The 63429-nt window shown below is 48.8% G+C and overlaps 2 protein-coding genes across 3 annotated transcripts; one reads left to right on the top strand and one right to left on the bottom strand.

Moving 5' to 3' along the window:
* Window positions 1-7091: 7091 nt before the first annotated feature.
* STOML1 (stomatin like 1) lies at window positions 7092-17965 on the bottom strand. The gene is made up of 8 exons (XM_074964702.1): window positions 17533-17965; window positions 16719-16825; window positions 15134-15283; window positions 11644-11847; window positions 10825-11047; window positions 9758-9976; window positions 9508-9511; window positions 7092-7994 (listed from the first exon to the last, which is right to left on the bottom strand). Exons 1-8 carry the CDS (start codon window positions 17678-17680, stop codon window positions 7796-7798), a joined length of 1254 nt encoding a protein of 417 aa, XP_074820803.1. The 5' UTR covers window positions 17681-17965; the 3' UTR covers window positions 7092-7795.
* Window positions 17966-21446: 3481 nt separating this feature from the next.
* LOC141994462 (protein PML-like) lies at window positions 21447-59279 on the top strand. Of its 2 annotated transcripts, XM_074964700.1 has the most exons (9): window positions 21447-21567; window positions 22512-22622; window positions 24461-24945; window positions 32288-32868; window positions 34044-34105; window positions 37047-37302; window positions 41587-41639; window positions 57691-57838; window positions 58705-59279. In XM_074964700.1, the coding sequence occupies exons 2-9, from the start codon at window positions 22617-22619 to the stop codon at window positions 59277-59279; spliced, it is 2166 nt and encodes a 721-aa protein (XP_074820801.1). In that variant the 5' UTR covers window positions 21447-21567; window positions 22512-22616. The 2 variants fall into 2 exon arrangements, with proteins under 2 accessions (XP_074820801.1, XP_074820802.1); XM_074964701.1 differs by lacking the exons at window positions 21447-21567; window positions 57691-57838; window positions 58705-59279 and adding an exon at window positions 44340-45107 and having other exon boundaries at window positions 22470-22622.
* The last annotated feature ends 4150 nt before the right edge of the window (window positions 59280-63429 follow it).

The raw sequence follows: 63429 nt of genomic DNA, 5'->3' as shown, positions 1-63429 counted from the left end.
TGGCTTTATTTCAAGGAATCCCTGTTGAGGTTACAGGGACAAACCATCCCGATGAGTCGAAAGAATAGTAAACATGGCAGGCGACCAGCTTGGCTTAATGGTGAAATCCTAGCGGATCTTAAACATAAAAAAGAAGCTTACAAGAAGTGGAAGGTTGGACATATGACCAGGGAAGAGTATAAAAATATTGCTCGGGCATGTAGGAAAGATATCAGGAGGGCCAAATCGCACCTGGAGCTGCAGCTAGCAAGAGATGTCAAGAGTAACAAGAAGGGTTTCTTCAGGTATGTTGGCAACAAGAAGAAAGCCAAGGAAAGTGTGGGCCCCTTACTGAATGAGGGAGGCAACCTAGTGACAGAGGATGTGGAAAAAGCTAATGTACTCAATGCTTTTTTTGCCTCTGTTTTCACTAACAAGGTCAGCTCCCAGACTGCTGCGCTGGGCATCACAAAATGGGGAAGAGATGGCCAGCCCTCTGTGGAGATAGAGGTGGTTAGGGACTATTTAGAAAAGCTGGACGTGCACAAGTCCATGGGGCCGGATGAGTTGCATCCGAGAGTGCTGAAGGAATTGGTGGCTGTGATTGCAGAGCCCTTGGCCATTATCTTTGAAAACTCGTAGCGAACGGGGGAAGTCCCGGATGACTGGAAAAAGGCTAATGTAGTGCCAATCTTTAAAAAAGGGAAGAAGGAGGATCCTGGGAACTACAGGCCAGTCAGCCTCACCTCAGTCCCTGGAAAAATCATGGAGCAGGTCCTCAAAGAATCAATCCTGAAGCACTTACATGAGAGGAAAGTGATCAGGAACAGTCAGCATGGATTCACCAAGGGAAGGTCATGCCTGACTAATCTAATCGCCTTCTATGATGAGATTACTGATTCTGTGGATGAAGGGAAAGCAGTGGATGTATTGTTTCTTGACTTTAGCAAAGCTTTTGACACGGTCTCCCACAGTATTCTTGTCAGCAAGTTAAGGAAATATGGGCTGGATGAATGCACTATAAGGTGGGTAGAAAGCTGGCTAGATTGTCGGGCTCAACGGGTAGTGATCAATGGCTCCATGTCTAGTTGGCAGCCGGTGTCAAGTGGAGTGCCCCAGGGGTCGGTCCTGGGGCCGGTTTTGTTCAATATCTTCATAAATGATCTGGAGGATGGTGTGGATTGCACTCTCAGCAAATTTGCGGATGATACTAAACTGGGAGGAGTGGTAGATACGCTGGAGGGGAGGGATAGGATACAGAAGGACCTAGACAAATTGGAGGATTGGGCCAAAAGAAATCTGATGAGGTTCAATAAGGATAAGTGCAGGGTCCTGCACTTAGGATGGAAGAATCCAATGCACCGCTACAGACTAGGGACCGAATGGCTAGGCAGCAGTTCTGCGGAAAAGGACCTAGGGGTGACAGTGGACGAGAAGCTGGATATGAGTCAGCAGTGTGCCCTTGTTGCCAAGAAGGCCAATGGCATTTTGGGATGTATAAGTAGGGGCATAGCGAGCAGATCGAGGGACGTGATCATTCCCCTCTATTCGACACTGGTGAGGCCTCATCTGGAGTACTGTGTCCAGTTTTGGGCCCCACACTACAAGAAGGATGTGGATAAATTGGAGAGAGTCCAGCGAAGGGCAACAAAAATGATTAGGGGTCTAGAGCACATGACTTATGAGGAGAGGCTGAGGGAGCTGGGATTGTTTAGTCTGCAGAAGAGAAGAATGAGGGGGGATTTGATAGCTGCTTTCAACTACCTGAAAGGGGGTTCCAAAGAGGATGGCTCTAGACTGTTCTCAATGGTAGCAGATGACAGAACGAGGAGTAATGGTCTCAAGTTGCAATGGGGGAGGTTTAGATTGGATATTAGGAAAAACTTTTTCACTAAGAGGGTGGTGAAACACTGGAATGCGTTACTTAGGGAGGTGGTAGAATCTCCTTCCTTAGAGGTTTTTAAGGTCAGGCTTGACAAAGCCCTGGCTGGGATGATTTAACTGGGAATTGGTCCTGCTTAGAGCAGGGGGTTGGACTAGATGACCTTCTGGGGTCCCTTCCAACCCTGATATTCTATGATTCTATGATAAGGCCTGAGCTTCCCAAAGCTCTAGGGTGCATAGATCAGCATTTGCGGTTGAGTCTCTCAGAAAAGACTGTAACTTACAGTTAAGGGGCCTAATTCACTGCCCCACTTCTGCTCCAGGCCCCCATTGGCAGACAGGGGAGGTGCCGCTGGGCAAGCTGCCTGCAGCCCTCACTCCTTGCATGGCTGTGAGTGGGCAGGGACAGCTGCTAATGCGGACTGATTCCACTACACCTGATTGCAGCACCCCCCTGCAGCAGCCCCCAAAGGGCCACTGCACCAGATGATCAGACAGTAGCAGTGTTCCAGTCACACCCCAACATGTCTTCTCTGCAGGTGGGGCGGGGTGGGAGGGGCTTGAAGGAGGTGGGATAGAACAAGCTAAGCCCCTGTGTGCAGTTGGAATGATACAAAGGGGCTGATGTGTTTTCCATGACACTGTTTATTTCTGTGGCATCTTTGGACCCCTTCTGTTTCTGCTTCATCTCCTGTGACTCATAAGCACCATACAAGAGATCACCTAAGATGCAAACATCCATCATCATTTCATGGCTGCTAGCAGGGACACTGAAGATGTGTGACAAGGGGCAGGCGCTGAGGCCCACCCACTGATGGGTTCAATCACAGTGTAACATGCATGGGATTCACCACACAATAACAGCTGTGCTGGGTGCCTAATGCTGCCATGGGTGCCAATGAAATCCTCACCTCCCCTTAGCACATGGCTCAGGAGCAAAGCTAGGTCTTTTGTCTCACTGGGCCAGATTCCTGATCTGTTACACCAATGTTATCACACCAGCTCTGTCGACATTTGTGGGTTACTCCTGATTAACACTGGCATATCTTGGCCCAAGGGTCGGGCGGGGAATAAATCCCTTACTCTATTGCAGTTTTGCTTTCAGCCACAGTGGGGGACCAGCCTGTTATTTAAAAGAAATCTAAAGCTTGTTTCAGGACAGGATGGTTATTTACAGAGAACGGGACCAGCAGAAGGGATTATAGGAGATCAGGCCCGAAAGCACCAGTAAACAGCTCCTTGTTTATTGCAGCTGTGTAATTAATTGTTGTGGGCCAAAGTGCACCTTCCTTATATAGCAAAACTCCTAATCAAGGCACTGGGCACTTTGCTTGACTAAGGATTATAGAGTTTGCCCCTGATGGTTTTGTGCTGCTCAAAGATTGGTGCTTAAGGCAACAATCAGGTTCCTGGCTAGGGAGCCTGCCAGCCCTGCCCAGGATATACTCACACCATAGACTAGAGCAAGACATGCTCTATAGGAGTGGTGAGTGTGTTTCCTTTGTCGCTTTTGCTTCATCCCTGGCTGTGACACTGGTATGGAACCAGGGGGCTTATACCTGTGTCAGCTGCCAGCTGAGTGTTCTGCTGCAGGCCTAGCTTGCTCTTGAGGATGTCTCAGAGTTGCATGGTAGGACAAGTCCTCATCTTCCTGTATCTTTTAAAAGGATTTGGTGCCAGGAAAATGGACTCATCTATCCTTGGTGTACAGCACATTAATTATTAATAAACATTTCTACTGTATAAGTGCCCAGAGGTCAACCACGCTGGGCCCCATCATCCTAGACCCTACAATCTCAAAGCACATGGAGAGACAGGGATCAGCACCTCACAAGATGTACCTGGCAGATCCCCTCTGTTGACTTCCCTGAAGTTATGCTGATTCACAGCAGCTGATGAGCTGGCCCCTGGCCTCCAGAACTCTTTGTAGTCTCCATATTTTCAAGCTGAACATTTATTTTAGATCACAGGAAACAACAAAAAACAAATGATTGTTCCCCTGAGAAAGTGTGCAGAGAGAGAGTGGGGATCCCCCCCTTCCAGCATGCTGCATGAGCTCTGCAACGCATCCTGGCAGACAGCAGAGCTAGAGAAATTTAAAGCTGCAGTACACCAAAGTTACGTAGCTACAGATACCACAAAAAGTGTTCATTAGCAATCCCTAGCGCTCATGTAGTGCATTTCACCCATAGATCTCAAAGCACTTCACAAAGGAGGGCAGTATCACTATCCCTATTTTACAGATGGGAAAACTGGGGCAGAGAGGCAAAGTGATTTGCCCAAGGACACCTGCAAGTCAGTGGCAGAGCCAGAAGTAAAACCCAGATCTCCTGAGTCCCAGCCCAGTGCTTTATCCTCTTAATGTATACAAATGATCAGACCACTACAGTCAGATAGCTAGTTACATGTAACATGTTTATTGTAGATCAAGAATTAATACAGAGGAACTTACAAAATAAAGATATGTACATATACACACCCACATATATAGCTAATCAAAAGTATGCAAATCACTTTGAAGCACAAATTAGACCAACCACTGAATTCTAACCACTTGTGCATGGAAGTTCAAGAACTTCTAGGGATCCTTAGTCTAGGACATTCCCGAAAACTCCTTCTCTCATCCCTCCTCTATAAATTCTGTGGCCCAAAGTTTGAGAAATGCCTTTGTTTTCACAGGCACAATTTTTCACTTGCAAATCGTGGGTGCAAAAATCAGCACAGAACAGGGCTTGTCTATGTGGAAGTTACTACATGGCAAGCCAGGGTGTGAATCTACGCACATTCTGGGACTTTTAATGTGCTGTAGCAGTGTCCACACAGGGATGCTGCACTGTGGCAAGCTAATGTGCTGTAGAGTCACACCTTGCCATGCCTTGCAGTAATGTTCCATGTGGACAAGACCTAAACATCCCTTTGCACCAACAAATCAAGTCATTAGATGACTAGCTGCAGTGCTGGAGCACTGCAATTCCACCTCTCCTGCTGGAAGGGAGTGGTTTATTTTTTGTTGACAAGAACCCAATGCCACTCAATGAGATTCACCCGACAGGGCAAGATGCCCAGCAAGATGGATGGGATTTTAAGGGTTTAGTTGCCCAAATGTCCCCATTCAGGGGAAATGTGTCAGGATTCCCTCCCCACTCTGAACTCTAGGGTACAGATGTAGGGACACGCATGAAAGACCCCCCTAAGCTTATTTCTACCAGCTTAGGTTAAAACTTCCCCAAGGCACAAATTCTTTGCCCTTGGAGGGTACGCTGCTACCACCAAGTGATTTAACAAAGAATCAGGGAAAGGACCACTTGGAGTTCCTATTCTCCCAAAATATCCCCCTGAGCCCTTACACCCCCTTTCCTAGGGAGGCTTGAGAATAATATCCTAACCAATTAGTTACAAAGTGATCATAGACCCAAACCCCTGGGTCTTAGGACAATAGAGAAACCAGTCAGGTTCTTAAAAGAAGGATTTTATTTTAAAAAAAGGTAAAAATCACCTCTGTAAAATCAGGATGGAAAATAACTTTACAGGGTAACAAAAGATTCAAAAACACAGCAGAACTTCCTCTAGGCTTAGTTTCAAAGTTACAAAAAACAGGAAAAAACTTCCCTCCAGCAAAGGAAAAATTCACAAGCAAAACAAAAGATAATCGAACACGCCTTGCCTGGCTTTTACTTACAATTTTTATGGCTTTTACTTACAATTTTTGTAACATGAGAGACATTTAGGATGGTTTATAGGAGAAGGAGTTTTCTGACCTCATGCTTCTCTGCTGCCCAAGAAAACACACAAAACAAAGCCTTCCCCCGGCCCAAGATTTGAAAGTATCGTCTTTCCCCATTGGTCCTTTTGGTCAGGTGCCAACAAGGTTATTTGAGCTTCTTAACCCCTTACAGGTAAGGAGGAATTCTAAGTTACCCTTAGCTGTATGGTTATGACAACATGAAACTCTTGTAGACTTCAATTAGGGAGTAACACAAATTCCAATTGGCAGGGTGGGAGCGGGAGGTTCTGTACTAACATGTGCACCCACAAAAACAAAAGCGTGGGTTGAAACCCAGCTGTGCATCAAGCCTTTCACCTGATGTTTTTCCTCTTCTTGAGCTGAGTCATAGATTGTAAGCCCAGAAGAGACCATTAGACCTCCTGCATAGCACAGGCCAGAGAATTCACCTAGGTACGCCTGTGCTGATCCCAACAATTTGTGCTTGGCTAAGCCACATCTTCCAGGAAGGCTTCCAGGCTTGTTCTGATGGTACTGAGACCAGCAGAATCCACCACTTCCCTTCGGAAGTTTGCTTAGGTCTGACCCATTGGTACCCAACCTCCACCATCAGAGCTTTGTGCCAAGCGGATTTTCATAGAATCATAGAATCTCAGGATTGGAAGGGACCTCAGGAGGTCATCTAGTCCAACCCTCTGCTCAAAGCAGGACCAATCCCCAGTTTTTGCCCCAGATCCCTAAGTGGCCCCCTCAAGGGTTGAACTCACAACCCTGGGTTTAGCATTGTTGGGTTCTCAGTGTGGCCTCTTGCACTATCATTCTGCACTCCCCCAGGGCACTCGTGTTTGGAGGGTGTGACACTCGACAGCCCAGGGGAGCGTCCTGTAACCCACATATTAATCATTTTGTATATAATTGTGATATTGCATATAAAGCATGCCATGTAAGGTAGCATGGGAAAAGTTATGATCTGCTGAAACCCACTGTTCCATCTAAATATATATATGTATATATATAATTGGTGCATATGAAGTTATGAGAATTGTGTTTTATGGTTGTCACTAAAATATGCTGTGGGTTTGGGAAGCACCCAGATACTAGCTCTCCAGAGACAATAACTAGGGGGATAACCAATGCCCAGGTGAGTGTTGAACAACCATCAACCACCATTGTCCAGCAAGGGAGCTACAATGTAATGACTCACCTGTATAAGGCCATACCAGTGGAATTGCTTAACCTTGCCAAGTGGTGACTCAGCAATGCCCACCAGACATGCCTGGACTTGTGTTCTCCAAGCACATGGACTAAGGGCATAAAACAGAACACAGCCACATGCTTGGCCTTTTCTTTTTCCCCCACCTATGCCACAAGCAGCAAGGATGTTCAGAAGACTGAAGACTCCAACAGAGGAGACTGGCCCAGGTTTCAAGGGTGAAACCTGTGTACTATGAACTGCAATATCCAGAGGGGTGAGAAAAACTGCTTAATCTAGATGTTTCCCAGTCTAATAGGATTGAGAGTTTAGGCTGTGTGCTTATATTTTCTTTTCTTTTGGTAACTAACTCTGACTTTTTGCTTATCCCTTAAAATATATCTTTTGTAGTCAATAAACTTCTTTTACTGTTTATCTTTACCAGTGAATTTGCTTGAAGTGTTTGGTAAATCTGCTCAGGTTTGCAAAGGCTGGTGTATATCCACTTTCCATTGATGAAGTGGCAAACCAATTAATAAACTTGCACAGCTCGTCTTCAGCAGTGCAAGATGATATATTCCTGAGGTACAGTGCTGGGAGCTGGGGGGATTTGGCTGGTGCCTTTCTCTGCAATTCATGAGTGGCTCTGGGAGCATTCATGCAATTTAGCTGGGTGTGGGGCTCCACATGTGGTTGTGCTGAGTGATCACAGCGCCTGGAGGGGTTTGCTGCTTGTCATTAGCAAAGCATTGTGAGAGACACACCAGGCTGGAGAGTTAAGGGGGTACAGCGGTCCCACAGTCCCAGGCTGCACCCCAGGGATCCCGTCACAGAGGGGATTTGTCTTCTTTCTCCTCTGTGCAATGATCAATATCCCCAGTGCATGAAACAGAGAATAGAAAAGCTTGAGTCCTCACTCCCTTCACAATTAGATGGTTCTCCTGCCAGACTCTTCAATTCTCCTCTTTCTCACACACGCACACATGCATGTGCGCATGCACACACACATTCTCTCTCTATCTACGTTGTTTCATTGCCTTGAAGAGCTCCTCTAGTTTCAGGGCAACGCTCAGGTCACCCTTGACACGCAACCTCCCGCTCATGTAGGCACTCAGAGGGTGAAGTTCACCTGAGAAGAAAGCCTGCAGGTCATTTTCCGTCATCTCCAGAATCACATCAGGGTTGCACTCAGGGTCCCCATGGCCAATTCGCCCACTGCTTGCAGGGCATGGATATATGGGAGGGAGAGAGAGAGGGGGGATCAGTACCAGGGTTTCACATCTAACACCTTGGGGAAGCCAGAGGCCCTTTGTGGTTGTTTTGTTTAATGAAGTGAATTTAGCACTGGTGAAAGGAGACAATCCCCTCCCTCCAACAGCAGGGCAAGCTTCTCCCTACAGTGCTCCAGCAGCATCCCAGATTGGAAGGGATATCCTCCTCCACACCCTCTCTGCTGAGGGCACCAATAAAGGTGCCAGTTAATGTCTAGGATGCTGGTGGGTTACTGAGCAACGTGGCTGCGCGTCAGCTAGGAAGTGGAGATCACCCAGACAATGTGCTTTAGGCCAAGCTGCCATTGGAGGGGAGCATCTTCCTGCCACCTTGGGCTAGAGGTGGACAACAACGAGCAATCCCACACCACAGTAATTGCTCATTATGCAGATGGGCAGGAGACATATTTCTGTTTGTAAAATTTTCCATCTAAATGGTTTTTTTGAAGGAATATTGGGTTTTTGCTCTCCACAGAGAACTGACTTTTTGTTGAACCATCAAATGCCGAAAAACTGGAACATTTTCAGCTGCAAAACCAAAATACTTCTATTTGGAAATGCTGCCGCAGTGCCTGATAGGAGTTGTAGTTCAGGCGCTTCATGCTCCTATTCTTCCTGTGCCAGCCAGGCTGGACTTCATCTCCCATGATGCACCATAGCCATGCAAGGCATGGTCATGGAACAGTGTAGTATCATGGGAAATGTAAAGCTATGTGCCATCCTTGTGCACTCTTTTGTGGCTGGATGTGACACTGCAGGTTAGCCCTACCTTATATTCCCCATTTGGTGTCAAAATGTTCCCCATAAAGGATCTGAACAAGTGCAAGCCAAAAAACAAGCTAATCAGAGTAAATTTGCCTCCTTTAATAAGCTCTCACCTCAGACCCTGGCTCACAACTCCTCAGCTAAAAGTCCTCACAGCAAGGTGTCAGGACCAGGCACCTCCTACTGGGCCTGAGTACTCTCCAGGCTGATTGATGGGTTCTGCTAGGGGTGCCTGAAGAGAGTCAGTGGGCCTGTTTTTAAGCTCAGCAGCAGGTCGCTGGCTGCTCAATGCTGGGCCCGCAGCTGTGATGGTTTGTGCTCCAGCCCATGTCCCCTTCCTGGCTCCTGACTCGGGCTCTGACCTTTTGCCCCCTCAGCCCAGTTGCAACCACTGAGCTGGACTGCCAGTGCCCAGGCCCCTGACACAAAGTCTCTGAGCCTGGTCAGGTTCATCTTCTGGAGCCTAGGAGAGAGAGATATCACCACTCCTTGCAACCTGGATTCCTTCTAGTCCCATGTCCTGCTCAGCGTCCTGTTTCTGTTTAGACAACAGAGCAGGGAGCCTCTTTGATTATACCCAGGCTGTTCTGGTTGTGAGTTCTGGCTGACCCATGCAATGCTACACGCCTTAGTAGAGAACGAATCCTACCAGGAGCCTGTGTTAGAGAGGGGACTGGGGTTGGTGATATCACCTCCCTGCCAAACTACAACTCCCAAGTAGCACCATTTCAGAACCAAAATATTTCAATTATTCACTGAAAAGTTGAATTTTTCCATGGAATTCCCCCCCACCCCACATTTTCCAACCAACTCTGCTAATGAGTTCAGCTCTGTGTGTGGGGAATAAAGACCATGCACATGCCTGCACCCACACACAACACAGCTCAAAGTCCTCACCCACCAAAGTGCCTCCCAAACACAGGGAGAATAAATGGCAGTGACCTGCAGAGAGATCTATGAAGTAGGTTCTCCGCGCACCACTCGGAAGTATGATGTTGAGCTGGTAGGAAGCTCTGACTGAGCCAACCAAGAACTCAGACAAGAACAGCTCCAGAGCTGACAGCAACTCCTCAGGGCTATGTTTCCTCCTGCTGCTGCTGCTACTGGTGGTGGTGATGGTAGGAGCTGGTTGTTCTCCCTCATTCACTGTCACCACGCTGTCTGCTGGGGACAAAGGTGTCAAGATGGGTTTGGGGGCACCAGGCTGATTGAGATGAAGTTAGCTGTCAGCGCAGGAGTGGCAGGGAACCACAAGCCACTGTCCAGTAAAGCTCTGATGAGCGGTCAGAAAGGAGTCCCCTAGTCCTTCCTGTCCATCCAACCTCTATCAGCCACATGTATAGCACACGAACCCGCATCGTATCTGGGTATTATATTAACCCACTACAACATAAAAACAGAGAAAAGAGGTATTGTGAGTCCTGTTCTGAGAGTTAGGATGATCCAGTGGTTAGGGTACTAGTCTGGGACTAAGAAGACCCAGCTTCAATCCCCTGCTTTGCCACTAGTTCCTGTGTGAGTTTGGGCAAGTCCCTTAACCTGTCTGTGCCTCTGTATACTGGAGATAATAGCACTGCCCTACCTCTCAGGGGGGCTGTGCGGCTAAATATAATAGATTGTGAGATGCCCATATACTAGGGCAAGGGTCTGAGAAGTACCTAAATATACAGTCCTTATTTAATCTCTTCTTCCTGTCCTGGTGACCATGAAAGAGAGATTTGGCAACACTCACTGCACACCAGCATCCAAGATACCAATTATCTCCCTCCTCTCACAATGGGAGGTTGCCACGACTCTCAGCTGCTGCTCTATGGTCACTTCTGGCAAAACTTTGCCACCAGAGACATGGTCTGTCCCACTCGGGATCTGAGAGACAGATTCATCCATTGATGCCTATAGACATCCTGGCTGTTTAAAAGCCAAGCAAAGACTTCTTGTTTTGTCCCCCTGAGGATAAAAGCAGAGCACGTAGCAGGCGTGGGTGAGGAAGGTGTAGCCAGGCTGGTTACCTGTCTCAGGACTAGCTGCTGCTGCCATTGCCATGCTGTTGCTAAAGAAGTGAGTAGCCAGCTGCTGAATGGTGTTATGTAGCCCTTCAAACCCAAGGATCGGGGGTGTCATGGTCAGAGGTCCAGACAGACTCTCTTGGGAGGGTTGCAGCACTGCCTCTAAAATCAGCTCAACCTGATCTACTTCCAGGCCCCAGGACTTGGTCATGTCGTTGATTTCAAGCTAAAAGACAATTGGCAAAGCAAAAACCAAAAACATCCCAGTCAGATCTGGGTAAGTGCAAAGCAACAGATTATAATGGAGCATGGAAAGGACCCCTTCCACTCTGAGCTCTGGCTGAGCAGGCTGCATGGAAATAGAGAGGCCCCCAGAGCATGCTCCATTCCCTCCTTGTAGTCCTGAGGTTGTCCTCTGTGTATCCGCCTTATCCCCCTTACACCTGGAAGCCCCTCGCTTGGTTCCCCCTGAGGCATTCTGCCTGCCTCTCCCCTGTGCAGGTGTAAGGACCCCAGACTGCCCCATAGGGGCTGCATCTCCACCCTATCCTCCTGCACACTCCAACACACCTCTGGCTCTGAGACACAGTAAAACCTTGAGAGTCCACATAGTCTCTTGGGGGCAGATTCAGGGTGAAGCAGCTATAGTTTCCCTCCTTGGTCATTATTTCCATGTGTTACATAGCTAGAGAATTAGGGATCCAGGTCCTTGTTTCACATAAAAGGTTTCCTGCAGCTGGTGAGGCACAGACTGCAATGGGGTGCTGCACTGCCCATGTCACAGCGCAGGAGCAGGGCCCAAGGTCATAAGCAAACTCTCACCAGGAGCTGGTCCCCAGTCCGCAGCTTCTCCGTCTGGATCTCCCTCAGGTTCTTCTTCAGCAGGGTCTTGTTCATGGCATTTTGGGCCATCATTCGGGTGGCTGCATTCAGATCCTTCACCATCATGACAGACAGCACAGGATCCCACACCCGGAACTGGATATCAGCCCCCATGGAAATCATGGCTCCATCCTTGGTGGTCAGCTGTGAACAGAAGCTTTAGCAAGAAGGGCCCAGATCCTCCAAGCTATTGATTCAATGGAAGTTAGGTGCCCACATACCTTGGAAGATCTGGACTACTATCCCCCAAACTCTGATTCCTGACTAGTGAGACTTCCCTGATTCATTTAAACAGGCAAAACAAAACGTAGGAAAATCCCACAAAAACCCCACAAACCTTCCTCCACAAATCTCAAACCAAACCTTATTTATAGAATTACAAAAACCCAAACAAATTAACTCCTTCTCCTTCATTTCATGCATCATGGCTAGGGCCCTACAAAATTCACAGCCTTGAAAGACGCGTCACGGACCATGAAATCTGGTCTCCCGCCGTGAAGTCTGGTCTTTTGTGTGCTTTTATGCTATATTTTACAGATTTCAAGGGGAGACCAGCATTTCTTAAATTGGGGGGTCCTGACACAAAATGGAGTTGCAGGGGGGTTACAAGGTTATTTTAGGGGGGTCCCAATATTACCACCCTTACTTCTGCACTGCCTTCAGAGCTGGGCAGATGGAGAGCTGCAGCTGTTGGCCAGGTGCCCAGCTCTGAAGGCAGTGCCCCGCGAGCAGAAGCACAGAAGTAAGGATGGCAATACCATACCATGCCCTCCTTACTTCTGCGCTGCTGCCTGCAGAGCTGGGCGGCTGGAGAATGGCCGCTGTTGACTGAGGGACCAGCTCTGCAGGCAGCAGCACAGAAGTAAGGGTGGCAATACCATACCATGCCATCCTTACTTCTGCACTGCTGCTGGCGACAGCTTTGCCTTCAGAGCTGGGCTTCCAGCCAGCAGCCACCACTCTCCAGCTGCCCAGCTCTGAAGGCAGCACCATCGCCAGCAGTAGCATAGAAGTAAGGGTAGCAGTACTGCAAGCCCCCTACAATAATCTTCTGACCTCTCCCCCGCTCCCCCCCCAGCACCCAGAACTCCTTTTTGGGTCAGGACCCCAACAATTACAACACCGAGAAATTTCAGATTTAAATAGCTGAAATCATGAAATTTATGATTTTTAAAATCCTATGACTGTGAAATTGACCAGAATGGACCGTGAATTTGGTAGGGCCCTACTGATGGCACTTCTTGGTCCTTCTGGAACCAGATGCCAGCGCAACCAAGAGACTGTGCTAAGGGCTCCTTTTGTGTAGTTTCCACCCCAAGCAGACACTGGAAGTGCTCAAGATTTCACCAGGCAACCTGTCAGTGTGAGCCTTCTGGATGAATTTTGCTGCTTTGGGTGAGTATCTGAATCAACTTTAAGGTGCTTGTCCAGACTCTACGCCGTCACAGGATCACCCAGCACCAATGAGGGGGGCAAGTTCTACCCTCCCTTACCCTGTGTCTGTCTAGTCTATCTAGATTGTAAGATCGCAGATGCAGGGGCCATCTAGTACTCTGTGGTTGTCCTGTTCTTGTACAATGGGGCCCCATTCTTGGCTGGCCCTTAGGCACTGTCATAAAGAACATGATTACTATTATTGATGTAAGCAGGGTATAAATGAATTCTTCCCTGACAGCTAGCTGGGAGCGGGAGAGACTTTAGGTGTGTTCATGTAAATACAATTTGCTCCTACTCTGCTTAGATATCCAGCAGATAGAGTGGTGTGTTGCTCAAAGTAATCAACTTTGGCTGGTGTTGGGTTACAAATCATTTTAGTACTGAATGCAGGGGTAGTGAAATGCTGTTACCAATGTTGTCATTATTGTATGAATAAAGGGGAGCAGAACTGTGCTTAACCTGTCCCAAATGAGGGGGTCACCCTCAGCTGAAAGGACCTTGTTAAGCCAGGGCTCAAATGCCAGAGCCCTGTGACAGTAAGAGGAGTGGGGACAGGTGTTGTAGCCAGGAGGTGTGAACCCTCCCCAAGAGTCCTCCCCAGAGTGGTTTAACCTGTTCTTCTGTACTGTTAAAAGAAAGAGCTAAACAGGCTTCATTAGGAGCCTCTTTGTTATTTTAAAGGCTCAATCAGAGCTGAAATCAGTTATGGTGGGACTGTGTTCAGCACAGAGCTGAAAATTACTAAGAGACTGATGTGCAGAAGTCACAGCAGAGAAGCAGGTGGCAACAGAAGGTGACTGATAGTCAGCTGGTGAACAAGTGGCTGGTGAGGCAGTGAGCAGAACAAGTGGCTGGTGGGACAGCCAGTGGAGAAGAACCATGGCTGGTGGGGTGGTCAGCCAAAGCAAGTGCTCAGATGGTGGAGCAAACATGGTGCTTTCTTCCCCAGGTGGGAACTGAACTCACACAGATGCACCTCTGAACTCTGGGTCTTCTCTGACCAAGGACAGCCACTGTGAGTGGGGTATGGTGAGGGAGCAGAGAAGGGCACAGAAAATGAACTTTTGGTTGTAGAACTCAAGAACATGAGGCGGAAGACAATGCCCCACGCACACTGGGGTGGGTGTCCTGCTCACAGTTTTATGATTATGAATCCTGCTTGTGCCATTTTCCCTAATTAATGTCGGGTGACTTCCCTCCTTTCATTGACACTCAAACTCTGTGCTTGTGAGTGGGGAAGTATTGCCTCTCAGGTGCGCCCAGGGTGGTGTGTAATTTTCCCAGGTTACGGGGTGGGAGCTCAAGCCGGTTCTGTGTTGCATCGATGGAAAGGAAACCCTAGATATTGAATCCGGCCCTGGTTGCTGCTGGTTCCACGTGGCAGAAGGGTTACATTAATAACATCATCTCAATTTCAGATATCACAGATTTGCAACTAATATTTTTTGTCAATGAGACATCTGTCTACATTTGTCTTTTATCCATGGCTCAAACCCCTCCCCCCCCGCCCGCCCAAGGTTGGGCTGGTCTAAATCACAGCCAAATTCTACAAGAGTAGTGATTGTGGGTGCCTACCTGGAGATACCTGAAAAGGACCTGATTTTCACAGGTGGATGCTCAGCACTTTTGGAAAAGCAGGTGTCACTTACCTTGGACACCCACAAATTCAGGCACCCAGAACCACTGGTTGCTTTTGAAAATCTTGGCTCAGCATACCCCATGGAAGGCTGTGCGGAAGGAAAACCGTGGCCTGCGATCTCATGATATTTGGCCTCAGTTCATCTAAAAGGTTTGTGAATCTGTACTACAGTTTTGCAACTGGAATGAAAGCCCAAAGCATGCAAGATTCAGCATGTGGCTTTCATTAGGAAGGTTTGCAAAGGTCTCTACCCTGATCTCTTCAAGAGGGTTGCAATGGATGACCAGGCTCATCAGAGAAGCTGCCACATCGCATAGCAAATTGCATAGAATCGTAGAAATGGATGTAGCTCACCTTACCCGGTGGCACATTAAAGGCTCTTGTCCTCAAGTCTACTCGTTGCCAGTGACCTATGAACGGCAACAGCAGGACCATGCCTGGCCCCTGGGGGGCTCGGGTCCGGCCCAAGCAGAATACAATCATTCGCTCGTAAGCAGGGACTATCTGGAAAGGAAACATTTAAACCAAATAGAAATAAGGAGGAAAAATACACACTGGGCACTTTAAAAAAAAGTTCTTTTTTCTGTCTCTACAATGCCTGGGCTTAATGCACAGTGCTCCCTCTAGTGGTTGGCTTGGCAAACATAAGAGCCCCACACAGCTAATGGAGCTCATCCTTTTGCACCAACAGTAAGGGTTTGTGCTTCTGGTGTGGAGCTCGTGGGATCAGTCCCCAAGGACAACCATGGGCTCTGCTGCATCTGGCCACGATTCATTATATTCATATCAACTGGGATAAAATGAAAAACTACTGAGATCTCTGTAAGTCATTTGGCTCCACCTGCGAGGTATACCCTTCTCTGGCAGGTGACCCCAGATGTTTGGTTGTAAACTCAATACTCAGTAAGCTGAGCAGAATCCCATGGCCAGATGATGCACGCTACAGGCAAGCTGAGCTCCTCCAACTCCCACTGGAGTCAACAGGAGTCAAGGGTACATGGCACCTCTCATGGGGCTGTAGCACATGACTTATGAGGAGCGGCTGAGGGAACTGGGATTGTTTAGTCTGCGGAAGAGAAGAATGAGGGGGGATTTGATAGCTGCTTTCAGCTACCTGAAAGGGGGTTCCAAAGAGGATGGATCTAGACTGTTCTCAGTGGTAGCAGATGACAGAACAAGGAGTAATGGTCTCAAGTTGCAGTGGGGGAGCTTTAGGTTGGACATTAGGAAAAACTTTTTCACTAGGAGGGTGGTGAAACACTGGAATGGGTTACCTAGGGAGGTGGTGGAATCTCCTTCCTTAGAAGTTTTCAAGGTCAGGCTTGACAAAGCCCTGGCTGGGATAATTTAGTTGGGGATTGGCCCTGCTTTGAGCAGGGGGTTGGACTAGATGACCTCCTGAGGTCCTGTCCAACCCTGATATTCTATGATTCTATGATCAGGGGATCCCCAACTTTGAGATGCCACAGGCTGCACTGGCAACTTTCCAGTAACCTTCAGCTGCATTTACCCTGAATATACATTTACACAAATTTTAATAGTAGAAAATAAGACACTCCGCCTTTCCAGTCCCCCAGGAGAGCCTCTTGCTCTCACACCTGGACCATTGCACCAGTGGCAGCCTTTGCGCTACAGGAACTACTGATGTTACACTCGCTATGGACTAGCAGGTGGGTTGGCTCTAGTCTGGAGAGCTGGGTCTCACTGGCAGCGCAAAGGGAATGGCCTAAGGTGAAGATAATGCTGCCGCTCCCGTCAGTTGGCTTTTATGCCATAGGTGCCCACTAGAGAGGCTGCAGCAGTACACAATGCATTGACCATGCAGCTACTTAAGGACACTCCAAGCAGCGAACAGGGCATCGTTGCCTTTCCCCAGACTCTCCCCCTCCCACCACCACCTGTATTTAGGAGTAAGGACCAGGCATTATTTCCCACTTACTTTCAAGACAAACCATGCAGAGATGGGGAAGGTGATGACCATCATCAGGAAGGCCAAAGATGTTACAATCCCATGGCAAATCCAAGACAACCAGCCCTGGGAGGAACCTGTAGGAGAGAAAGAGAGGGTCAGGGAATGAATTTGGAGAGAGCAGCAGCTCCCCCGATCCCTCAGCATCACCCATAGCTTGGTCTCAGGCCCATGGCCTTTCCCTTGTTTCAAGGCACACCTGCAGCAAACCACAGAAAGCAATGGGATCTTGTAGGCAACTCATGGATCCACCCAACGACTGTAGTCACAAATCTGTGCCCCGGTGTCCTTCAGCAGCATTGCCCTTGAGGGGAACGCCATAAGCTGCAAGCCACCCCAGAGACAGAAGGGGCTGCCTCAACCTCATTCTGCTCTGTTACACCAGCCTCAATCCACTGAAGTCAGTGCAGCGACTCCAGATTGACACCAGCACAACACAGTACAGCATTTGTCCTGGGGTCTCTTGCTCATGATCACTGAATGTCCATACACCTAACAGCATTCACGGAAGGCCACAGGAGATGATCCCCAGCCTGGACTCCCCCAGCCTGCCTCCATCTTGGACTCTTCCAACCCCTGAATCCCCAAATGACACATCCATAGGGCCTTATTCTGCTCTGCTCAGCACAAGCCAGGAGTAACGCCAGGGCAGCCGTGGAGCTGCACCCTGCGTAAGGCTGGTTTGAGGGAGAGGCCAGTGTTTGCAGGGGCTATAACCACCAAGGTGAATGGTGATGCTTGGGCCAGCAGAGAGGGAAACCTTGCTCCCCTGTCCTGTACTCACCTTTCGTATGCGGGATCTGGCCCCATGGGTCTTGCACATGCCCAAAGGAAAATAAGCTCTTCTGAGATCCATAGAATCCAATGCTGGATTGCTGGAAATGGTCAAAGTCCCCCAGTGGAAGAGCTTGATATCCCAACTGGCTGAACATGATCCAGTTTACCTCCTAAACCTTTGCAATAATCTCTCCACTCCTTCCCACTCCTTACCCTGCTGGTAAAATGGCTAGTGGGAGTCCCCAGGGCAGCATTCAGTTCCTTGTGCCTCAGACTGAACAAACAATTAGCCCACTCCCCACAAACATCAACATCCAATTAGCTCAAAGCACGGCCATACAGTCCTGCTTGATTCTTTGAATCTTGCAAGTGAGTGCCATTCTTACCTGCAGGTTAATGTAAAAATTCCTGCACACCCAAGCTGTTTAGCAGCAGGGGAAAAAAGATACCAAGAACACTTCAAGATGTTGCATAAAAAAGAAACAAGTATTTACAAGCGACTCTGAATCTGAGAAATCCAGCTCCTTCATGCGGCCCTTGCAGACTGGAGGGGTAACAGAATACAGTCTTTGCTTGCTTGCTTTCTAAACTCAGACACAGCTTTTGTAGCTAGCCAGCAGGGCTTCTGGGTGATTTCAAAGCCCCATCAGCACCATAAATAAAGACAAAACACCTGACAGTCAAATGCCAAACAGCAGCACCGTAGCTTTTCCATAACAGGCCAAGGGAAATTCTTAAGCCTTAGATCAGAAATCCAAGGTGAGCCATCACAGAGCAACATTAAGGGCTCGCTCCCTACTACCCTGATCCAATCCCCTCCCCTTCCCTGGATGCTAGGAGAAAATCCTTCCCAGGCTGGAGCAAGGAGTGTCTCCATCTGTTTTGTGTCTCCTCTGCAACCCCAGCGGATCCCTTTCTAGCCCTTGCTAGTGGATCTGGTGTGTCTCCTTCCAGGCAGGGATGCTGGCGCAGTAGCACTTCCTGGTATTCTATGTCATGTGGGCACTGAGAACAGTACTGGCTGCAGAGCAGGGGAGGAGGAAGGTTTTCTTCCAAATGAGGTTTGCTTCATCAGCTGCAGAACAGCTCCATCTGCCATGGGGAGGATTCCCTTCGACCTCCCCAGAGGCAGCAGCAGGATGGCATCTCTCCAGGAGCTCCCCTCTCGCTGTTCTGCGGGGACCCCTTCCGAAGGCTGCCACTGATCATCCCCCGGGGTCACCTATGCCCCCCTTGACCGTGGCTGACCCTCCACCCATCTCCTGTTTCCTGAAACGGCCCTATGGGGAGAGACTCCAGCCCCAGGTTCTCAGGCCAGCACTGGTTAGAGGCAGCAGCCGCTCCTCAGCTGTCACTCTCTGCTTTTTCATGGGGCGAGGAGGCTGGTGGGGAGCTGTGCCATGGGAAAGAATCAGGGAGTTTCTGTAGCATGGAGGGAGGGGAGGGGTTGCACTGACAGAGGGTCCTGATTGGACGGTCAAGTGGAGGCTGGCTCTGACTCTGGGATCAATACAAACCACACAACAAAAACACTAAACCAGGAACCTATCCTTGCAACAAAGCCCGTTGCCAACTGTGTCCACATATCTACTCAGGGGACACCATCATAGGGCCTAATCACATCAGCCACACTATCAGAGGCTCATTCACCTGCACATCTACCAATGTGATATATGCCATCATGTGCCAGCAATGCCCCTCTGCCACGTACATTGGCCAAACCGGACAGTCTCTACGCAAAAGAATAAATGGACACAAATCAGACGTCAAGAATTATCACATTATAACATTCAAAAACCAGTTGGAGAACACTTCAATCTCTCTGGTCACTTGATTACAGACCTAAAAGTCGCAATATTACATCAAAAAAACTTCAAAAACAGACTCCAACGAGAGACTGCTGAATTGGAATTAATTTGCAAACTGGACACCATTAAATTAGGCTTGAATAAAGACTGGGAGTGGATGTGTCATTACACGAAGTAAAACAATTTCCCCATGTTTATTTCCCCCCCTACTGTTCCTCACATGTTCTTGTCAATTGCTGGAAATGGCCCATCTTGATTATCACAACAAAAGGGGTTGGTTTTTTGTTTTTTTTCTCTCCTGCTGGTAATAGCTCACCTTAACTGATCACTCTCATTATAGTGTGTATGGTAACGCCCATTGTTTCATGTTCTCTGTGTATATAAAATCGTCCTACTGTATTTTCCACTGCATGCATCCGATGAAGTGGGCTGTAGCCCACGAAAGCTTATGCTCAAATAAATTTGTTAGTCTCTAAGGTGCCACAAGTACTCCTGTTCTTTTTTTAGAAGAGCCAATGTATCACGCATTTCTCCCCACCTTTGTCTAGCTACATTATAAACTCTTTGTTGCAGACTTTCTCTTTTTATGTGTATGTCCAGCACCTACCACCCGGGAACCCTGATCTTAGTTGGGGTCTCTAGGCACTAAACAACAATTGTAATATTAAATAATGTAGAAGTATATGTGTTAATGCATGCTAGATGTGTACACATGAATACATGTGTGTATCTGCATGTCGGTGTGGGTGTCAGTTTCTACAGATTTATTTATATAGGTGTCTGGACAGGTGTGTATTTCTGTGGTTGTGCTCTATGGATTTGTATTTGGGCTTCAGGAGTGGGCCTTTAATGGACCCATTGCAACTGTGATAATGTGTGGTCCTAATTCCACAGATAAAATTACAATAACTTTAGTGAACATAAAACATGGAGCTGGTTACAAAAAATGGGAAAAAGAATCATGAAAACCTTTGTGAAATTTCATTTTTTTTAAAAATTACCCTTTTTGACACCATTAAATTAGGCTTGAATAAAATAATGAATAATGCTGCCAGCTCTAGCATCCTGTAACAAATAAAACCAGAACTTAGCATAATACATCTGTCAAAACAATAAATATGCCTGTTTGGGCCTTGCAGTGAAAATGAGCATGTGAGAGAGGGTGGGTGAGAGCAAGCGACGGAGGGAGGGGAATGGAGTGAACGGCGGACGGAGTGAACGGGTGATGGGGCCTCAGGAAGGGGCAGGGTGGGACCTCAGGGAAGGGGCGGGGCAGTGGGCAGGGCAAGGGCGTTCGGTTTTCTGGAATTAGAAAGTTGGCAACCCTATGTGGGGTTTGCCTTAATACAGGCAGTGGTGCCCACAGAGATGCCAAGGGTTGGCTGTCCTTAAGAGTGAGATTTACAGCCTCAAAGAGTAAGACTTTCCAGGGATATGTCAGGTCATTGCTTAGTACAGGGACTCTCCTTTTTGCTCCTTGGTGACATCCAATAGTCCTGGCTTTTAATTCAACCAACACTTAATAACTTTTTAAAATGTACACTGCTTAATATTGCATCTGAAACACTTCAATTTCCTAGCTCATACTAAAGTCTAGGGCAGGTAAGAATTCTCCTTGCAATGCAAACCAGTGGGTTTTAACAGTTATTTGCTGGTTGGAATGAAAATGTAGATGGTTGGAGATCCCAGAGGACATGAATTTGTCCAGTGTGGCTTAACTTTTGAACTGTATTTTGCAGAACCCGCAAACTTTCAATCAAGTCCTGCTTGTTTTTTGGGCAAACTCATTTTCTTGACTGTCAAACACCCCTCCTCCTGCATAGTCTTCTCTCAAGGTGGGCCTGTAGTCTCCATAGTTACCACAGTAGGCAAGCTTGGAAAGCAGTTTTGCAAGCACCAGGCCCAGTGCCTGAGGGCCTGGATGTATTGTTTTTTATTGCAGTGCCTGAGTAAAAATATTATCTATTTACTCAAAATGAGTACGATATGCTTAGGAATGTATGTGGGAAAGAGATATCATGATAATGAGTGAGGCTCATACCCAATGTGAGTGAGAGCATGCCTGTGCCCAGCATCCCCAGCACATGGGATGGAGATTCAAGTGATTGAGCACAGCAGGACACTAGACAAATGCAGACTCCTGGCATCCCCCCAGCTGAGGGAGGGACCCTGATGCGGCACAGCGATCCGTTCTCATTGCCACACATGGAGCTGCCCGGCAAGGATGGGCACAGGTAGAGTTACATATTTCGAGTTCCAAAATAGAGGCCACTGCCAGGGGAAGAGGGAGAGGGAACTGGAGGGGTGTGTGTGTACTGGGAGGGAGGTATTTGGGGGGTGCATGTGCAGTGGGAGGGGATATTTGGGGGTACTGGACGGGGTTCCTGCAGTCTCACTCTCAAGATGGGGGGCAGCTGGCGCATGCCCAGGACGCAGAGCTAGCCCATCAGCGCCTCCCTGCAGGCCTCTCCTCGGGGTGAAGAGCCAGGGTCTGGCCCTGTCACCCCTCTTGGCCAGGCTCTGAGGCCCTACGTCAGGGAAGGCAGCCCAGCTGAGAGGCAATGGCATCTCCGTTTACCTGGCAGGCCAGGCTGGGGCAGGTTATATGCTCAGTACAACATAGGCAGCAAATTCTGACAAGGAGCAGTTTATGCTGCTGGCAGCTGCAGCTGTATGGGAGGGACCAATCGGGGCATGGAGACAGCTCTTTCTGAGCTGCAAGGTCTGCTCTGAAAGGAAAAATCCCAGACATTTCCTTCTATTTGAAAAATCCTCCTGGACACAGATGGGCAGATCAAAAAAAAAAAAGAGGTCGTGTCCAGGAAAACCTAGATGTATGCTAACCATAGGCACAGGCAAGTCAGGGCCTTGCAGACCTCACTGCACCCAGTGGTCGGTACCATCCCGGCTTCATTAGGAATGAGCCTGCTGTGCACTGAGCATGTTGGCATCCCAGGCAGGGCCAAGGCACAAGCCTGGCCCCCTACATGCTGCAGGCTGAGACAGGCAGCCTGCAAACGGAGAACTTGGTCTGTTCAGGCCCTGCAGCCAGCTGCTCCCTTCCCCCAACACTAGGCTGTGCTGCCTTCCTTGGCAGCAGTGGAAACTTCCTGCAGCTCCTCCTCCCTGCAGGTCACACAGAGAAAATGAAACTAGATGTGGCTCTTCTGCTTTGCAGGAAGCTCCTTGTTACTCTCCCTTGGCCGGTTACTCTCCCTTGGCCACAGCAGCAGCTAGAGCGTCCCCAGAGCCGTGGCCGGAGCTGGCTGTGCATCCGCTCTCAATGCAGGTATTTTATCTTTCACTCGTCTTTGGGTGATAGTGTACCATTTGTTTCCCAGCTGCACAGAAGGGGTGGGGGGATTCCTGCATGAGACAAACCCCAGCTCCCCACTTTTTGGAGACCATTTCTGGGAGAGACTCACTTTGTGGGGCACACTCTGCTCCGGATGGGATGGCGCAACAGCCATCAGCATTGTGGCACAGCCTCAGTCCGTCAGCGTCCTGTGACACCATTGTGCCATGATGCAAAAGGGCAAAATGCTGTGGTTTCATGCACCCCTGCATTTCTGGAGGGTCCCGTTAACTTCCTTCACATGAGGCAGGCAGGCTGTGAATTTGGGGCTATCCCAGAAATATTGAGAAGGCTGGATCTAGTGCCCAGAATAGGACCATGGAGTTAGCTCTCAGAGCTCGCATCCTACTTGTGCATGTTCCTCTATTCCCTCTCTGCTTCCCTCCCCATGTGATATCCCAAAGGCCCAACCTGACAAAGTTGTATTGCAATTGACTTCAGCGGGAACTGGCTGCTAGATTTTTCAACAGCCAAAAGCTGAAATGGGTCTCAAAAGCAGCACACACCTCTGAAAACAAGCCCACACAACACCCCCTAAGGGTGTACTCCACCCACGGGGCGACCCACATCCCTAGGCTAATATTCCCACCGGGGAGGGGCTGCAGTTTGCTCTGCAAACTTGCTGACAAGGAACGGAGACTAATTTTTTGTAACTACAGCTTTGCCAAGGCTGGAGCTTCACCCCATCTCCCACCCATCCGCACTCCAGTGTAAAATCCTTTTTGTTGCACTTGTTGCTGTGTCTGTTCTATATTAGTTCGTATGCTGCTCTCATGGCTATAGTATCTGAGTGCGTTTCAGCAGTTCATTGAGTGACTAACGTGTGTCATGTGGTGTTTGACGCTAACGCCACCCCTCCAACAGATCTTGGTGGAGAGACTCACACGTGGCATGACAGTATGCTCGTGCTGAGAGGTAGCATCACAGCCCTACCTGGACTGGGATTCCTTTCTGCCAGGAGAGGTGGCTCTCCTCCATCTCTTACCACTAAGGGATGATTGGAGTTTTCCTCCAAACTTTGTCCAGGGCACAAAGAGTCAAGCCTCTGCTTTAAAAGCTGGTGACTAGTTGGCAGGCACAATGGGGAAGAGGGGTAAGATGGTTTTGTGGTTACAGCTGGGGAGTTGTGAGATCTCTGCATATTAACCCCTGGGTGGCTTGGGCGAGTCACTGAACCACGCTGTGTCTCAGTTGCCCATATGCAAAACTGGGATAATAATATTTCCCTGCCTCCCAGGACTGGATAAAATAATCTTTCCATGGTGAGGTTTTATACTAGAGCAGTGGGGACAATGTAGACACCCAGGAGAGATAGGCATGCAGCCCTGCTGCATGCAATGTCACTGTGAACTGTGTTCTGTAATAAGCCAGTTCGCATGATGTTGAGGGCCATGAATTTGCAATATGTAGGCACAAACATATGAGTGCCATATTCAGAGGCAGGATCCTGCAGCCTCCAGTAGGGGGCCTCTAGGCCTAGTCCACCCCATCACACAGGCCATATACCACACCTCACAACACTTCATAGTTTCCTTTGTTCCCCTTCACCCTTCCTCAATACACAGAAACAAGGGGATGTCTGGGGAAATTGAAAGGTGGCAAATTTAAAATGGATAGAAGGGGTTTTAAAAAAATACAGTACATGGTTAGCTTGTAATATTATTACTGTTACATAGAGACATCTCTTCCCCCCCCCCCACCCCCATCACTCACTGGGGCTCATAGCAGAGCAGCACAGCATTGGTGACCCCCTGGGTCTCTCTCTCCCAAAGGTGATGGAGGAAGAATTTCAGTTCCTGCTCTGCCAGGGGTGCCAGAAAGAACCCAGGAATCCCAAGCTCCTGTCCTGCCTTCACACTTTGTGCACCGACTGCCTGGAAGAGAACAAGCCCGTTGGCCAGTGCCCCATCTGCCAGGCTCCCATCCCACAAGCCAGCGGGATCCCAGACCAGGACAACCTGCTCTTTGCCAATCTGCAGGCCAAGCTGAGCACCTACCAGAAGATTGTCAGCAGCAGCGACTTGGTCTGTGACCGCTGCAGAGATCTGGCTGAGTTTTGGTGCTCTGAGTGTGAGGAGTTCTTTTGCATCAGATGCTTTGAGGCCCACCAGTGGTTCTCAAAGAAGAAAAGCCACGAAACCAGGAAGGTGAGGGAGCTGAAGGCAGAATCTGCCAAACAGTTTCTGGAGGGAGCAAGGAAGTCCAGAATCCTCTTCTGTTCCAATCCCACCCACAATGACCAGAACTACATTACAAGGTAAGAACATCAACCTTCTATGATTTATTCCCATACAGTTGTGAGCACATTGGAAAAGGGTATTGGGAGGGAGGGTCTGTGGTGAAGGCCAGGCCTGGGAGTCTAGGGAACTTAAGACCCTTTCTTCCTGCACCAAGATATGAGAGTAACTCCCATTGACTTCCGCAGGAGCTACTTGAGTCATGTAGCAAGAATATGGCCCTTCGGTTCTATTCCCAGCTCTTCCACTGACCCACTATGTGACCTTGGGCAAGTCACAGCTGTGATGGGTTGGACCCCTCTTCTGGATGTACCGGGGTTTCACTGAGCCCCACCTGCTCCACCAACCTGGATTCCCTCTCCCTGTTTTGCTGAATTAGGCTCTCCAGCCCCTTGCAGCACACACACAGAGGTAGGGCCACACCCAGATGCAAACACAAACTGAAGCCAGCTCTGTGTTAGAGGATTCACCCAGCACTCACTTGCACACCCCTTTTGGGGAATAAACCCAAAATAATATTGTCTTGTGCTGTATAGAAAGATCTGCACAGCACAAACTCATAAAAATTTGCCCTCTCCTTCAATGTGAAGAGAGATATGCACAACTTCTTCCCCCCTCAGTTAGAAATTGCACAAACTGGGTTTAATAATAAACAAAACAAATTTATTAACTGTAAAAGGCAGATTTTAAGTGATTATAAGGGATAACAAACAGAACAAAGCAGATTACTGAGCAAATAAAACAAAATATGCATACTAAGCATAAGATCTTAAAGAGAGTGGTTTCAAGAAGTAATTTCTCACTCTAAATGTTATTTTTGGTGTGAAAGTAGAATGAATTATATTGAAATTATAATTCATTAAAGAAATGCTGCTTGAAGGGTTTGTTGAAATATAGTTGTCAGGAAGAGAAACATTAAGGAGTGTGAGACAATGGGTACTCAAACTAATTAACTTAGAGCTCCTATTGAGCTAGGAGATTGGTAAACGTTAGTATGCAAAGGTAAGTTGCAGAGTTTCTGTATCTTAGAGTTCCAGTCATTTCTTCTTACAGACTGGACCCCTGTCACAGTCTGGACTCGCCCCTGCCTTTCCCCTCAGGTTGGTTCCTTTGTCCCTTCAGGTACTTTCAGCAGTCCTTCTTCTTGGGTAGGCAATGGAGGAGTCCAGATCAACCTGCTCCCCAGCCCTTAAAAAGGATTTACCTAACGCAGGAATCCTTTGTTTGATCCCCATCCCCCTACAGTGGAAAAGTACCAGCTGTGTCCAAAGGGGTATTTTCATCAGGTGAGATTATCACCTGACCTTGTAGTGTCAATACAGCATCCCAGGAAGCACCTCAGGAAGGTGGGAGATTTGTATCTTCAGAGTTCTATTGTCCTTCTTAAATGGGTCATTCAGGAGGATTGCCTACTGTCTGGCAGGCGTTCCTCCAAAGTACACACACAGATGTAATTGTTACATAGTCAATATTCCTAACTTTAGATACAGAAATGATACATGCATACAAATTAGATAATCACATTCAGTAAATCATAACCTTTCCAATGATATCTTACATGAGGCATCTTGCATAAAGTATATCTTAGTTATGCCATATTCACATCATAACCATATTTCTATGCAGAATATAGGGTGTACTGTCACAACAGCCTCTTCCTGTGCCTCAGTTTCCCCATCTGTAAAATGAGGCCAGCTCTTTTTCAAGTGGCCTCTGCACATTCCCACCCTTGTTTCATGGTGTCAGCAGATCACGACAGGGGTCAGGCTGGAATTCGCATCCCCCTGCACCTCAAACAATGCCCTAGGGCTGCTCTTCTGCAGGGACTGAACCCGGGACCTCAGCATCTAAATTCATGAGCCCTTACTGCTTGAATTAAAAGACCAGGCTCTTTAGTTTGGAGGCAAGAGGAGACTCAAACTTCTTTGTGTGGTGCAGTAATGCGGGGGACAAAGCATGGGTCACACACCCCATTGAACAATCGGCCAGGTACATCTTGGGATTTCCCTCCCACACACCGTCTGACACAGTGCATGTTGACCGCTGCTGAAGGCACTGGCTTGACGAACTCTCTGGGCTAGTATGGGAAAGCCTCTATTCCTAAAGATCCTTCGTAGAGTCTTACAAACTCCTTACGCATGTGTCACATGGAAAGGCATATAACCATAGGCAGCGGGTACAGTAGGCCAGGAGGGGCTAAGCCTCCCCGGTGCAGCCACCACTGATCCTGCGGCCAGAAGCCTGGGCCATGGTGGCTCCACCTCTTCCCGTACATGCTGGGAGTAGGTTTCCATGGGAAGAGTTTGCTTATTTATTATGTGCCATGCAGGTTCCCAGGCAGCTGAGGAGCCGGTACCTGCTACTCAGCTTCCTGGGTCCCTGGGACTCCCTAGGGAGATTACTGATGAACCCAGGAAGCTGAGTAGCAGATATCACCTCCTCAGCTGCCCAGGAATGAAAGCTCGTATAAAAGCTCAGCGTTTTCTGCCTTGGTGCTCCTCTCCAGCACTCTCCAGCCCCCTCTCTGGAGGTCCCTCCTGCCGCTCGCTGGTTCCTCCTCTCCACTCGGCCCCCCACCGCCGGTCCCTTCTCCCCTCCCGCTTGGCCTCCAATGGGAGGAGGGATGCGGTGGGTGACGATGGGGGGTTGTGTGGGAAGAGGGGGGAAGGGATGTGGTGAGGGTCAGTGGGGGGAGGAGAGGAGGGATGCACGCGGGGAGGGGGAGAGAGGAGGGACCAGTGAGCAGAGGTGGGGGGGCAAGCGGGGACAGGAGGAAGAGGGACCAGCGAGCAGTGGCTGTGGGGCTAAGCGGGGAGGAGGGGGGAAGGAGAAGCATACGGTGAGCAGGGAAGGGACCAATGGTGGGAGGAGGGACCAGTGAACAGCAGCAGGGTGGGCTGAGAGGGAGGAGGAGGGACTGGCGAGCAGCGGCAAGGGGACTGAGCAGAAAGGGAGGAGGGACTGGTGAGCAGCAGTGGGGGCCCAAGGGGCAAGGAGGAGGGGGATGGAGAGGAGGGACACCTGTGGCAGGGAGGGGGCTGAGCAGAGGAGGAGGTGGGCGTAACAAGGAGTTTGCTTGTCCTTGCAACAAATCAGCCAGAGACCTCTTCTGAGTACAATTATTTTATTTTATTTTTATTTTATTCACGGTGTCAACTCCCACCACCTTCTATTTACAGACCGCTGCAAACTAGCAACCTGGGGGAAAGCTAGCTTCTCCAGCCAGCAGTGATGCACAGTCCTTGGCTCCTCCCTTGCCTGCCTGCCTGCCAGCCCTATATAGCCCCCTGGCTAATGGGGCCCGCAGGTGCTTCCCTTCTAGCAATTGAGCGTGGCATACTCAGCCAGCCCCAATTAATACTTCTTAATTGGAGCTAGGCTAACAGAGGGCTGGCCCAGGACCTCCTGGCCAGCACCCTGTTACAGAGGGCCTGGGGCAGAGTGGGGTGAAGTGGGGTGGGGCCACTGGCAGAAGAGGCGGGACAGGGAGCTAGCCTCCCCGAGGGGAAGCTTCACCCACCAATCATGCATATAACACACATGTATAATAATCTATTGCTGCCTGTACCAATCACTAATTCATAGATTCATAGATATTAAGGTCAGAAGGGACCATTATGATCATCTAGTCCGACCTCCTGCACAACGCAGGCCACAGAATCTCACCCACTCACTCCTGCGAAAAACCTCTCACCTATGTCTGAGCTACTGAAGTCCTCAAATCATGGTTTAAAGACTTCAAGGAGCAGAGAATCCTCCAGCAAGTGACCCGTACCCCATGCTACAGAGGAAGGTGAAAAACCTCCAGGGCCTCTTCCAATCTGCCCTGGAGGAAAATTCCTTCCCGACCCCAAATATGGCGATCAGCTGAACCCTGAGCATGTGGGCAAGATTCACCAGCCAGATACCCAGGAAAGAATTTTCTTTAGTAACTCAAATCCCACCCCATCCAACATCCCATCACAGGCCATTGGGCCTGTTTACTATGAATATTTAAAGATCAATTAATTGCCAAAATCATGTTATCCCATCATACCATCTTCTCCATAACCTTATCGAGTCTAATCGAAAAGCCAGATAGGTCTTTTGCCCCCACTGCTTCCCTTGGAAGGCTATTCCAAAACTTCAGTCCTCTGATGGTTAGAATCCTTCGTCTAATTTCAAGTTTAAACTTCCCAATGACCAGTTTATATCCATTTGTTCTTGTGTCCACATTGGTACCGAGCTTAAATAATTCCTCTCCCTCTCCGGTATTTATCCCTCTGATATATTTATAGAGAGCAATCATATCTCCCCTCAACCTTCTTTTAGTTAGGCTAAACAAGCCAAGCTCCTTGAATCTCCTTTCATAAGACAGGTTTTCCATTCCTCGGATCATTCTAGTAGCCCTTCTCTGTACCTGTTCCAGTTTGAATTCATCCTTCTTAAACATGGGAGACCAGAACTGTACACAGTATTCCAGGTGAGGTCTCACCAGTGCCTTGTATAACGGTACTAAAACCTCCTTGTCTCTACTGGAAATACCTCGCCTGATGCATCCCAAGACCGCATTAGCTTTTTTCACGGCCATATCACATTGGCGGCTCATAGTCATCCTATGATCAACCAATACTCCAAGGTCCTTCTTCTCCTCTGTTACTTCTAATTGATGCGTCCCCAGCTTATAACTAAAATTCTTGTTATTAATCCCTAAATGCATAACCTTACACTTCTCACTATTAAATTTCATCCTATTACTATTACTCCAGTTTACAAGGTCATCCAAATCTTCCTGTATGATATCCCGGTCTCTCTCTAAATTGGCAATACCTCCCAGTTTTGTATCATCCCACTTTTATTAGCACACTCCCACTTTTTGTGCCGAGATCAGTAATAAAAAGATTAAATAAAACCTTTCAGTAGGACCCGCTGTAGTCTCCCTCTTAACCAATTCCTTATCCACTTTTCAACTTTCATATTGATCCCCATCTTTTCCAATTTAACTAATAATTCCCCATGTGGCACGGTATCAAACGCCTTACTGAAATCTAGGTAAATTAGATCCACTGCGTTTCCTTTGTCTAAAAAATCTGTTACTTTCTCAAAGAAGGAGATCAGGTTGGTTTGGCAAGATCTACCTTTTGTAAAACCATGTTGTATTTTGTCTCATTTACCATTGACCTCAATGTCCTTAACTACTTTCTCCTTCAAATTTTTTTCAAAGAGCTTGCATACTACAGATGTCAAACTAACAGGCCTGTAGTTACCTGGATCACTTTTTTTTCCTTTCTTAAAAATAGGAACTATGTTAGCAATTCTCCAATCATACGGTACAACCCCTGAGTTTACAGATTCATTAAAAATTCTTGCTAATGGGCTTGCAATTTCATGTGCCAATTCCTTTAATATTTTTGGATGAAGATTATCTGGGCCCCCCGATTTAGTCCCATTAAGCTGTTTGAGTTTCGCTTCTACCTCAGATATGGTAATTAAATTCCTGGTTCTCTTAGAGGACAATGGTTTGATTATTCCTCCCGTCTACCCAGCCCTGTTTCTTTAGTTGCCTGTAGATTTTAAATCATGCTTTGGGGTGGGATTAATGGGAATGCCATCAAACTGAAAAGTGACAGGCATGAAAAGAAACAAGACTGGGCGGGAGGAGAGAGAATCTCAGGTCACATTTCTCTGCATGTCTCAGATGTGCTCAAGCTCTCGGTGTCTGTATCCCACACCCCATGGTCTTAAACTCAGAATGGGCCAGATTCAGATCCAATTTCCACCATTATAAATGCAGAATCACTTCATTGTCACTGATGGGTTACACTTGGCTTTATACCACTGTAACGGAGTCCAGAATCTGGCCCGGTGAGATTACTGCAAATGAGAAGCATGTGTTGCACAGACATGCTGGATACTCTGTCGTGCTTACTCACTGGGTGCAGCTGCACCAACGACTGCCAGCAACGGTGCCGCTGAATCAGTGCTAAGATATTAGAGTAGATGGGACTCAGGCATTTTCACCACCAGGTCATGGAAATCTGCTCAGCATAATCTGCATGGTGAAAGTAGTGACTGAGCCCTGGGTATGCTGCAGCTAACACCATTAGTACCATTCCTGCAGCTGCACCAGTATGTCCTTGCAAGGAGGGTTAGTCCAGTGTTTAGGGGACTAGGCTAGGACCTGTGAGATTGGGGGGGTCAAATCCCTGCTTTACCACAGACTGTGTGTGACCTTGGACAAGTCTCTTAGCCTTTCTGTGCCTTGGCTGTTAATTTAGTTGGTACCTACAAGCAGTTGAGTGGGAGAAGAAATGGAATCAGAGCAGCAGGCATATCCCATTTCTCATCAAGAGCGAATTGCCAACTTCCACAAACAGTTCCTAATGAATCACTCTGTAGATTCCAGCCTCTGGGTGGCTATGCTGGGCTGCAGCTTTTCTCCATTTATCTCTTCTTTGGAGACTGTCCCTCTCCTGGACTCCTGAAAAACAGAAGGCATCATACTCAGCTGATGTAAATCACCATGGCTCCATTGATTTCAGCACAACCATTCCCATTAACACCAGCTGAGGAGGATCTGTCCTAGAGAATCTCTAAGGAATTCCCCAGAATGGGAAGGGAATTTCCACAGGATGCAGCTATTATCCCATTACGTCACTGCCCTTTTTCTCTATGTGCCAGTAGGGAATGCTTTTGTTAGAGATATGCCAATGGCCAAATATTTGAATCAACCCCCATAAGTCTGGCTGCCTGTGGGAAACTTTGGAGATCTTATTTCTCCTTCTCTTCCTCTACTCCACTTTTCCACTACACCTCTCATCACAATAGTATTGGGTGGGAAATGGTTTCCCATCCCACTAAAATCTTTGAGAGTTCAAAACTTTTTCCACATCCTGAATCGGGACAAAAAGTCAAAATCTCAATGATTTTTCTAAAGCAAAAGGTTTCTGTTTGTATAAATCAAAACATTTTGTTTCGGTTTTGACCTTTTTTCTTCTTTTTATAAAGCTCTCCCTTTTTTTGACCGCAGTTAGCTTAAATTTCTTTTTTTTTAAATTGTTTTGGACCAGAAAACCAGAATTTTTCACTTTGAAAATGTTGAAACTAACCCTTTTGAAACATTGCTTGACATTTTGTCGAGTCATGAAATTCGTTGACACCGATCCTGTTTGTGAATGGTTTCACTGGGGACTAATTGACATTTTTCGGTGAAAAACATGTTTATTTGAAAAAATCCCCACCAGCTCTAATCACGAGGCTCAGGATGTGGCTACAACCAAAGGCCTTTCCCAGCCCCAACTGTAGGCCAAGCAGTGGGTTGTAGAGAAGAAGGGACTTCTTAGGATGCATTCAAATTAAGCTGTATTGTGCTTGCATCATTAGTATCTACTGCAGAGGATGTTTCAAGCCTCTCTGTTGTTCCTGTGCGCTCCTGGATAGTGAGCACTCAAAACTCTACTGCAACATCCAGACGGAAATCGAGCGGCGGCAGGAGGAGCTGGGGAGCCTGAGCGAAGAGCTGAAGAGGAAGAAGGCCCACTTTGAAGATGTCTATAAAAGCCTGAAGGGCAAAGCTGACCACTTGGACCGGGTGAGGACTGAAAACCAGGAGCTGATCCAAAAGAGCATTGAACACATGGTGAAGTTGATCCACGAGAAGGAGCAGGAGCTGCTGGAGATGGTGGAAAGGCAGCACCGCCTGGGGAACGAGGACCTAGAGGGGAAGCTGAAGCAGATGGAAGCTGTGCTCAAAAGGATGGGGGCCAGTGAGCAGCTAGTGGAGAAGATGCATCTCTATGCGTCAGACCAGGAAGTGATGGACATGCACCCCTTCATCAAAGGATCCTTAGAGGAGCTCATGAAGCTGCAGCCTCTGGCAGTGGGTGCCAGTGTCCAGGCTGGAGACTTCGCCGAGTGTAAAGCCAAACTCCAGGCTCTGTTTGAAAGAGTGACTGGGGAGAGAGGTAAGATGCTTTCACAGACCTGTGTGGCTCCTGCTGGAGTGAGATGGGGTAGTGCTTGGCGGGATGGGGGCATGGCTGCATGATGCCATGTCTGATGTCCTCAATGTACCACCTGCCCTGCCTTTCTAATTACTATACCTTGAAAATGGGGCAAACTATTTTCCCTCTTGCAAAATGCTGCCTGTGAAATCTGAGGAAGATGTTACACTTTGGGGCAGCTACGTTAAAACCCACAAAATATCAGCATCTCTCAAATGTCCAGGAATTCTTTCCCTCTTTGCATAATTGGCCCTCATTCAGCTAACAGTGCTCTAACTTTCAGGTGGTGGGAGGTGATGTGAAATGGGCTAGTTCAGCCTCGGTCCCGTTCCCCTGATTCCCCGTCGCCCCATGCCATGGGTCCATCATTCCCACCAATGCAAAGTGTGTGGCAATAGCTCCCTTTCTGATTCCCTAGCCTTTTGCACCTACTGGTGTAAAGGATGACCTGAGGTGCAGGACAATGGAGAATCCAGCCTGTGCTCTCCAGTTTTGGGATTGCAGTCCATAGCACTCTGATGAGACTGGGCCCGCCCGTCAACTAGCTGGATGTTTTAAGTGCTAGGAGTTGCCCCTTCAGAATTGGAAGCTGTTTCCCAAAAGCAGAGCCTCAGTGTCTCAAAGGACTCAGCACTACCTCCTCCAGTTGAGGCCATTCCCACATCACTGCAGGCCAGGTGGCAACTCTGTGCTCTGTCCGAAAGCAGGAGGCCAGATTCACCCCTGGTGTAACTCCACTGCAGTCAGTTCCACTAGCAATGAGGTTGGTCCAACGGTAGCATCACTCAGCGGTCTCTGCCTCATCTCCCCATGCAAATATGAAGATAGTTAGGCTGGATTTTATGACATGCTGGTTTCACTGCTGTGGTTCTGCTTGCTGGACTCCCGGCAAAGGTAGCAGGCACCTACGTCCCTGGCTCATCCAGAACCTAGCAGTCGGGCTTCTGATGAGGGATTGAGAATCAGAATGAGAAGCAAGCCAGATCTTACTATTAGAGGCCTTCCGCCCAGGCCACCCCCAACTCAGCTGCTTGGAGGGCACAGGGACACTCTGCCAACACTGTAACCAGGAATCTGGGAGTATTTTCACTGCCTCTGAGAACAGCTTCACCCAGCTCAATCTTTCTCCTTCATAGATGCTGCCTCCTGCGCTGCCCGAGTAGCTCCAATGACTGAGGTATCTTCACCTAAGGACTTGGTGAGAGGAGCTATTTGCATTTGCCCTTATCAAAGGGGTAGGAGAGGGCTCCTGCCATGCCAAGGGCTGGTGGAGATGCTGATTCTGTAGTTTCTCCCACCTGCCACACTGGCCAAATTTACATGCGTGATGGGGGGTAAGGAGTGCTGAGCAGGACAAGGAGTGTGGGGGGGACCCAATTCTGCATTGATAGGAGCGTGGCTGCCGCGACCCTCCCACCAAGCACTAGCAGGGAAAAGGCCGAAGGAGGGGAGCATGGCACCTCATTGTGTTGAAGCCCGTGGGTGAGATTCTGTCCAGACACCTAATAACAGAGATCCCCCAGGGACCTTCACCACCATGCAGTTCTACTCCATGACATTCTTCTCTCTTTGTCCCCATCTCCCACGCTAGGGAACAGGTCTGTTTCATGCCGCTCCCTTCATCTGGAAGAGCCCCCACTTTTGCCCACATTCAGAGACCTTTCCCTCTTTTCTACAACATAGAATAATAGAATACCAGGGTTGGAAGGGACCTGAGGAGGTCATCTAGTCCAACCCCCTGCTCAAAGCAGGACACATCCCTTCTTCCCACCCTGTTCTGTCACCACACCCCATTCGCTGGCCAGCTGCTGCTCTGCTTACTCCTCCTCTCAGTGGTTGATCTCTGTAACGGGGTCACACACCCCTTACTGAGCCTGAGCAGAAGGGAGAGAAGAGCCTTTCCTGCTTACAGGCAATCATCTAGATTACACTCCTGCATAGGTGCCAGAACTGCCAACCCTGGAAACAGGCAGCCACACCTGCGACCAACAGAGAAAACGACCCGGTATAACAAGGAGAGAACAGCCGTGGTGGCACTTTTTTGGTCCTCTTACTGTTTTGTTGTTGTTGTTGATTTGGGGTCTACATTTATTTTGAACCTCTCTTATGGTGTTTTAAAATAGTATCCATGCAGCTTACAGGCATTTCACTCTTGTGACTGTTCCTTAAAAGGCAACAACAACAAAATAATAAGAAGACCAAAAAAGTGCCACCACGGCTAAACAACCGAGTACAAAATGCGGTAAAAGCTAAATTGGACAGGCCCAAAAAGAAATTGAAGAGTAACTAGCAAAAGACACAAAAACTAATAGCAAAAAAATTCTTAAGTACATCAGAAGCAGGAAGGCTGCCAAACAATCAGCAGGGCCACTGAATGATTGAGGGGCTACAGGAGCACTCAAGGAAGTCAAGCCCCTTGTGGAGAAGCTAAATGAATTCTTTGCACCAGACTTCACTGCAAAGGATGTGGCCTCCCACACCTGAGCCATTCTTTTTAGATTACCCAAATCTGGGACAGTTCCTCAGATTGGTGTCAGTAGAGGAGGCTTTGGAACAGATTTTTAAATTTAACAGTAATAAGTCACCAGGATCCGATGGTAATCACTCAAGAGTTCTGAAGGAACTCAGACATGAAATTGTAGAATTTCTAACTGTGGTATGTAACCTAATGCTTAAATCAGCCTCTGTACCAGATTACTGGAGGATTGCTAATGTAACACTGATTTTTCTTTTAAAGGCTCCAGAGGCGATCCTTGCAAATAGAGGCCTTGTCTACACTTGCAAGTTACAGCGCAGTAAAGCAGCTTTCTGCAGTGTAACTCCCGAGGTGTACACACTGCCAAACCACTTAGTGCACAGAAACTCCTCAGTTGCAGCGCTGCAAAAAAACCACCTCGATGAGGCTGTGTCTACACTGCCACTTTCAGCGCTAAAACTTCAGTCGTTCGGGGTGTGAAAAAACACCGCCCTGAGCGACAAAAGTTTTAGTGCTGAAAAGTGCCAGTATAGACAGCGGTTTATTGCCGGGAGCCATGTTCAGGGTGGGGTTTTTTTATCAGCGGGGAGAGCTATGCTGATTCACACCAGCACGTTGTATCTATTTGATTGCCTCCATGCCTTCTTGGCCTGTAATCTCTTCAGGGCAGGGATTGTGTCTCCCTAAGTCAATGCCCAGCATAAGGGAGCCTGTCCCTGGTATGATGGAGGTATTTTTCTCTTCCCTGGAGCGTATTGGGGTCTCTGTCCCTTATGCCACCTGCTGGAGGCATCCCCCAGGGCCCCTCCAAAAATTGGACAAACCCGGCACTTCTGTTGGTCTCTGCAGGGCAGGGTGGGGTGCAAGTGGGGTGGAGGAAGCTCACCCGACTGCCTCCTGCCCAGAGTCTGTCCTGTGGGTCGGAGAGGCTGGCACTCGGGCCCCAGATTCACTACAGCGCTTCGTAAAGAGTACAGGGAAGAGGAGGGAGTGTCACTGGTTGTAGCGCAGCAGCTTCTAGGTCCCAGGCATGGCCCAGGAGCCCATTGTGCTGTGCAGGCGCTGTACAAACGCAGCACAGAGACATGGCCACTGTTCCCAAAGAGCTCACACTCAGTACTCTGACTATGTAGGGCTAGGCTGCCCTTCGCCCTCATCCTGAGCTAGTGGTCACGGGTGCAGGTTACTGCCCCAGCAGTACCCCTGGGGCGTCACGGTCCCTCCCGTAGCCCTCTCTACTGCGGGGGTTTGGTGAGGATCTCATTTACCGCAGCCCTGAGAAAGGTGCAGTTTGCCTCCCCCATTGCCCTGGGCACCCAGCCAGCGCCAACTGGGGCATGGGGGAGTGGGGGGAAGGAGGCTTATAGTTCCACCCACTCCGCCCACCCCCTGCAGACAGCATATGGTATCCGGAGCCCAGATCCAGGCTCCAGGGAGCTGGGTGACAGAGCAGAGGCCTCACTTCCCAATCACAGTCCAGCACTTTATAGTTTACCCTGGACCTTTTGAGCAGTAATTGGATTTTAAAGAGTCCCCCACAGCTGGGCTGGGTGTTCAGAGGACCGAGCAAACCTCTGGCCTAGGACACTGTCAGCCTGCCCCACAACGCTTCCTGGACGGGTACCCATCCCCATACTGCTTAGGGGCTCTTCTCTCTCCCCAGGCCCCCCCAGGGAAGAGAAAACCAGGCCAAGCTGAAAAGGCCATCCAGACACCTCTCAAGGTGCTAAAGCTTGAATCGCAGCCCAAGGTGCTGGAGAGAAACCCCAGCAAGTGCGACCAGGGCTTGCTAGACTTGGACCTGGAGCCTGGACCCAGCACCTCAACACCCAGCAGAAACTGTGGAGGGGCTCCTGCAGCGAGGGGAGCTGTGCTCTCTCAGGAGCTGGGAAACGCCCACTCTGAGCCCGGAGATCAAGGTAGGAAGAGTGAAGCGGGAGCCTTGTTGGGAGATCACCACGGGGCATCTTGAAAGGGAAGCTTGGGCCAAAGCAGCTAGACATCACCACGAGAAGGGTCCTGAATGGAACGTAAGGATTATGAAGCAGAGGTCATGGCCTCACCCTCCACATTTCTGGCTTTGTAATTTGCACCTTCTGTGCGTATGTAAACAGCAAGGCAAAGGCAGTACAGCCTAGTGGATAGGGCACGGGCCTGGGACCCAGATAGGGTTGCCAACATTGTAGTTCAAAACAAACATTTGGGACTGTTTTCTTAGCACCCCCATCTCACCTCTCCTCCTACTATTATTTATTATTATCAATGAAGAAGAAGAAGCAGGGATCCTAGAAATCTGTTTGCCAGGGAAAAACATGGAATTCGTGTTTTTATAAAAAGAACGAGGAGTACTTGTGGCACCTTAGAGACTAACAAATTTATTTGAGCATAAGCTTTCGTGGGCTAAAACCCACTTCATCGGATGCATGCAGTGGAAAATACAGTAGGAAGCTATATATATACAGAGAACATGAAAAAATGGGTGTTGCCATACCAACTCTAACGAGACTCATCAATTAAGGTGGGCTATCAGCAGGAGAAAAAAACTTTTGTAGTGATAATCAGGATGGCCCATTTCAAACAGTTGACAAGAAGGTGTGAGTAACAGTAGGGGGAAATTAGCATGGAGAAATAGTTTTTAGTTTGTGTAACGACTCATCCACTCCCAGTCTTTATTCAAGCCTAATTTAATGGTGTCCAGTTTGCAAATTAATTCCAGTTCTGCAGTTTCTCATTGGAGTCTGTTTTTGAAGTTTTTTTGTTGAATAATTGGACAATCAATTACAGACCTAAAAGTCGCAATTATTCAACAAAAAAACTTCAAAAACAGACTCCAACGAGAAACTGCAAAGCTGGAATTAATTTGCAAACTGGACACCATTTAACTAGGCTTGAATAAAGACTGGGAGTGGATGGGTCGTTACACAAACTAAAAACTATTTCCCCATGCTAATTTTTCGCCTACTGTTACTCATACCTTCTTGTCAACTGTTTGAAATGGGCCATCCTGATTATCACTACAAAAGTTTTTACTCTCCTGCTGATAATAGCCCACCTTAACTGATGAGTCTCGTTAGAGTTGGTATGGCAACACCCATTTTTTCATGTTCTCTGTATATATATAGCTTCCTACTGTATTTTCCACTGCATGCATCTGATAAAGTGGGCTTTAGCGCACGAAAGCTTATGCTCAAGTAAATTTGTTAGTCTCTAAGGTGCCACAAGCACTCCTCGTTCTTTTTGCTGATACAGACTAACACGGCTACCACTCTGAAACCTGTGTTTTTATAGAGAATCTTTAGTTTTTACATTTTGTGAAAAAATAAGAACATGTGCAGTGGAACCCCGATTCTCTGATCTAATTGGGACCAGCGACAGATCAGATAATTAAAAATTCAGATAATCAGGAGACCGGGCGGAGCTCCGGCTGTCAGCCCCGGGCGGCAGGGTTCAGGCTGCTAGCTGAAAAATTGTAAATAGATCAATCAAACATTGTGTTCAATGGATACCTGTCTATACTGTGGCTAGGGAAACTACAGTTCAGTGTTTCCTTTTAATAGTGGAAAAAAACAGATTTTTATGTTTTTTATCAGAGAATTCTTTTTGGGGGGCGTTATAATGGAAAACTAGGATGTCTGATACTAAGCAGCACTCACCTCCATTCGCCAAGGGTATTTCTTCTGCTTTTTGCAGCACTTAGCAACTCCTGTCCTTGTTGTACAGAGATGAAAAAATATGGGACGTTCCTTGTAATAAGGGACTATTGGTCACCCTAAACCAAGGATATCTGGGATCAGTTCCCAGCTCTGTCCCTCAGCTCTGGGTGACGTTAGCGAAGTTGTCACCCCTCTCTGTGCCTCAGTTTCCCCAGTTGTAAAATTGGGATATAGATACTGACCTCCCTTGTAAGGCACTTTGAGAGTGAAAGGGGAAAAGCGCTGTGTAGCTGACCACCTCCAGGACCTTGCAGGGTTGAGTCCCAATTGCCCAGAGTTCACATTGGGATGGTGAGAAAAGCTGACCTACATCTCCTGCTTTCTGTGTCCTACCCCTGGTGCTCCTGCAGCCGTGTCTCCCACCCAGCCCTCTGTGTTAGAGCACCCTGAGCTACACCTGCCTGTAACACCCACAAGGCACCAGGACCCAGATCCCCAAAGTGACTTAGGCACCTAACTTCCATTGAAATCAATGGGAGTTAGGCCGCCTGAAGATCTGGGCCTCAACTGCTAGGTCAGTGAAGCCAGGCTGTTCTGACCATACCCCTTTGGGTGCCCCTGCCTCTCCACTATGGCAGGCAGCATGGAGGTGGTATGAGAGAGAGGTCCTATATCAGCAAGTACCACACAGGGGTCGGGGGGAACCTTCTTGGGGCCGCTTAGCAGGCTTGTGAGGCCACAGTGCTTGGCAAGGCAGGCTCAGGCACTTGATCCTCAGCCAGGGATCAAGCCCTACCAGTCTAAAATGCAGCCACAGCCTTGCCCAGATAGTACTGGGCCCTTCCCCAGCCCTCCAAGCCAGATCAGTCCCAGCTGGCAAACAGACAGGGACTGCAGCGGGGACATCTGGTGGATACTTTTAAAAATGCAGCCTCCCATGTTGTTTTCCATAGTGAAGTCCTTAGAAGCGGAGCTGAGAGATACAGCTGCTGATCCAGCAAATCCCTTCATTTGAGTCCTGGGTGTTTAAATTTAAGGTCTTTGCTAGATCAGGGCCATAGGCCAAAGGAGAGACCTGTTTTCAGAGGTGAACCAACCCCCTCTGGGTGAACAGGCTGGTGAGGCAGAAAGATACAAGAAGGCTTTTTCCAGCTAGGAGGAGTTTCAGAGGAGAACGCTCTTGCACCAGCCCTGCGCAGAGAGCCAATCAATGGCCCACAAGCAGAGGGAACGGTGAGGGGAGGAGAAAAAATGCAAAGTCCATCAGAGAGGATGGACCATATCCATGGAGGGAGGCAACTTCCCACTGGATCCTGGAATGCAGGGGAGCTGGCAGAGGAGCTGGAGAAGGCAGTGATGGGGCCACACTTCCAGGGTAGGCATGAGGAGGCAGGTAACAGGCCCTGGGAGAGAAGTGGCATCCATGGAGCCAGATGAGGAAACAGGCTAGCAGCAGGAGGCGGTTTCAGTGTTGTCGTTGGCTGAGACATGCACACCCCATCACACTTTAGTACTTCCACACATACTCAGCCATCACGTAACATTGCCTGGCCGGCCTGCAGGGGCCTGAATAGGCTGTAGTGACATGTGCTTAGCCAGGACTCCTTATCCCAGGGTAACGGGTTGGGTTCCCTAATTGTCACGGCAGCCCAATGAAAATCAAATGAGTTGGAGCTTCAACATGTAAAACGAAATGTCCACTGATGGAGCCTTTACAGTCATTGTAGAGCAGTTGGCTTCTCAACCTCTTTCGTGGCATGACGCCATGTTACAGCAAAAAAGTTCAGAGACCACCACCCCCCTTCCAAGAATTTTGGGACCTCTCCCATGTAGCCATAAAGAGAAGTCCCACCCACCACATCCCCAAACTGTTCATGAGCCCCTTGCTAAGGATCTGGACCACAGGTAGAGAATCCATGATCTATAGCAACATCTAGGAACCTGGATTTTCCTGGGTCCACGTACAGACAAACAGGGAACTGTTCCAAAATGAGCGACTGAAAATAAGGAGGAGTTGAAAGCGTTGACTGGGGAGGAGATGGGAAAGGCTAAGTTCAGTGTGGCTAGACAGTGATGCAGAGAGACACAACCACACAGCCTCAACACCCAGGGAAGGAAGAGAGGAAGGGCAGCAGAAGGTCTCAGGAGTGGAACTAGGAGTAAGGGAGGAAAATAAGAAAGTAAGGAATAGAAATGCCTGGCTGATTGGAGGCTATGATGCTGGAAATGATTCCCTGAAGCACTGGACTTCTTGTAGCAAATCAGGGCGGGAGGGCAGCACAGAGGTGAAAAGTATTTCAGCTGGGGTGAACAGGAAAACTGGCACATGCAGCAACGAAGGAAACTGCCCCTCTGGAAAAGCTCTCGCTGCTACACCCTAGCCAGTGGAGGGGGCTCTAATTCAACACTCATCAACCAGCCCGCTATGTGGCCCTTATATGTGTGGCTGGGGAGGGACCCACGTTGCTTTGCCAGTTTTTCCTCTGTCCTGTACCCTTTCGCGCTGTGCCTGTTCAAACTGGCACTTAACTCCCTGTCTTCTGTTTGCAGAAGACTCCAGCATCGTGATAAGCAGTTCCGAAGATACGGACGAAGACACGGTGGTGAGTGAAATAAGAGCCCAGCATCCACTGTAACTGGGATACAATATGGATTGTGCCAAAATGCTGCGAGTTGCTGCCGCTCACGCTGCCTCTTGTAAGATCAACGGCAGTGAATGCAAACACAAGCATGCTATGGTTGGAACATTCAGCCACCTGCCTTAGCATTGCAATTCTCCCCACTTGTTTCAGTGCGGATTCTGAGACCATGCATTAAAGGTCTGGCATGTCCTAAGGATCCACATTAATCTGCCAGTCACATACCTTTCCAAAGTCCTAGATGTGGGCAAGAAAACCTCTCCTTAGTTGGATGAGAGTCATCAGGCAGGTATAAGTTTAACCTTCTCCTCCAGGACTCTTTCTGAACAAGTAACCACATTATCTGTTGGCTCCTCTCCCCATAACTCGGTCAGATTCCAGCAGAAGGAATCTTCTGGGACATTTCCAAACATTCTTCCACCACCCTGACGTTTGTTCAGAAAAGAGTTCTCATCATCTGCTTGCTCGCTCTCTTCTCCTTCAGCGACTCTATGCCATTTCTCAATGCACCACAACGGGTTGAGCTCTTGCTTCTGTAATAGCAAGAATAGGTTTCTGATTGCTTAAGAGCCCTTCCAAAATGAAGCCAATTGTGGATTTTCCCCCAGCTGTTGTTCCCAGTGATCTACACCCCCTTCTCTCTTTCCCAGATAGACACATGCCTCCCCTTCACCAGTTGCATTATGTGTTTGACATATCCACTTCCTGCTCCTAGACAGTGTTGCCTAGTGGATAGGGCACGGGACTAAGACTCAGGAGACCTAGGTTCTATTCCTGGCTCTGCCACTGGCCTGTTGTGTGTTCTTGGGCAAGTCACTTCAGCTCTCTGTGCCTCAGTTTCCCCACCCGTAAAATGGGAATAACGCTACTGCCCTCCTTTGCAAAGCAGTCTACAGATGATCACGCTACCTGAGAGCTGGGTATGGTTATTCTGCAATGCCTCTCTCAGGTGACTGGTATCAGAGACTGATCTGAGTAGAAGTAGATGGCTGCTGACTGTACAGCAAGTCACAGGCAACCATGGTTGCGACTGACCCAAGCACAATGCCCTAGGCTGAGGGATATAGAAATAGATCGCTAAATGCCAGCCAAAGAAAACAAAAGCAGACAAATCTGTCCCTGCTGTAACCTCCCCTGAAGCCCAGAGAGCCACACAGGTAATATTTGGTCCAAGGTGTCATCCCGTCTCAAACATGCCCTCTTTACTGACTTCACCTCTGAGCATGGAACAAGCAATGTAAGTCCCCTCTCCGTTCCCAGCATGGGCAGCCCTCACCCCCGTGCTTTGGTGATCTCCAGCTGTTGGCATACCCCCTCTGGACCCACATCCCTTAGCCCAATTGCTGCAACTCCAACGTGGTAAGCCAAGTGGCTCCACCAGGGGCCGGATTTGCCACTGTGTCTTGTGATGTCACTCACACCTGTGCAAAGTGGGCGTGAACCAATACCATTTGGATCTGCTCCGCTCACGCTGCCTAGGTGTAATTGACTATCCAGGGTGCAGGGCAGCAGGGAACCTGGACCCACATGTATCGTGAATGCCGCTGTAACTGTCTGAGGCATTTTATCTTGCAGGGAATGTGCCAGCAAGTACTTTGAAATGGTCTCACGTCACGTGTAAATACAGCTTTGCAGCTGGCGCTGCAGAAGTGGCACTCTCAAGTCAATCTGTATGAATGTCCCCCTCTCTCAGGGAGTTCATTTCCTCCTTTGTGGGTGTTTTCTTTTCCTGGTTTGTAAGAAAATAAGTGACCAGCGCTTAATTAGAGATGGCCCCAAAAAAGTTAAGATCTGGATTCAGGTCCAAACTTTGCATCTTTCCTGAGATTTCCAAAGAAGTCTAAGGGAACTGCTAAATCTCCTAGTAAAAATCCCAGCTCTTTTGCACATTTCTATACTTAATGTTTCCAGTTTTGTCCAGTCCAGAAATTCTGCCCAGTTGGTATTTTTTCTGGAACTCAAGCACCTTCCTACATCATTCTCATTGAGATGTTCTGATATTATTCTTTATTGATGACACTAGTACAAAAATTAAATAGGAGGAAGTATGCTTTATAGAATTTTGCAGTATGATCCCGAACTAGTTTCTTCAAGCTTAACTTGGATAGCAGTACTGTGGTACACTACAGAATGAAATGTATAAAAATCATTTTTTATAATTGGTGCTGGAAGCACGTGACCTAGTTAAGATTGATTTCCAGCTTGCTCTTTCAGAGGCTCATAATTTACACAGACAAATGTAGGCTTCAATTTTATGTTTTTGTCTCAGCCAAAAGAGGAATTGTTTGAGCCACTTCATTTGAGCTGTTTGTGAGTTATTGGAGAGTGGGGGAGTGGGTGAACAATAATTCCTATTAGTCTCCATCAGAAAGTGCTCTCAGATGACTCAATATGACTAAAATGTAGAGGGTCTAATTCTTCTCTCACTTCTGTCACTTTTACATTGGTTTCAGTGCACTCACTCTTGAGTTACACCAGAGTAGGTGAGAGGAGAATTTGGCCCAGGAACGTCAAACTTGTCTTGTTTTTAGATCTCACTAAGATTTAAAACCACAGGCTATGTTTGTAGGCAGTCAGTTCATATGGTTTGAAGTTTGGAATGTTAGAAGTCAGCAGTTTTGTGTGTCGCCATTAGAACTTTCCTGTTTTTTTACTCGTTTTAAGGATGACTTTGTCAACGATGCCACCATTGTCCATGACACGCCGCACTGTCAGAGTCAAAAGACAAGTATCTCCGATTGAAGGAACTTACCCATTCTGCTCAAGAAATAGGCAGAGCTTTTAAGATCTTCAGACCAAATAGCTTCATATCAAGCAACTTACAAGATCAGTTAAGGATAACTGAATTAAGGATGTTTTATTTAAGGATATTTTAATTAATGACTCTAGGGGCTGAAGCCTGTGGAATTTATAAGCCTCACAGAGAAGAGAATTTTTAGCTTAGGCCAAAGATAAAGCAATATGGCAGATTGTCTGTTCCAAACTGAATTGGCCCAGATCAAGGGAAAAGTTAGGGTATGACTCAAGCAATTGAAATCAGTGGGAGTCTTTGCATTGCCTTCCTTGGGCTTTGGATCCACCCTTGGAGCTTTGATGCATGGAAACATTAGCGAATGAGGTTTTATGTAGTTTGTTTGTTACTGTTGGATCAGCATTAGCAATTATCTAGGGCCTATAAAAATTGGGACCATCTTTGATGCATGGGACAGGATAAGGTGTTCAGTGTGTAGAAATTTTAATAGTAGTTGTGTAGACAAAATGTCATGTAACACTTTGAAAAGGTACCACCCGCCCCCTACTTTGAAAACTATATTAAAAATCCACAGGATTCATGATATATTTAACCACATGACAAATCCTAGTGGCAGATATCCTTATAAATAAAGAAGCAGTTGAATTGATGGGGTGGGAAGGGACCTGTTTTCAGTGGAAGGGGTTGGATATAAAATTGGGATGGGACCATGGTTTTGGGGAATGTAACGTGGAGGTGCTTTTGTATGGGATAATAATACAGGAATGTAAGTCACTCTTGTTACCCTCAATAAAACTATTTCCAAACTAAAAGCAACCCACTGCCATCTTTCTTACCCGTTTTCTTTGCAATTTCTCTTTCCTTCTTCCAGTAGTGAATTGAGCCTAAATGGGAACTGGATCCAATCCAACCAAGAGACTTATGCTCATGCCATTCCTTCTTCCAATGCTGCCTCCTGCACCCCTGTCCCTCTGGTAAACCCTAACGCCTTCTGGCATTTTCTCCCACAGGCAGCATGGTCTGGAGGAACAAGCATGGAGTTTGGAGTCATAGGGGACTGGCTTCCAATCCTGGCTCTGCCACTGATTCACTGTGTGGCCTTGGGTGACTCACTTCACCTTTCATTCGTGTTTCCCCACCTGTCAAATGGGGATGATGATACAGGGCTGCTGGGAGGATTAATTAGGGTAGTGTCTGTTCAATGCTTTGAACACACCTCCCAGGCCGGGTGTCTGCGTCCATGAATCCTCCTTTCATCTGTCCTTCATCATAGCTTCAGTAGGTCAGAGTGCTTTGACTCAACATGGAAGTCATTGAGCACTGTTGCTCAGAGACCGCTCCCACCGCACTCCTGGCTAAGAACATCCAGGAGCACGTTATACTTTTCAAAGGATTCAGACACCTGACTCCCTCGGACTCCTTTGGAAATCCCAGCTACCAGGTGTAGAGTGAATTGGGACAGTTATTAATCTAGCTGCCCCCTTTGCCTTGTAAAGAGCTGCTGTCTGGCTGTATTGATGGGGGCCCCATAATGGGTATCTCCATGGGATGCCGATGTTAGCATGGAAAGGAAGAAGCAAGCAGCCTAAAGGACCAGGCACATGGGCAAAGGCTCAGGTGGCCACTACCCCGAGTCAGTTGACGCCACCAACAGCAGTGAAAGGGGTAGCAGATGTAAAAGAACAGCAGAGCAAACCCAAGCCATGCATAAGGATAAGCCTGCTCAAATAAATGGCACTCATCTCACCCTTTAAGCAGCTGGTGAAGGACTCCAACAGATGCCCTCTAGGGGAGATCTACCACCAAGGATCCTCCACAGGGAAAGTCCTGTCTCCAGCCCCATCCAGACTGAACCTAGGGACGAGGAATAGTTCTGCCTCCCATGAATAGTAACTGATGGGCAGAGACTGAGTTCAAGAGTACTCACAAGTTTAGAGTCTTCTTTGAGTGGTGGTTCCTATATGTATTCCAAATGTCGGTGTACATGCATGCCATGCGCCAGAGCTGGAAGGTTTTCCTAGCAGTGTCCATTGACCTGCACGTCATCTTGTGCTCCCAGCTGAGGCTATATTATGCTGAATGAGTCAACGCTGCGCCAGTTCCCTCTTACTGCTGCATGTATGGAGTCAGACCCCCTCCTCCTCTGGGATCTCAGTTTTTGACTAAGAGAGCACTTTCGACTGTTGTATATAGTTGTTGTTTGCTTGTATAGCATGGTAAGTACACATAGTAGTTAGTGTAGTTAATTAGAGATTGTTTACCCTGCTCATGGTACGTTTTCCCTCCCCCAGGTACTATGCCCCAAGTTCCAGGGTTTAAAAACTGTGCTTTGTGCCCCCGCTTGTTCTCGGTGAGCGACGAGCACCAGCATTACCTTTACTGACGTGGGGAGGCTCATGTCGCAACTTGTTGCAAGATCTCTTAAGTCCTTCCTGCCACGGACTTGGGAAGCACAGGAACTTCACCTAAGAAAGTTGCTTATGGAGGAGGCCATGAGACCGCAGGCACACTCTGATTCAGAGCTGTCACTGCAGCGCCCATCACCAGCGGTGAGTGCTCCTCCCAGCACTTTCCATGCCGCCGATCTGACAGTACTGTCGGTCAAGGGCGAGCCGAGACATGAGGGTACAAAGCATTCTCATGGGCATCTGAGCAAGTCCCTATTGAGGGCCACCTCCAAGCATAGCGTTCCCTTCCCAAACCAACCAGGTTGGGCGAGGAGTCATGTACCAGCACCGACGCACCAGTGCTAAGCTTCCCCGTACTGAGAGTGAAATAAAGCACAAGAAGGATCCGGTGGTACTGCTAGTCGTCCCAGCATCTGCCTGCCCTGACCGGTCTTCAGCTCGCGCACTGTCCATCCACCAACTGCCTTCGCACCTATCGGTCCAACCATCTCCATGAACACCACCTCGGTTCTCCAGTGCTTCCAGAGACATCCCCTGGACTCCTAGCTGTTTGGAGCCTCTTCTCCCCACGGAGCAACTGGAGCTGCCCTACCTGCCTTCTCCACTGCTTGCCTGCAAGCTACCCATGCCAGTGAATGAACAGGGTCCTACTGACTCCCCTTCCTCTCTATGGCCCCAGATGACCAAAGGCAATATCAGGTCCTGTTACAGCAGGTAGCTGCGGATCTGGGCGTACCGTTAGAGGAGATCCAGGATCAGCACCATCAACTGCAGGACTTCCTCCAACCACAGGGACTGTCATGGCTAGCACTGCCTATTAAAGATGCTATCCTTCAGTCCACATGGGCAGTGTGGCACACCCCGGCTTCCTGTACCCCCACACCAAAATGCGTGACGTGCTAGTACTTGGTACCAACTAAGGGGACGGACTTTCTCTTCTCCCACCCATCCCCCAGCTCTCTGGTTATGCATGCAGTGATGGAACAGGTGTGCCAGCACACACAAGTCCAGCCCTCCAGACTGGGCGGCCAAGCGCCTCGACCTTTTGGGGAAAAAGGACTACTTGGCAGCTTTGCAATGCCAAATTGCAAATTACCAGGTTCTGCTGGCTAAGTATGATTTCAACAACAATGCTGCACTAGCAAGAACCAACAGTTTAATGCCCTGGTGGAAGAGAGGTGCCTGGTGGCCAAAGTGGGCCTCCAACTGGCAGTCAATGCCACGGGCAGGTCTTTGTGCTCTCTTGCCATGGGTGTTGTCATGTGACAAGACTCCTGGCTGCAGTCCTCTGGCTTTCCTCAGGAGGTCCAAACCTCCCTTTTGACGAGGACAGGTTGTTCTCTGACAAAACAGACTAGTCCCTTCGCTCGCTGAAGTACTCTAGCAACTTTGCGCTCCATGGGGATCTATACCCCACCCCTCCAACGCAAACAGCAGCACCAACCATTCCACCCTCAGCCATGTGCACCCTACCGGCCTGGTATCAGCGGCACCCCCCTCAAATCCATTGTGACATGGGCCTTCCTTCCAGCAGACCGCTTTGCGACGTTGACAGCCATAGTTGTGGACTTACACTGCAACCCTCGCACCACAGTCTGCCATTTCCTCTCCCTCCGCTGGCACATGGCAGTCTGCACCTACGTGACACCACATGTATGTCTGCACATGCGTTGCTTCCAAATGTGACTCCTTTCCATTTACAGACCCTACAAGGGACCAGTTGGATGCCAAAATCATTTTCTCAAAGACAGTTCTGGCCTCCCTCACCTGGTGGACTGACCCTTCCAAGGTCCTGGTCTGTACCCCCTTCACCCCTTCATCCAGCACCATGGGATGATCCAAGCCACGTACATCCCAGACACCCAACATTTCCTAGCCGACATGCTCAGTGGGACTCTCTACCTCAACCATGAGTGGGAATTACACAATCCCACTCTCTGTTCCATCTTCCGCACGTGGGGCACCCCACTCTGGGACCTCTTTGCCACTCACGACAACCGCGAGTTACCCCTCTATGGTTCCAGGTGAGCCAATCGGGGACGACTCACAGGGTGATGCTCTTCTCCTACTCTGGATGGGCAATCTCTGCTATGCCTTTTCCCCCCATTCCGCTCCTCCCACAAGTCCTCCGCAAGATTCGCCGGGACCGTGCCACCATCATTCTCATGCCACCATTCTGGCCCAATCAGTTCTGATTCACAGACCTCCTCAGCCTCTCCATGCGTAAACTTACTCCACCTCCGACTGCTCCTGGACCTCCTCACACAAGATGGGGACAGAGTCCAGTTTCCCAGTCTGGGCTCTCTTCACCTCACGGCCTAGTTTTTGGATGGGGCTCAAGAGTAGACATAAGAACATAAGAACGGTCATACTGGGTCAGACCAAAGACAAGGCATGCTCCACTCTGCTGAGACACATCCTTAACCAGAGCAGGAGGGTATGCCCCTGGACCTATTCAGCCGCATAGCCAGGTGGAGGGAACAGGGGGAGCGATCCAAAAAAAAGGCACTACCCGCTGTGGCACTTTTACTCACCCAGCGGCGCTCCAGCGGCAGGCCCTCACTCGCTCCGGGTGTCTTCGGCACTGAAGGTCCCGCCGCTGAGGTGCCACCGAAGACCCGGAGCGAGTGAAGGTCCTGTCGCCGAAGACCTGGAGCGCCGCCGGGTGAGTAAAAGCGCCGCAGCAGGTGGCGCCTTTTTTTTGGATCGCTCCCCCTGTTCCCTCAACAGGAGAAAATTTAAAAGGCGCCAAGACATTGACAAGGCGCCACTTGTGCTCAGTGGGGGAGCGGCCGCTGCCCCGCTCCCCCCCTAGCTACGCTACTGGACCTACTACTAAGATAAATGTAAATGCTTCACCTCATGTCCTCCCGACCATCACCATCAGCTGAGACCAATACTCATACTTATCATCCTCAATTATCTCCTCGAACTCTAAATGTAGGGCCTTTCCCTCAGCTCTGTATGGGTCCACCTGGCCACACTTAATGCCTTTCCCCCCCTGTGGATGGCAGCTTGGTGTTCACGCACCCTACCACCATTCATTTCATAAAAGGTGTCCTCAACAGTTTCCTGACAGTACTTAAGCCCATGCCCCTGTGGACCTTGCCCTTCTTCTATCTGCCCTCACGAAGCCGCTCTTCGAGCCAATGGCGACATGTTCCCTCTCCCATGTCTCCATGAAAGCAATATTCCTAGTGGCTATTACCTCGGCTAGATGGGTCAGCGAAGTAGCAGCCATGATTGCTGATCCCCCCTTACACAGTATTTCACAAGGATATGATTTCCTGACAGCTGCATGCTAAGTTCCTCCCACAGTTGGTTTTGGAGTTCCACCTCAGTCAGTCTGTTCACCTCCTTGTCTTCCATCCCAAACCAACATACTGCCACCTGACAGAGTTATGGTGTACTCTACACAAGCACAAGCAACCACATCTGCCTACCTGATGGATGTCTCCTGGCAAGTCACATGTTGAGAAGCAACATGGTGCTCCATGCACACATTCACATCCCATTACGCCATTGCCCAAGGGGGGGCTGATGATGCGTCAGTGGGATGCGCCATACTACACACTGCACTGCCTCTTGCATCCTCACACCCCTCTCCACACTGATCACTGCTCAGTACTTACTCAGGTTTGAAATAAATATTGGGACCATCACTCAAAGAAGAGGAGACTACTTACCTGTAACTGGAGGGTCTTCAAGATGTGTGCCATCCATCCCCTCAGCTGTGGACTGCACTACTCAGCGATAAGAGTGTCACTGGAGTGGCACAATCCACACGGCCTAATATAGCCTCAGCTGGGGAGTACAAGACGACGCACAATGCACGTGCATATCAACGGACACTGCTAGGAAAGCCTTCCGGCGTATGGCGGGCATGCACACCCATGTTTGGAATATAAATAGGGACCACATATCTCAAGGAACCTCCAGTTACAGGTAAGTAAATTCCCCTTATGACTGTGTCCTGAATCTTCTGGTTTACACCAGTGTAAATCAAGAGTAACTCTACCCCTATCAGCGGGGTTACGTCAATGTAACAGTAGTGTAAGAGGAAAAGCTAAGACCTAGAATTGTTCCCTTTAGTGTGCGGGCTTGCAACAGAGTCCAGGTGTGCTGTGAATTCTCTATCTAGAGACAACTGGCCTCGCATACAGTGTGCAGTTCACAGACTACTTGGTCTCAATCTCTGTCTTGGTCATTTGGTGATTCCCTCCCCCTTAACTCCCCTGCCCAAAATTATCAAGTGTGTTGGTTTGGAAACAAGGGAACTGGACAACCAAGTCAACGCCCCAACTCGAACACGATCCAATGGCTGGAAGCTGAAGTTGTCTAAGTTCCATTTTCAAAAGTGACTTCATCACGCAGCCCAGATCCTCACAGATATTTTGGCACCTAACTCTCATTGATTTCAATGGCAGGCACCTAAATATTGTGGGGGACCTGGATTTAGGAGCCTATATCCCATTAACAATCAGTCGGGTTTAGGTTCTTAAGCCACTTTTGTAGATGAAATTTATGCTCCTGAGTCACATAGGCACTTCAGGAAATTTTACCCAAGAACTTCACAGCTTGGGGCTATCTCTGTGTGTTACTGCTCAGTAACAATGTGCAGATGTGCTTGGCTGGGCTGTAGCAGCAGTTAATAGCAAGAGAGTTTCCCTGAGTGGTTTTTCGTTCCTCAGCACACTGGGGATACTCTGGCACTGACGGGAAATGTGACTGGTAGGGGAGAGGGGCCAGCCGCTGTGTTTTTATGCAAGGCCTCCTCCATATCCTGTCCGGTAGGGAGCTGAGTTCATGCTCCCTCACTGAGCAAACAGTCTGCTCCACTAGTTGAAAAATGCCACAGCAGAAGCCACAATTTTCAGTGAGCCCTCAAATTTGGCAGGAGAATTCCAATCTCACAGAAGCCCCCCGATTCCAATTCAAATTCAGTCAGCAGCAGCCACCATGGCAGTAATGCGGAGCACATTTCAACTTCATAGCACTGCACATATAGTACCTAAGTAACCCTCCCAGCAGCCCTGAGACATAGGCACAATTATGGCCTAGGAACTAGAACCAGAGCCATAACTGGGCATTTTAGCGCCTGGGGCGAGCAAGCATATTTGTGACCCCTACCAATTTTTTCCACGCACAAGTGACAGGGGTTGTGGTGCGGGGCACACAGGGTTGTTACCCCGAAAACAGAATTTGGGTTCCCTGAGATGACTAATCTGTTCTCATTAGATATTAGGTCTCCAGGATGGCTAAGGAAAAATCTTCGAGGGCATGGATACAGCCCTCCGATAAATGAGTGACACAAGCCATGTTTTAAACAAGGTGCCCTTTATTCCTCATAACAAGCTAAAGATCACCCTTTCTTGATGTTAACACCTCTTATAGATGTTATAAACCCAATCCTTGGCACAAATCCCTTATTGATATTATAAGACACAAATCCCTTCCAACAAGTTAAAGAGCACCCCAAACCATATTGCTTTACAGTACAAAGTGATGCTAAGTGATGCACTCTGCTTTTGGTCATCAGTTGTTCACAGATCACTGATAGCAGTTTTTAAATATATTTTTAGGTCCTACATATATAAATTTCTTTTACAATTACCACACACAGATAGATCTTTATAAACTCATGCACACACATATACACTAACACTATACTATACCAGAACTAGAACTTTGTCTGACAAACTTACTCCGCTGCACTGTCTTGCACGCTCTCTCTCTGCCTCTTCTCCTGAGGTCTCTGCTTCTTATCTCTCTCTCTCTGTGCACTCCAGTGGCAAGGCAGTGCTCCCTCTGCTGCTCTCCTCATAGAATCATAGAATATCAGGGTTGGAAGGGACCTCAGGAGGTCATCTAGTCCAACCCCCTGCTCAAAGCAGGACCAATCCCTAATCAAATCATCCCAGCCAGGGCTTTGTCAAGCCTGACCTTAAAAACTTCCAAGGAAGGAGATTCTACCACCTCCCTAGGTAACGCATTCCAGTGTTTCACCACCCTCCTAGTGAAAAAGTTTTTCCTAATATCCAACCTAAACCTCCCCCACTGCAACTTGAGACCATTACTCCTTGTCCTGTCCTCTTCTACCACTGAGAATAGTCTAGAACCATCCTCTCTGGAACCACCTCTCAGGTAGTTGAAAGCAGCTATCAAATCCCCCCTCATTCTTCTCTTCCGTAGACTAAACATTCCCAGTTCCCTCAGCCTCTCCTCATAAGTCATGTGTTCCAGACCCCTAATCATTTTTGTTGCCCTTCGCTGGACTCTCTCCAATTTATCCACATCCTTCTTGTAGTGTGGGGCCCAAAACTGGACACAGTACTCCAGATGAGGCCTCACCAATGTCGAATAGAGAGGAACGATCACATCCCTCGATCTGCTCGTTATGCCCCTACTTATACATCCCAAAATGCCATTGGCCTTCTTGGCAACAAGGGCACACTGTTGACTCATATCCAGCTTCTCGTCCACTGTCACCCCTAGGTCCTTTTCCGCAGAACTGCTGCCTAACCATTTGGTCCCTAGTCTGTAGCGGTGCATTGGGTTCTTCCGTCCTAAGTGCAGGACTCTGCACTTGTCCTTATTGAACCTCATCAGGTTTCTTTTGGCCCAATCCTCCTCTCTCTGCCAGCTCTCTCAGCTATCAGCTCTCAACTCCCACCAGCTGTCAATCCAACTCAACTGACACACTGACCTTTATACCATTCTGTCAGGGAACTTTCTGTACACTTCTGCTCATATCTTCCTGTCAGATCTTTCTTGGATGCATGCCAGCTGTCAACATTCTAAACTGTCAGTTCTATTTTTAGCCTGCGATCATTATTTACCTGACAGTGGTATGATCTTCTGCTGTTTTTAGCATTGTTGTTCACCACCTTTTCCCCGCCAGTTTGGTTTTCCCACCAATTCTGTTTTTCGTGCTCTGTGACCTGCAGCTTCTAATGATGAAGTGACTCTTGCTTATTCAAAATGAAATCCAGGAATATAAAATGGAGTCTGGGAACCCCCCCAAATAAAGTGACCAGGTGTCCGCTTTTTGACCGGAATACAACGTCAAAAAAGGACCCTGGCAGCTCCGGTCATAACTGCCGACAGGGCAGTTAAAAGTCCGGTTGGCAGTGCTGCAGGGCTAAGGCAGGCTAGTCCCCACCTGTCCTGGCTCTGCGCTCCCTACCCCCACCCCGAGCACTGGTTCCGCACTCCCATTGGCCAGGAACCATGGCCCATGGGAACTCCGGGAGCGGTGCCTGTGGGCGAGAGCAGTGCGCAGAGCCACCTGCCATACCTCCGCCTAGGAGCTGGACCTGCTACTGGCTGCTTACGGGGTGCAGCATGGTCCACGGTGCCAGGACAGGGAGGAAGCCTGCCTTACCCCGCAGCTGTGCCACTGACTGGGAGCAGCTGGAGGTAACCCAGTGCCCCAACCCCCTGTCCCAGCCCTGAGCTCCCCCCAAACCCAGAGCCCCCTCCTGTACACGAAAGCCCTCCTCCCTGCCCCACCCCAGAGCCTGCACCCCCAGACGGAGCCCTCACCCCCCTGCACTCCAACCCCTGCCCCATACCAGAGCCCCCTCCCACATCCTGAACCCCTCCACCCCACCCCCCAGCCTGGAGCCCCCTCCTGCATCCCAAACCCCTCATCTCCGGCCCTACTATCAGGCATATGCTCCCGAGATTTTTGCTACCCTGCCCCCCAATGCAGACAGGCTGGGTGGCACACTAAGGAGAGTCAGGGGCTGGAGATGGCACTCTCTCCCTAACCCTGGTGCATGGGGCTGGCCCACCAAAGCCTTGCCACCCGGGGCTTTACATGTCACCTCTGTTTCTGCCCCATTTTTCCGCCTCCACCTGGGTGGCTGCCCCTTTCCCCCTGCCTTGGTTACGGCTCTGGCTAGAACGCTGGACTGGAACTTAGACTCATAGATTTGAAGGCCAGAAAGGACCATCGTGATCATTTGGATATGATATCTGGATATGAGTCAACAGTGTGCCCTTGTTGCCAAGAAGGCTAATGGCATTTTGGGCTGTATAAGTAGGAGCATTGCCAGCAGATCGAGGGACGTGATCGTTCCCCTCTATTTGGCACTGGTGAGGCCATACCTGGAGTATTGTGTCCAGTTTTGGTCCCCCCACGACAAGGAGGATGTGGAAAAATTGGAAAGACTAGATGGACTAGATGACCTCCTGAGGTCCCTTCCCTGATATTCTATGGTTCTATGATTTAGTCTGACTTCCTGCACATTGCAGGTCACAGAACCTCACCCACCCACTCCTGTAATATACCCCGAACCTCTGTCTGAGCTACTGAAGTCCTCAAATCATGATTTAAAGACTTCAAGCTACAGAGACTCTGCCATTTGCACTAGTTTAAACCTGCAAGTGACTGCATGCTGCAGAGGAAGGTCAAAAACTTCAGGGCCTCTGCCAATGTGACTTCGGGTGGGGGGAAGTCCTTCCTGATCCCATATGGCAGACAGTTGGACCCTAAGCATGTGCGTGTGGCCCACCAGCCAGACAGCTGGGAATGAATTTGCTGTAGTAACTCAGAGCTCTCCCCATCTACTGTCCCATCAGCATCCATTGGGGATATTTATTACTAGCTGTCGTTGATGGGCCACATGCCATTGTAGGCAGTCTCCTTATACCATGCCCTCCATAAACTTATCAAGCTCAGGCTTGAAACCAGTTAGGTTTTTTGCCCCCACTGCTCCCCTTGGGAGGCTGTTCCAGAACTTCACTCCTCTGATCATTAGAAACCTTGATCTAATTTCAAGCCTAAACTTCCTGATGGCCAGTTAATATCCATTTGTTTTTATGCCAACATTGGCCCTCACCTTAAATAACGCCTCTCCTTCCCTAGTATTTATCCATTTGATGTATTTATAGAGAGCATTCACATCTCCCCTTGTGAGAGCTGGGTTCTGTTTGTGGCTCTGCCATTGGCCAGTTGCATGACATTGGGCACATCACATCTCTCTGTGCCTCAGTTTCCCCTTCTGTAGAAGAGTGTTGCTGATGACACTATATAGAGAGCAGAAGATCTCAATGGTCAGTATCAGTGTCCCCATTGTACAGATGGGAGGGAAGTGGTTTGCCCAATGTCACCTTGCAGGCCCATGGCAGAACCAGGAATTGAACCCACATTTCCTGCAGCCCAATAGAGTGCAGGTGGGAAAACGGAGACACAGCAAGGAGCAGCGGTTGTATCCCAGCGTATACAAGGTACCAGTGTCAGAACCTAAATCGGAACTCGAGAGCTCTGGGTTGGACCCCTGGCCCACACCTCCGTCTAGATATGACGCAACAAGGGCTAGTTTGCTGTGGGCACTGCATGGCACAAACTCTGGGATCTTTCATATGCAGGTTACCTTCTGTGAAAAAGTGGAAGCAGAACAACTGATTTCTCATTCCAGGGGAGTGGCAGCAAGACCTAGCCTCTCAACTGCTGGGAATAGAAAGGAAAAGTCAGCACAGTGCTTTTGACCTTGGGTAACTCCATTGATTATGGACTTCCTTCTGATTTAAACGAGAGCAGAGCATACAATGTGTTCCTAGCCCTGGCATACAATGTGATCCTAGTATGCAAAGGAGAGAAAAGAATTGTTTCAAGGGGTATAAACTTGCATGAATGCAATGAAACTGAGCAGAAGATGATGTAAGCTGGACAGCAGGCAGTATTTCTGTAGTCTATTGGAAAAGGGTAGTGTCCCTTTAAATAGCTGGTGAGCCCTCCAGTGGCATTCACCATGTTCTAAAAGCCACCAGAGTCCAACCAGCCCGCCATGTGGAGTGTAGCCCTGCCTATTAGGGTATATTTAGTAACCACAATTATTTGGGACCTGACTCAGCAGGGTGGTTTTTGCAGATTGTGTTTACAAGACACAACAATTTCCTAAGCTGCAGATCTATTAAACTCTAGACTAGTCTCCCAAGCAGAATGGCAGACATACAGGCACATCTGGAATGGAAAAAGGATTGGAGACTGTCACATAGGAATCAGAGTAACAGCCGTGTTAGTCTGTATTCGCAAAAAGAAAAGGAGTACTTGTGGCACCTTAGAGACTAACCAATTTATTTGAGCATAACCAATTTATTTATTATTAACCAATGCTCAAATAAATTGGTTAGTCTCTAAGGTGCCACAAGTACTCCTTTTCTTTTTGTCACATAGGAAGCAACCCTGCATTTGTCCAAGGAGTACAGAGCCTTACAGTGCTTAGTCTGAGTGCTTCATAAATACCAAGGGGGTGAGAGAGACAGAGAGAGAGGAGAAATGATCAGAAATGTCGCAACATTCTGCCCCAAACGTTTCAAATTTTGCAGAAAACCAAGAAAAAACAATAAAGCATGGAGAAAATTTTCACAAAATCTGTGCCCCCATTTTTCAACCAACTGCAGAGTAGGTCAACATATTTCATGTCAGGTGAGATTTCAAAATTATGAGGTGCCTGTGAAAACCTGGAGAAAAAGAATATGAAAAGGAAGTGTCATCCATTCCCATCCCCTTTTTTGTTTTTCATCTGGCTCCCACAGCATTAGATATGGGCATTGAGAGATCACACAAGACCATGGAACAAGACTTTTCTATCTCCTCCTTCTCCTTTCCCTTTGGGGAGGGGAGTGGCCCCAAGCTCACACCACTGTCAAGGTGGTTACCTAGACAGGTGTTAGAGCGCAGACTTCAAACTCGGCCACTCCTCTACCCACCGGCTCGGCCACCTTTGCCCAGCCTCCTTTTCCACCTCTCAGCACATGCACAGGGCTCTCTCCTAGTGCAGGTGAACCCGGCTGATTCTTGGCACTATTGGGAGCATGGTGCATTCTCTTTGGTTTTCTGTTGCAGCTCTCCAGTATGCTAGAGGGCAGCAAGGACTCCTCCTCATACCTGCCATTCGAATGGGAAAGCAGTGTGCCAGGCTCTGGGGTCGTGGCCAGCACTGGCTTTGGGGGAAGCACGCTGGTGTTCTTCGACATGAAGGTCAACAAAGACAGTGAGTCTGCTTTGCTCATTGAGAATCTCTATTAGCAGATAACCTGCATGGTATAGGCAGGGGTTAGGAGCTTCCATAGCAGCTCCTGCTCCTGCCCGGCTATTAAGCAATCCAGAGCAGATCTTTCTCCTGGAGTTCCTACAAACTCCAAGGCCGGTTCAGGTTAGACATGTGCAGTCATACAGGGCTTCACACAAATCAGCGCCCAGCACCAAGAAAATCCTGAGGCTTTCATTCTGTGGCTAGGCCCAGGTCCACTCCCCCTTTGTTTATCCTTCTACTCATGATATTTCTATAGTGCCAATCACTATGGGGACAAGGTGCTTTACAGAGCAACCCAATGACTACTGTAATGACCCTAGCTGAGTCTTCACTGAACCTGAGCTGTATAGCTCCAAAGCACAGGTCCCTGCCATTTGCACTAAAGGACTAACTCCATTAGCAGGAGGCAGCAGCAGGGCTGATATCCTCTTATATTTGCCAGCCACTATAGGGACACAGAAGCACACTTTGCTAGTGTGTTACATCAGGTGAATAAATAATTGGAATCTAAGCCTTCTCTGATCAGGATCTTGCTTAGCTCTATGCACAAGCATTCTCATCTGCTTGGAAAGGAGACAGCAGGATGGACTAGCTGGGAACCCCCTCCCCCAACGCTGCCTTTACACTCAGGCATCACTTATAGAATGCAAAGATCTCCAGCTAGTAGGCAGGGGGTCTCTACAATACCAGAGTTTGACAAGAACTAAGAGATCACTTGGCCCGCTGACCCCTTTTTCTCAGCTCCCCATATCCCAGTTCTCTCTGCATTACCAATGCTGTATGATGTCTCAAAAGTTCCTGATTCTGCCATTTTCCTACTCCAGCACAGATGATCACTCAGCTGGCTGCAGTGAATGGAGAAAACAGCTTTAAGGCTGTGATACAAATCCCAGAGTCTGTGCTCGGTTTGATTTCCCAAGGTGTCTCCCTTGAGACAGGGCTAGAGAACTTTCTCTGCTACCTCCGCTCTGTTCCCAAGCCCATCTTAGTTGTATATAACTTCTGGACGTCGGAGCTCACTGTTCTCTTTAAAGCCTTGGATTCTTTTGCCAAGAAATGGGACTTCTGCACAACTGTCTGTGGTTACCTGGATACCCTGCCCTTGATTAAGGAAAAGATTCCCATGTTTGGTCTTTATAAAATGAAGAACCTGGTGAGAATGTACCTGCAGAAGCCGCTGAACGACAGCAGTGCTCTGGCATCGGCGAAGGCCCTAAGGGATCTGTGTAAACTTCTGGAGATCCACACAGATTTAGATCCGAGGCCTGCACTCTCTCATTGCAACCTGGAATCTTACACTTCCCTTCAGCCTTTGTTGCAGGAGAAATTGCTCACCAGGTCTGCTGCAAAGACTCTGGCAATGCGCAGTATGGTCCTCTGTGAACTGCAGGAGTCATAGCAGTAGAGAGGACTGCCAGTGACTTCAGGTCTCTCCATGATCAGCCTGAAGGTTTGAATGATAAGTTATATTATTATTCCGTGCTGCTGCTGACGGTCGACCTGCTTCTGCTGGTGCCGTCAATTGCCAGTGTATCTGTGCTTTGGATAATCGAGCTCTGTATTTCCGATGGACACTTGGGAGGAAGCTGCTAAACAGCTCTCTCTTTTCCTAGCAAGAGTGCAACAAGCTGCAGCGTGAGGCCGTTACTGAGCTACCTCTCTTTAGGTGCCTTTAGCTTGTCAGTCACCAGACTGTCCCAGTGCTCTATCTGTCATGTATGATTAAACTACTTTTAAAACTAAGAGCGTCTCTAAGGTGTTCCTGGTTGGAATCTAACCCACGTCACAACTGTAGAGAGGCCTATTTGCTACACACGCCTTTGGAATTCTGGCTTCTTGCCCTAAACATGACTCTCTGAAATTAACAAGCATCTGATAAGAGATTTACTATCCCAAGTTAGGTTTTTCTAGTGTCTATCCTGCTCCCCAAGTCAGACTCTGCTCAGTTACAGAGGTATAAATCCTGATCAGTTCCACTAAAGATCTATGCAGTTATTGAATTCCTCTGATACAACCAAGAGCAGAATGTGGGCCACACTCACTTGCTTAAAGAGGAAGGATGGTGTGTGTGGAGGCATTGCATGGGGACTCAGGAGACCAGGCTTCAGTTCCTGATTCAGCCACAGACTGTCTGTATGGCCTTTGGAAAGTCGTTTGATCTCTCAAATCCCCAGCTGTGAAATGCGGAATAATGAGCTGTCCTCTCTCTGTCGTGACTATTTAGACTGGAAGCTCTTTGGGGCAGAGGCTGTCTCAGTGTGTATGTACAGCACCCAGTATAATGGGGCCTGCGTCTCAGTTAGAGCCTCTAGGCACTACCTTAATGCAAATCATACTGCTCTCTAACAAAAAGCTACTTTCTTTTTGTGTGGGTGGTATAGTGGTGAGCATAGCTGCCTTCCAAGCCGCTGACCTGGATTCGTTTCTCAGCCAACACAATGATGGCTTTGGATGATTTAGTTGGGGATTCGGGTGATTTAGTTGGGCATTGGTCCTGCTTTGGGCAGGGGGTTGGATGAGATGACCTCCTGAGGTCCCTTCCAACCCTGATATTCTATGATTGAAAAGGACAGGAAGCTAGGCAGGATGGTCTGCAGGACTGCAGTCAGGAATCCTCTTCCTGGGAGAATATAGCACTGTAAGGAGATCACATCCAGCAGGAATCTTACAGCAGCGCAGGACAGTGAGGTACCCTGGAGGAGTGTTTTCATCCTAGCCACCATTCAGCCCCACTGGCCAGTTTGATCGCTAACAAGTTGGTCGGGAGTTTAGTGCTCCAAGGGGAATTCCAGTTGACAGCGTCACAGAGATTCCAGTCACAGTAGTTACAGACAAGAGGAAATCGCTAACCACACCAGAGTTAGCATGTGAAGAAGTCACTGTCCTGTGGCCTTAGTATCAAGGAGATCACAACCTGGCCAACTTGCTCATTGCACAAGTCTTGCTGGAGTCCAGGCCTGCCCCCTTCCTATCCCTAATGCCATTGGGGGCAGCCTATCCCGAATGGAACTATGGGGCCCAACCCTGCCCCTTCTGATGCCAATGGCCCCAGTCCTACTCCAGAACCAGCAGTCTTTGTTATTCATCAGTAGTCACTGAAGAGTCTGGACAAAGACATTTCAGATCATGGATTGTTCACCAATGCTTCATGTTGACTGGTCACTGTTAATGATTCCTGCTGTATGACTTGTCGCCTAAACCACATGCTCTCATTTGCACTCCCTGAGTAGACAACTGAAACTAGTAAAATACCAAGTAAGGAACTGCCGTCTTTCCAGCACTGTTTTTCAGACACCACAATTCATTAGAGTGGAAAGTTCAGGGCCATCAGGATTCACAAACATTTTCACAGACACCCAACAGTTTTTCACATGCTCACAGTCAACAAACCCAGCTTGGCTGTCAGGAGGGACGGGGGAGCAGGAACAGAGTGAGTTCCCTGCAGGGGAGGCAGTGGGAACCTGCTGGGGAACAGGAGCCTCTGGAGTGAGAGTGCTGGGAGGTGGTGCTCACCTAAGAGCGGACAGAAGAATCCTGCAGCAGGCCCTGAAGCAGGAAAGACTGAAGGGGGGTGGGAGCTGCAGCCCAGGCTGGGCTGAGGAACTGTTTTGGTGTTTTGCCTACATGTGAAAAAGACAGCTGAGCCTAGAAAGAGACTCTGGATGCAACTGCATAGAAAACAGATCAGGTTGTGAACATTACCTCAGCATCTGGTTTGTGTGGGTTGGATTGGCACAGGGCAAGTTACTGAGCTTCCTGGAACCATCAAGAAACATCCCGGCAGATCCGACCTTGAGATCCTTCACCACCTTGGCTTCATGGCTCTCTCACTTTAGATACCTCTGGTAGGTCTCAAACCACTTGATGCAAGGGCACTCCTCACAGTCAGAGCACCAGAACTCTCCCCCTTGCCCACAGTTGTCACAGACCAGGTCACTACCTTTGACAGTTATCTGGTAGGTGCTCAGCTTGGCCTGCAGATTGGCGAAGAGCAGGTTGTGCTGGTCTGGGATCCCACTGGCTTGTGGGATGGGAGTGTGGCAGATGGTGCACTGGCCCATGGGCTTGTTCACTTCCAGACAGTTGGTGCACAAGGTGTGAAGGCAGAACAGGAGCTTGTGATTTCTGGGTTCTTTCTGGCATCCCTGGCAGAGCAGAAAATGGAATTCTTCCTCCGTTGCCTTTGGGAACGAGAGAGAGACCATGGAACTCCCCCTCACCTGCATTTTCCAGCCAACTCTACTAATGAGCAGCTCTATGTGTAGGGTCAGCGATGCCTGGGAGGGGCAAGAAGGGTCACATGCCCCTCCCCAGATTTTGGGTGGGGGCTGGGGGGACACATTCAGCATGGAACAGCAGTGGTGAAAGGAGCAGAATGTGGGGCAGCCGGCAGTTCCTCTGGCATGGCTGTACTGCCCCCAGCCCTTCCACGCAGCTGTGTCTCCTGGCTGGGGTCTGTACAGCCCCACTAGAGGACAGGGCTGGGGGCGGGGCTGCGGGCAGTGCTGGTACAGCTGCACCGGAGGAGCTGCTGGTTTGGGGCTGCCGCTCCCAGGAGCCAGTGCCACTCACCGGCAGCTGCTCCGGTGCAGCTGTACCAGTACAGCCCCCAGTCCCATCCTCCGGTGGGGTGTACAGACCCAGCCAGGTGACACAAACTGGTATCCGGCACAACGGGAGGACAGACTCCCCCCTCCCCCAGGTAACCTGGGATGGGGAGGGCATGGGGAGAGTGCGGGGGCCCAGGGCTGGGGACAGGGTGGAATCATGAGGGGCGGTCATGTGGGGAGGTCACATGCCACCCTTTAGCTGGTGCCCGCCATTTAGTCCCTCCCATGAGTCGCCTATCCCACCAAAGTGCCCCCCAAACACGGGGAGAATAAATGGCAGTGACTTGCAGTGAGATCTATGAAGTAGGTGCTCCAGGCACCACGCGGAAGTATGATGTTGAGCTGGTAGGAAGCTCTGACTTGGCCGACCAAGGACTCAGACTGAAACAGCTCCCCAGCTGACAGCAGTTCTTCAGGGCTATGTTTCCTCCTGCTGCTGCTACTGGTGGTGGCGATGGTAGGAGCTGGTGGTTCTGCCTCATTCACTGTCACCACGCTGTCTGCTGGGGACAAAGGTGTCAAGAATGGTTTGGGGGTGCCAGGCTAATTGGAGTGAAGTTTGCGGTCAGCCCAGGAGTGGCAGGGATCCACAAGCCACTGTCCAGTAAAGCTCTGATTAGTGGTCAGAAAGGAGTCCCCTAGTCCTTCCTGTCCATCCATCCTCTATTGGCCACATGTATAGCATGCGAACCCCCATTGTATCTGGGTATTATATTAACCTGCTACAACATAAAAACAGAGAAGAGAGGTATTGTGAGTCCTCTCCTGAGAGTTGGGATGATCCAGTGGTTAGGATACTAGTCTGGGACTTTGAAGACTCAGGTTCAATCTCCTACTCTGCCAGAGGTTTCCTGTGTGACCTTGGACAAGTCCCTTAACCTGTCTGTGCCTCTGTATACTGGGTATAATAGCACTGCCCTACCTCTGAGGAGGGCTGTG

The sequence above is a fragment of the Natator depressus genome, chromosome 10 (genome assembly GCF_965152275.1).
Source record: "Natator depressus isolate rNatDep1 chromosome 10, rNatDep2.hap1, whole genome shotgun sequence".
Classification (NCBI taxonomy): domain Eukaryota; kingdom Metazoa; phylum Chordata; order Testudines; family Cheloniidae; genus Natator; species Natator depressus.
This window is presented reverse-complemented; position numbering and strand designations above follow the sequence as displayed.

Excerpts from the sequence above, each read along its gene's own strand:
- STOML1 (XM_074964702.1), bottom strand. The coding sequence starts at position 17,680 with ATGTTCAGCCAGTTGGGATATCAAGCTCTTCCACTGGGGGACTTTGAC. Across the intron at positions 16,826-17,532 it reads CCAGATCCCGCATACGAAAG|GTTCCTCCCAGGGCTGGTTG; the intron begins GTGAGTACAGGA and ends TCTCTCCTACAG. Across the intron at positions 11,048-11,643 it reads GGACTGGGGACCAGCTCCTG|CTTGAAATCAACGACATGAC; the intron begins GTGAGAGTTTGC and ends ATTGTCTTTTAG.
- LOC141994462 (XM_074964700.1), top strand. Across the intron at positions 37,303-41,586 it reads CTCTGAGCCCGGAGATCAAG|AAGACTCCAGCATCGTGATA; the intron begins GTAGGAAGAGTG and ends TTCTGTTTGCAG. Across the intron at positions 57,839-58,704 it reads CATGAAGGTCAACAAAGACA|CACAGATGATCACTCAGCTG; the intron begins GTGAGTCTGCTT and ends TTCCTACTCCAG.